The 67,292-nt window shown below is 48.8% G+C and overlaps 3 protein-coding genes and 1 long non-coding RNA gene across 9 annotated transcripts in view; 3 read left to right on the forward strand and 1 right to left on the reverse strand.

Annotated features, from left to right (window-relative positions):
- KCNIP3 (potassium voltage-gated channel interacting protein 3) overlaps nt 1–8,536 on the forward strand; it is an 81,525-nt gene extending 72,989 nt beyond the window's left edge. For 3 of the 4 annotated variants that reach the window (XM_029937855.1, XM_029937854.1, XM_029937856.1), the window contains 4 exons: nt 4,187–4,294; nt 4,933–5,037; nt 5,678–5,740; nt 6,389–6,436. In XM_029937855.1, the coding sequence (XP_029793715.1) occupies nt 4,187–4,294; nt 4,933–5,037; nt 5,678–5,740; nt 6,389–6,436 (324 nt within the window). Of the gene's footprint in view, nt 1–4,186; nt 4,295–4,932; nt 5,038–5,677; nt 5,741–6,388 lie in introns of all 4 variants that reach the window. The other variant, XM_029937853.1, reaches the window with a different exon arrangement.
- Nucleotides 8,537–15,886: 7,350 nt separating this feature from the next.
- On the forward strand, nt 15,887–29,622 carry LOC115290108. The gene is made up of 2 exons (XR_003907966.1): nt 15,887–16,010; nt 28,987–29,622. It is a non-coding gene; the product is annotated as an uncharacterized LOC115290108 (long non-coding RNA).
- A 398-nt stretch (nt 29,623–30,020) lies between these two features.
- On the forward strand, nt 30,021–39,120 carry FAHD2A (fumarylacetoacetate hydrolase domain containing 2A). Of its 3 annotated transcripts, none has more exons than XM_029937857.1 (8): nt 30,022–30,217; nt 32,473–32,720; nt 34,675–34,891; nt 37,086–37,145; nt 37,335–37,497; nt 38,488–38,596; nt 38,707–38,794; nt 38,904–39,120. In XM_029937857.1, the coding sequence occupies exons 2-8, from the start codon at nt 32,479–32,481 to the stop codon at nt 38,964–38,966; spliced, it is 942 nt and encodes a 313-aa protein (XP_029793717.1). In that variant the 5' UTR covers nt 30,022–30,217; nt 32,473–32,478; the 3' UTR covers nt 38,967–39,120. The 3 variants fall into 3 exon arrangements, with proteins under 3 accessions (XP_029793718.1, XP_029793717.1, XP_029793719.1); XM_029937859.1 differs by having other exon boundaries at nt 30,023–30,217; nt 32,496–32,720; XM_029937858.1 differs by lacking the exon at nt 37,086–37,145 and having other exon boundaries at nt 30,021–30,217.
- A 103-nt stretch (nt 39,121–39,223) lies between these two features.
- On the reverse strand, nt 39,224–49,452 carry GPAT2 (glycerol-3-phosphate acyltransferase 2, mitochondrial). The gene is made up of 21 exons (XM_029938541.1): nt 49,399–49,452; nt 49,150–49,263; nt 48,407–48,480; nt 47,889–47,993; nt 47,518–47,646; nt 45,129–45,228; nt 44,608–44,741; nt 44,230–44,329; nt 43,921–44,133; nt 43,243–43,362; nt 43,001–43,083; nt 42,531–42,649; nt 41,792–41,862; nt 41,459–41,717; nt 41,222–41,370; nt 40,969–41,046; nt 40,404–40,535; nt 40,202–40,322; nt 40,050–40,115; nt 39,760–39,815; nt 39,224–39,462 (listed from the first exon to the last, which is right to left on the reverse strand). Exons 1-21 carry the CDS (start codon nt 49,450–49,452, stop codon nt 39,346–39,348), a joined length of 2,394 nt encoding a protein of 797 aa, XP_029794401.1. The 3' UTR covers nt 39,224–39,345.
- Between the last annotated feature and the right edge of the window lie 17,840 nt (nt 49,453–67,292).

Genomic DNA, 67,292 nt, shown 5'->3' on the forward strand with positions numbered 1-67,292 from the left:
TCTCACGGTTTTGTGAGTTCAAGTCCCACACTGGGTTCCGGGCTGATAGTGCAGAGTCTGCTTGGGATTCATTTTCTCTCTCTCTCTCTCTCTCTCTCTCTCTCTCTCTCTCTCTGAGCTTTGGCTCAGGTCATGATCTCACATTCGTGGGTTGAGCCCCACGTCGGGCTCTGTGCTGACAGCTCTGAGCCTGGAGCCTGCTTCTGATTCTGTGTCTTCTTTTCTTTCTGCCCTTCCCCTGCTCATGCTGACTCTCTCTCAAAAATAAAACATTTAAAAAAAATTTTTAAAGAAAAAAATGAGAAAACAGAAAGTCAGGTCAGCTTATTGATATTTATAATGATCCCAATCCTTTTTTAAAAAATACTTTTGAGAGACAAGACACATATTAATTAAAAAGTATCGATGTGATACAATACTGTAACTTCCTTAGCCTCCCCAGAAAGAGTACCAGAAAACAAAACCCGCAAGCAAACCTCCTCTTCACCAAGCAGAGCAGTGGTCCTGCGTCGCACCTCAGGCTCTGCCTGCTGCTCAGCTCCTCTCGGATCCTCTGGGATTTGCCCACAGGAGGGCGCCTGGCGTTAGCCTCCACGGCCCAGGCAGAGGCCACGTGTGCACAGCGTGAGGTGCCACGAGCCTCTGTGCCACCAAGAGGCTTTTCCATTCAACCTGCTCGTTGTACCCGCACGTGCTGTTCCTTTGGACAGTTAGGCCCGTTGTGTGTCTGGAGGAAGGTGCGGCTGCCTCTCCCTTACCTCCCCTGCAGTAACCCACTCCCTGTGCCATTCATTGGCCAAGCCACACTCGACCACAGTAACTAGAGTTATAGTTACTAGCTCATGCCTGCAACCTTGTAATCGTACCTTCTGGCTGAGTCCCTGCCATGTGCTCTACTGGATACCCCTCATGTGCACCCAGGGGTGTCTTAGCCTGGAAACCGAGGCCTCTCCGTGTCACTGTGCCACTGCGGAGACCATCAGCCTCCCCTCCGCTCTGCCTCAGGGACAGCCACAGAGAGGGGCCGTGGATGTGATGGACATCATATGCCTCGGAGTTAAGATCAAGGAGTTAGAACTGGTGACGGTTCTGCATGAGATTGTGCTGTGTGGGGCTGGAAATTAACAAATGTTTATTTACTTATGGTGTGTGTGGGAGAGAGCGCATAAGCAGGAGAGGAGCAGAGAGAGGGAGAGAGAGAATTCCAAGCAGGCTCCACACTGTCAGCACAGAGCCCAGTGCAGCTCTCCATCCCATGAATCGTGAGATCATGATCTGAGCCAAGGTCAAGAGTCAGATGCTTAAACCACTGAGCTTCCCCGGGCTCCCCAGGGCTGGAAATTTAGAACTGTCACGAACCCCAGCGTGTGCTGGCAGGACATGAGGTCATCTTTGTGTTGTGGAGGATGGTCTCCTGTAGGACATTCCCACTCATTGCCCTGCAAGTGCCATCACCACTGTTCTACCCACACGCTCAGGGGCCCGGAACAGAGACATTCCTTGGTTGTGGCTGAGGAGGGCTTTTACACCGCAGCCTGGGTGTGTGCAGACAACGCGGGAGGGTGGTGTGGCCAGGTCCGTCCTGTGGCCCGCACTAGAATGGGGGCCCTGTGGGATGCACGCCATTCCCTGCTGCCTCCCCTTGGACTCCATGCCCTTGCCTCCCGCTGGGAACACCTGTCAGACCCCAGTGACGGGATCTCAGGGACGCTCCTCACTAAGTCATGCACGAGCTTCAGTGATTATTCCCCAAAGTCGGGCATGTAAGAACTATCACCTTTCTTCTTTAACATTTCCAATTTCTTCACTTAAACACACCAGGCTTTGAGAGTCCAGTAGATTTACGGGGTGTGGTCTGGAGCAGCACCTGTTAACCACTCTGCCACACACCTGCGGAGGCCACCACGTTCGGCTGCTTTAGGGGATTGACACTATTTCTTTCCATGTCTCCTCGTAGTACGCTTGTTGCTGTTTCCCAGCTGCCCAGACAATCTGAAGCAGTCTCCAGGCTCTGCGCTGTCAGCACAGAGCTCTATGTGGGGCTCGAACCCACGAACCATGAGATCATAACCTGAGCCAGGAGTCGGATGCTTACCCAGGCGCCCCACTGTCTGCCCAGCTTTACACCACTCACTCTCTGCTGTGGGGATGAGGAGCTGCGTCTCCTGTGTGCATACACCTTTCCCTTCCCCTGGCTTTCCAGGATGTTAGGATTCAGGTGGCACAAGGACTGTGGTTTATTCTGATGCGTGAATCTGATGCCTGGCTCAGCCTTCCAGTGAACGGATTATGTTTGTCTTTTCCACACATTCTTGTTTTGCCTCCAGTTAACAGTGGTCCTGGTTTTTCAGTTGCCTGGGGTCTTGGGTCTGTGACCTCATCATTAATTCAACTCCAGGCCTTCCTCCAGTCTCCAGATGGGCATCTCGCTGACGACATCCCCCAGGCTTCTCAGGGGCACAGCTTCTAGCAGCTTCCTATGAAAGTGTATGTAGGAGGTAACTTTTGAGCCTGTGGATGTCTGGAAGCATCTTCATTCTCTTCTCCCTCTTGCCGGATACATTGTATGGGAGCAAAGTTACATGGGAAGCTGCCTTCCTTCCCAGCGGTGGTGGTCTCACTTCTTGCCTCCAGTGTTGCTGCCAAAGGCAAAACCCGCTCCATCCTGACCATGTGTACAGGACCTGCTTTTGTCTTGTCCATTTGGTTCTGGTTTTCTCTCTGGAAGCTCGTAGGATCCTCTTTTTGCACCTGGTTTACTGAAATGCCATCAAGACCTGTGCCCACAGGCAATACTGTGGGCTGTTTCCATAGACACATGTGTCCAGGTGCTTGGCCTCAGCAGGACTTGGACACTCCCTGGTCTTCAGTTCTGGGGAGTCCTTTGTCTTCTTTAACCTGCTTTCTTTCTGCCATTTCCTCAGTTCTGGGAACTCCTGGTGAGCGGGCCTTGGCTCCTCTATAGTGGACCACTCGTCTTCTTTTCTATCTTCTAGCTCTTTTGCCTTTTCACATGACTTTATGGAAGATTCCATTTGCTCTTTCAAACCTTCTGAGTCTGTCATTTTGCTTTCATATTTTTAATTCCCAAGAACTCTTTCTTGTTGTCAATGATTCTTTTTTTTTTAGCCTCCTATTCTCATTTTAGGGGTGTCAGATTTCCAACCTTCACTTCTAGTAATTTCTGTTATATATTTTCCTCTTGGAATAATTTTTTTTCTTCCAAATTGCTCTCCTCTGTTCCTCTTAGTTTCTCTTTCTCATGATGCAGGCCTCTTTAGATCCAGAAGATCTAATGTTTGAGTGGTAACCAAAGCCCTTGGTACATGGCCTTGCCCCTCTACCCTCAATCTGCCATCCTCCACTTCCTGCTCCGAGACAGCCCTTCTCTGCTCCCTTCTTTCAGAATAACCTGGGAGGACCCTGTGGGGCAGAGAAGGCTCTACCCGCAAGCCTTCTGGGAAATGGAAGTAAGGGTTTGCTTACTGTTAAGAGCAGTTGGAGTTTTCACATGGAAGCCACTGGAACATTCATGTCTTATAACATCATAATAAATTATCTGTCACACCTCAGAGGTGATTGCAGCACACAGGTATGTCATGGCCCCAAAGCTGGGCACTGTTAGTTTAGCTTTTAAGCCATAAGTATTCTTTTTTTTTTCATTAACTTATTTTTGAGAGAGAGAGTGTGTGAGCAGGGGAGGGGTAGGTAGGGAGGGAGACAGAATCCAAACCAGGCTCCAGGCTCTGAGCTGTCAGCACAGAGCCCAATGCTGGGCCCATGAGCTGTGAGATCATGACCTGAGCCACCCAGGTGCCCCTAAGCCATGAGTCTTCAGCATCTTGTTATGCAGATACTTGGTAAACTAAAAGTAGAACATTTGCCTTTATGAAAAGAGCGCTCCCAGATCTTCTCTTTCAGTAGCCATGCATTAAATGGGTCTAAGACACCATGTATTTGAATATCTTTGAGAAGTTAAGCACCAGCCACCATGCCATCCCCACAACACACACACGCACATGCGCACACACACACACGCACACAGACACTCACACTGTATTGACCTAATGGACATCATCTGCCTGCTCTGTTATGAAGGCTCGTCACCTATAGAGGTGTGAAGGCACACAGCAAATTGGAAATAAAATCTGAGCATTGGACTCTTCATGTTCCCCTCCCTCCACAGGACTTTGTGGTCGGCCTCTCCATCCTCCTGCGAGGAACAGTTCACGAGAAGCTCAAGTGGGCCTTTAACCTCTACGACATTAATAAGGATGGCTACATCACCAAAGAGGTACAGGCCAGTCAAGGGTGGTGGCCGTCTGCCCCTCTTCGTCTCCACTGCCCCACACTCCCAGCCTCTCTCCTCCACTCCCCTGCCACCCTGACTGTCCTGTCTCCCTTTCCTGTTCAGAGACATTGCTCTCAGCTCAGCCCTGGAGGGGACAGGTCCTGGACATTTGGGTGCAGGGGGGGTGTGCAGGGAGCTGGTGTGCCCCTCACCAGTTCAAGTGTTCTCAGATCCATCTTTCTCACAGGGAGATCCTGAGGGAGACACAAGTGGAAAAGCTAGGGACCGGGGCGGGGTAGGGGAGGTAGGAGGAGCGGGCCTCGGCTTCCCCCAGTTAGGGGGGCAGTGTGGACCCTTATGGCCAGTGTGCACCCTTACCACCCAGGTCTACACTGAGGTTTTGTTTTGCCCAAACAATTTTTGTACATGAAACAGTCGCTCCAATTTCGAACTTTGGAGACAGCACATCAAAATCTGTCTCCAGCTTCTGGAGAATCAGAGGCTTGCATTGAGTAGATGAGATGGGGGTGAGCTCATCTCTCTCCAGCTGGAATATCCTGACTGCTTATTGCTGCCCAGGCAGTGCCCCCCCCCCCATCCTTGCAGCGAGTCTCATGTCTGCGCCTCTGGCCCCACTCCAGGAGATGCTGGCCATCATGAAGTCCATCTATGACATGATGGGCCGCCACACCTACCCGATCCTGCGGGATGACGCACCTCTGGAGCATGTGGAGAGGTTCTTCCAGGTGAGTGCTCCAGCCCTGGGCCCGGAGGGGCAGGACAGCCAGAGGAGGGAGGGGCTCCTTCTCTTAGGATACCCCTGAGCAAGCCACTCCCCTCTCTGAGCCCCACTCCCTCCACAAGGAGGGTAAACTGGCATCCTCCACATGGCCGGTTGTCAGGATCCCCACCCCCGATCCACTGAACCTCATCTCAGGGCAAGCCAGGCAGCTTGTAGAGTCCAGGGCAGCTGACATACTGGGCAGTGTTCCAGTGCCTTCCAAAAGCTCTCCCAACTCCTCCAGAAAACCTCTGTAGGAGTGGGGTTGTGCATTTTGTTCTGTGTCCGTGGGGAATAAAGGGGCAGAAGCTTCCACTTCCCACTGGCCGGCGGCCTATCCTGTGCCTCAGTTGCTCCATCTGCCCTGGTTGTCTGTCAGGGAGATGAGGGGTCAGATGAGCTTGGGGAGGTGTTCTGGGAAGTGTAAGCCCAAGAAAGCTGCTAGGAAATGGCTGGGTGTGGGGAGATGCCAGAGAGGGCAGCTGTGCCACGGAAGTAGCTAGAGAGGGCACTTGACATGGCCTAGATCCAGGGCAGGAGACCGATGGGACAGGTTGGGATGGAGGCGACCCACAGACTCACTGAGGGCATGACTTGGGTTCCAGAAAATGGACCGGAATAAGGACGGTGTGGTGACCATTGATGAGTTCCTGGAGACCTGTCAGAAGGTAGGTGGCACCAGGAGCTGAGGACACCCAGGGTCCCTGCCCCTGCCACTCCCCGAGCTCCTCCTGACCTCCACACCCCATGTTCACACTTTTGTCTGGGCCCATCTCTTTGTCACCTGCTCCGTGCTGGCCCACAGCCCACGGGCTCAGCCTCCCTGAGATGGCCTTATAAGTGCCTCACATCAGAGGGGACAGTCGTGGGCCGACAGGATGATTGGGCCCTTGGCCCTCAGGAGAGGGTCACACTGTGAGAAAGGCGCCTGGAACCTCTCCCAGCATTGCTGGTGATCTTCCTCTGCACCCTTGTGCATGTGTGGAAGCAGGACATGCGTCTCCACCAGCCTCGGCCATCTGCATCACTCCCAGAGTGGCCTCTCAGGTGCCCCCGGCCTCCATCTGCGTAGAGCCAGGGAACTTTGCCTGTCAGTGAGACACCAGCCCCCCAGACGGGCTTGCAGTCAGGCCATGGGGCTGAAGACAAGCTGTGCCTGACCAGCTGCCCCTTTACCCAGTGGGACAGACAGAGTGGTCACCGCAGGGTTCCCAGTCCCTGGCAAGAATCTGCTCAAGGCAGGACCAATGTGGGCACTGCCCCACCCTGCCCACCCAGGGTCTGACCAGGTTTCTCATCCTTCTCTCTCCACACAGGATGAGAACATCATGAGCTCCATGCAGCTATTTGAGAACGTCATCTAGGACATGTCGGTGGGGAGGGGTCCTTGAGTGGCCACTGCCACCTCTGCCCCCAAAGAAACCTCAATCCTGCCAGGAGCAGCCTCCATGAGAAACTTTTTTCTAATATATTTGAAAAAGTGAACAGTTTGCTCTGGACACGCACACACACACAGCCCATTCCTCTGGGCTGGTGGGGGTGGGCAGAGGTCAGGGAGGGGCTGGATCTGGCTGGGAGCTGGATCCAAGTGATGAGAGACACACAGCCCGGCCAGCCCCTGCCCCAAGCCAGCAGGGTGGGGCCGCCTCTGGGCTGGGCACTGGAAGGGCAGTGTCGGCAGGCTGCTGGCCGCGGGTGCTGCCAGGAAAGTGCTCAAGATCCCCTGCCAAGGAGGCTCCAGTCTCCAGAGGCCCCTCTGGTGTGAGCACCTTCTCCCCTCCCTCCTACCACCCTTCTTTCCCACCATACATGGGCCAGGTTCGGGGACTACTCTGGCCCTCCTGTCCCCCAGCCACTTCCTGCCCCCTGACTACACTCCCGGGATGCTCGTCACGACAGGACGCTTGGAAGAGGCAGCAGGGTCAAGGGAGCTGGGGTTCGGAAAGAGGTGGTGACAGAGACAGAATGTGCTGTTTCCTGGAAACACTTCCCTGGGGTCCCAGGACGCCCGCCACTCCACCAAGCTGGGCACGTTCCACGGATAAGGGGCCACTGGACTCTCTTCTGTCTGCCCTGGGAAGGGGGCTTTTCCAGCTTGGGGGTTGGGTTTCTAGGTGGAAAATCTCAGGGGGACTGTCTGCCAAGTCCACTGAAATGGAAGAAGTTTACTATTGCGTCAGTCCTAGCTCAGTAGGAATCACGTGGGTGGGACTCCCCACACCCCTCAAGCACTAGGTCAAAATAGGTCAACTCCAAGGTCATAATAGGTCCTGAGAAGAGGTCACAAGGATCAGGGACTGGGAGCCAGGGAGCCCAGGTGGCAGCAGAGGTCTGAGAAGGGGCTTCCCCCTCCTTTTCTGTCTGCCTGTCTCCCTCGACCCCCAGCTTGGATGAGCCCCCCACTACCACTTCTTTGTTAGGGACCCGGAGCAGTGTGGCCACGCCTCCACAAACAGGCTCATCCAGCCCCGTACAAAAAGCACAAGCACCAAGAGCTGCTCTGGTTGCAGCGCACAAGGGGGGCCAGGGACACTCTGCTTTTCTAAGATCATGCCCCTGTAGTGGGCTGAGGCCTGGGTTGCAGCAACCCCAATACAGGCAGCCCTGAGGAAGAAGCATGGGGGTCAGTTTTGTGCCTCAGAGCAGTTGGGGGCTCAAAGCCCATCCCTGGCCCAGCCCACCAACATTCAAAAGCACAAACCCTAGGGACTCTCCTTGACAGGGTCCCGTTCTGGGGACAGAGGCTGATGTCAGCCTGAAGACAGAGCCAAGAGTGAGGGCTGAGGGGCTTGAGGCTGAGTGGTAGAACAGAAGCCTCCAGGAGAGAGAGATTGGCTGCTCCCACCCACCCAGGCCTCCCAAAGAAGGCACCCAGTCCCAGGTAGCATGGGCCTTTCTGAGGAACATTCTCACACAATACATTCCACTGGCTGCCATCCCATCTCTGCTCAGGCCCGGCCTTAGGGTGAGCAGGGCCCTCAAAGGAAAAGTGGGATGGCGGAGGCTGTGGAGATTGGACTGGTTTGGCCGCAGGCACCCCTTAGCACACACACACAGGTGGTCCCCTCCCTCGGAGTTGCACTGACACCCCATCTCCGGTTTGACTGGGGGGGTCTTTCTTCCCTCCTCCGGGAGGGCATCAGCTTTCCCTGGCTCAGGGATCTTCTCTCTCTCACCGTCCACCCCAGCCCAGCCCTCCCAGCCAGTGTCGCTGTGCTTTTGAGGGGCCAAGGCCATAGGAAAGGGTCACCACCATGCCCCTGCCCCCTCTTGGCCTTGGGCCAGACTGGCTGCACGTCCACCCAGGAGGGGTCTGTCTCCCACGCTGGGGTGCGGACTGGCCGCATGTCTGCATGGCGGAAGTGTCTCCCTGGGGCGCAGCCTGGGAGCATGGTTCCTGTTCTCAGTGCCCACCGATATTCCGTCCTGTATATTTTAATAAAATAAACTTGACAAAGAAGAGGGACTCTCGTTGGCTTTATCCCAACTCTGCATTTCAGTACAGCCCCTTCCTTCCCTGCTGCTATGAGCCATGGCTCCTGCCCAGTGCTATGCTGGTAAATGTTTAACATTCCCTGAATTGTAGCCCTTGCCGATTTCCACACTCACTGGATTTCAGGCTCTCACTGTGGTGTCCCTGAAGGCGGAGTCGGAAGAGAGGCCCACAGTTGGGAAGCCTTTATGAGAAGCTCCAGTCCTACAGCTTATCTGCAGCCAGTGGGGCAGGGTGACTTCTTGAAGTGCCTTTCGTTTTTCATTCCCAGGCCATTTTTCTTTTCCAGTTCCAGGAAGTCATTACTGCTGGGTCCGCTTGGCTGAGGGCACAGGTCATAGGGCAGAAAAAGAATCCACCTGAAAGCATCTTCCTTTCCTGGTTTTATTTTCGAAAATGTAAACTCAGTGAGAATTATGCCAGGGGAGGGGCAAGTAATGAGAACCTGGGAGGGAGGAGATGAAGGGGTTTCCCCAACTCTAGGATGGGGAAGAGGGAGGTTCTGGGGTTCTCTGCAGTGCTTCGAGGACCAGACCCCAGGCCACACGACCTCACCTCCACAAGACCCAAGCCTCCATGAATTACCAGGTTTGCCTGGTGGGCATCTCAGCAGTAGCTGGGAGAAAAGACGACAGGAGCCCACTTTCCACACCACACACACCAAAGGCTCCACTCCACCTGAGCACCAGGGCCTTGTCACAATCCAGGTAAGGAAGCCTGACCTTGCCGTCTGGGGTGGGATGTCCTGCATTTGCCGTGGGCTGACCTCCATGCTGAGCACGTGCACTCAAGTCCCAGCCTAAAGGGCACAGATGGGGAAGCTGGGCTAGAAGATGTGAGGTCCTCCCAGCCATTAAAGAACGGAGCTGAGAAGTGGCTCTAAGCTGGGCGTCAGCCCTGAATCACCTTCTTCATGATGAGCTACAGAGTTCAGGGTGGGGAAAGCCCATCACCCATCCAAGTGTCCATCTTTTCGTCCATCCATCCATCTATTTGTGCATCTGTTTTCCACTCATTAACTCAGTACCTTCTTCCCTGGACACTCAGTGCAGAGATGGTGACCAGGCTATGCCCTCGGAATGGCTGGGTGGCAGTGAGGGGTCCAGAAAGAGCCCTGAGTTGAGGGACAGGATACCTTAGTCCTGACCTGGGCCTGAACTTGGACAAGTCCCCTCGCGCGCTCCCTCTCTCTCTCTCTCTCTCTCTCTCTGGGTCTTGATGTAGAAGGGAAGGAAGGAATACTTTCCAAATCATTTTAAAGACTGATATTACCGAGATTTAAAAAAAATCAACCATAGGATAAGAAAGAAAAATTACAGGACATTCTCAACTATAAAACAAAGATATAAGAATATCAGTAAACTCCTTTCAACAATGTTGTGTTATATGTACATGATCTATGCAATATATCATGACAGATAGTCATGTCAAAGATTTAACATTTAAAAATATGGGCTCTTTGGTTTCCAATAACATGGGTTATATAGGTATCTGGAGTATTCCTACCACCTAAAACAACTAAAAATCTAGAATAAAATAATTTGTTAGAAGCATCATTGAACTGGCCAAATGGTAAAGCATTCTTGGACCAGGAACTGAGTGGATGTGGAAATTCAGAGATGTAAGCAGAGCCCTAAAAGGAGTTTTGGAAATAGGTGAGACAGGCTGTGCTTTGGTTTCACATCCTGCCAGAGCTCAGGGTATAAGAGATAAAGCCCCGGATCCACCTGGGAGAGGAGTCTATCAAGAAATCCTTCCTCTAGAAAACTGGGACACCCATTACACCCTTGGAGATAATGAAGGTGAAACAGAAGAAAACCCAGCCATTCCCACGTTCTCCTCTCCCAGGAGACTGCAAGAAAAGTTGACTACCTCAAGCCCTCAATAAAACTAGGAAAATTCACCCCTAAAATTAGGAATCATGAGTAAACCTTACATGAGTTTGAAGCCCAAATTCATATAAAAAATATGATTGAGAATTTAATTTGTAGTGATCCTTATAAAGTTCAGGAAAATGAAGATTTCAGTCAACAAGGACCGAGTATTCAAAGAAACAAGCACCATAATTGATATTTAGCAGAAACAACAGGCTGCATCAACAGACCTAGAGGGCTTCAGATAATGGGATTAGCAGACACAATTATAAAATGACTATATTTAACATGTTTATAGAAATAAAAGGCAAACTTGAAAAGGTGTGTAGAAAACACACTTTACTGAATGCCTAAGCATATCTAAAAAAAGAAGTAAAACTTCTGGAAAAAATATATATAATGACTACATTTAAAACTCAAGGAACAGGTTTAACAGTAAATCAGACCCAGCCGACAAAAGAATCATTGGCTTGGGAAATCTAAATCTAAAGAAATTATTCAAATTGTAACTCAGAGAAACTAAAAATGGAAACTTATGATACAAGTAAATAAATAGAGAATAGAGTGAGAAAGTAAACCTTAATTCTCAATGGAGTAATGGAGTCCCTAAAGGAAAAAATGGAAATGGCCGAGAAGTTCCAGACTGGACCAACACCATTTTAGTCATGGTTCTGGTGGAAGAGGCTTGGCTCACACGACCCTGGGGACTGTCAAGGCTGAAATGCACAGGGCAGGGTGGTAGGCTGGAGACTCAGGCAAGAGTTGAAGTCCAAACTTTGCGATCTTGAGTCCAAAATTCATAGGGCAGGCCAGCAGGGTAGAACCTGGGGCAGGATTTCTGTGGGAGTCTTGAAGTATATTCCTTCTTCCAGGAAACCTAGGTTTTGTCTCCTAATGCCTTCAACTGATTGAATAGGCCCACGCACATTCTGGTGGGTAACCTGCTTTACTTAAAGTCTACTGATAGTAAATAGTAAGCACATCACAAGAGATCTTCACAGAGACAGATTAGTGTTAGGCACCGTAGCTTAGCCAGGTTGACCAGATGAACTATTACAGAAACCAATACACTGATTTAAGAAATTCAAACAAGTCCCAAGCAGCCTAAATAAAGGAAACTGTCACCTAAGACATATAATAGTGAAACGGCACAACACCAAAGACAAAGATCACCAAGCCAGCCAGAGAGGAAAGACTGACATATTGACAAATGACAACTCACCAGCAACGATGATGCTAAAAGACAGTGGAATATCTTTAGTCTGTTCAAAATAACTGCCAACCTGGAATTTTAGACTGGGCAACAGAAGAACATTTTCAGGCCAAAACAACTTCGCCATCAACAGACACTAAAGAAGTGCTCGCTTCGGCAGCACATATACTAAAACAGACACTAAAGAAAATTCTGAAAGGTTTACATCACCTCCCCCAGCTACAAAGCTCAAGGTGCAAAAGCATGAAGAGCACAGAGACTTAATATTTAAGTTCATGTCCCTGCTCCGGGCACTGCCTCTGTGAAATCTGGCTGCTCATTGCCTCTACTTCCCTGGTGTTTGTAGTGTTTTCCTGCTACCAAGCCTCTTTCCCTCTGGAGGGCAGCACACTTGTGGGCCCCAGAGGAACCAGTCAGTCCACAAACCACCCTTCTTGCAGGATATGGCTTTTCACCTGCTAAGCCATCAGGAGCTTACGGATCAGCTGCTCTGGGACAGGTGTCAAGGCTGGTCCAGTGAGCTGCGTGGGCCAGGATGAAGTGACTCACCACCCAGTAATCAACAGAAGTCCAGACTAGAAGCACTGCCCAAGGTGGCGGGGATGGTGAGGATTGAAGGAGGCTTCTTTTTTTTTTTTAATTTTGTTTTAATGTTCTTTATTCATTTTTGATACAGAGAGAGACAGAGCATGAGAGGGGGAGGGGCAGAGAGAGAAGGAGACACAGAACCAGAAGCAGGCTCCAGGCTCTGAGCTAGCTGTCAGCACAGAGCCTGACGCAGGGCTCGAACCCACGAACGTGAGATCTGACCTGAGCCGAAGTCGGAGGCTTAACCGACTGAGCCACCCAGGTGCTCCTGAAGGCTTCTTATCAAAATTTCCTCCTCCCCTCCACCCTGTCCCAAGCAAGATAGAGAAGAACTGTGTCCTTACACATCCCCATAACCTTTAGACATGCTATGCCTCTAAGGCCCTGTGACATTTAGGGACAGGGCCCATGCTTCTGTTCTGGAGCTTTCTGTTTCATCCTAAGCACAGCAGTTTACCTTGCCGATCCTCCGTTTCCACGCTGTAAAATGAAAAGAAAAATAACCCTCTGATAGAATTGTTACAATGATTAAAGATGAATATTTACTAGCCTCTTGATAAATATGAACATCTTTCTTTCTTACCCCACAGAAGTTTTCATATATTTCCTCCCCCCTTTCTATGTAAGGGTGCATACCGTTATATAAGCCACCAGAGAAAGGATAGATGTTTCAAAAGGAGTTTCCAGGTATTGGAAAGAAATCTGTCATGGTTCCCAGTTTCCCTGGCAACCCCAAAGCCTATCTGGGGACCAGCTGGCTAAGGAGGAAGGAGCAAGCTATGCCAGTCAGGCCACATCAGGTAACCCACGGTCCACATGCCCCACCCTCCCGCCACCACTCATTTCGTGGCCAGGCTGACCTGCCCCAGACCGGAGACATGTCCCAGAGCAAGTGCAGAGGTTCCTGTGGCCTGGCTTGTCTCATTCACTGACACAGCCTATACAAGAGGCCTCTTCCTTGTGATCTTTACTGCAAGGAATGGGGAAAGTGAGGCCCAGAGACACTGGGTAAGGCACCCATACCCTTCCCTATCATGTTCTGCTCCACACTTTCCAGAGCAATGGTCAGTCTACGATTTAGAAGATGAATGGCTTCTCTTTTCCTCCCCACGAGGAAGTTTTATTGGGAGACACCCTTTTCTTGTGGTTACAAGTACAGTTCTCCCCATTGACCACCAGGGGGCGACTGCACTACAAACGGGCCTCCTCACAGATTTCCTGCCCTCCACAAGCTCCGGAGGAAACTGCTCAGGAAAGAAGCTACTTGTCATTTCTCTCATAGCCCAAAGGCATTTTCATATTTCTGCCTCCTTCTCCACATGGTTTTTCCCCAGAAAACTGAACTGATCAGGTAACAATTCCACAAGAGTCTACCTAGCTGGGTCCTGGGAGAGAGAACACACTCAGTCCCTATTTTTATTTTATGAACACACGTAAGCACTCATCAGACCATGATTGTTACCACCGAGCAGATTCAATTCCAGCCCACGGCAAGAAAGTTAACATTTGGGTTTACCAGTTAGCCTCACCCATTAGGCTTCTGAAAGTCCTGAAGTAAGTTTGAATAACTCAATGATACCCTCTAGGGTCTAGAAAGCCAGACAGGAGACAGTTTGTCGCAGAAACATCTGGGCTGTCAGAGACCCTATGGGAAAGAAATGTGTGTAGCGCACGCTTCAAACAGCTGAGGGTATGATCCTGACAGAACCAAACAACCACACCTTCCCGTAAAACACTTGTGGGGACAGAGGTCTTTTTGCAATCTCTCCGCACTCTCCTGTCTCTAACCTTTGCTCAGCACCCTGGAGCCTCAGTAACAGCAATGCTACCCTTCAAGTTTGCTGCTGTCTCAGAGGCTCCCAAGATCACAGAGCTGTCTGTCCTCCATGAGCTTCTAATCATTATGTGGCTACTTTGGGTGGTTTTCTGCCTCCTCCTCCACACCAGGCAATGACACTCCACTAATCCTCTTCCCTGCCCCTGCCAGGTTCCAAATTCCTTGGTCTACACTAAGGGAAGCATCATTTACATTTACTGGATACCTTCTTATACACTATGTGTGGGCTGCGATGTGAGGAGACCATGGTGGATAAGCCACTGTCTCTGCCTTTGGCAAATTCAAGTCCTATAGGGACCCAGAAGGCAAAGCATCCAAGGCAAGGATTGGGACCATGACAGAAGTAACCACAAGACACATGCCAGGGTGGGGGACAAAGCTCACTGGGAAAGATTGCTGGAGGACCTGGACGTCCCACAGAGCTGTGAGTGAAACAAGAGGAAACAGGCTCAAAGTGAGGAACTGAGGGGCCTGCCTCAGTTTAAGTATTTGTGATGTCCAGTTAGAGTGGCTGGGAACCTTTTTTCTCTTGTCTGCCCTGCTTTCCTGGACACATTTCGAGGTGGGTGCTGCGCTGTGATCAGTAAAGCTTTGAGAGCAAGTTGTGAGGCTCTCCTCAAGCTAGATTCTGTCATCCTAGACATGGCTCCTTGTTCGTTTCATTGGTCCACTAACCTTCTCCATCCCAGATAAGTTTCCAAGGCCATGGACATTGCTGCCAGCCTAATGCTGGTACTAGGCACCCCTCCCTGCCCCCTCACCCACTCACGGGAGTCCTAATCCTTCAGGTGAGGGGAATACCAGAGGTAAGCTATCTGTGGTTTCACATGGGCCAGCTCTAATCACATGGACTTTTCTGACCTGGCTTGTTGTAAAGAGAATGTGCAGAATCTGGCTCCCTGCAAAGTGAGGTCTGCAGGGTTCAGAGATTAGAGAAGAGAGTGGGGTATAGGTAGGGTCAATGTGCACAGGGCATGGTGCTTATAGGCCAGAACCAGAGACCATGCATGTGGTCCCAGAGTTAAACCTTTCCTTAAGCAGGGCCAAGATGAGGGATCTGTAAGAAACTCTCTATCCATTATACCCACAACCCTGCCCATTCACATAAGAAATTGCACATATCTTGAAGGGGAAGATACAGGTTTAATTAGATCTTGGCCAGAGCTGAGAGGTCCCAGAGAAGGGACAATGCAACAGAGTGGTACCAGTCAGGGGACCGTCCAACCCACAAACTTCCCTGACACCTGTCCTGACTGCCGAGGGCCATCAATCTTAGAACAGGGCTCCCTAACAACTGCGGTGTCCTTTGTTTTGCTTGTTCCTCTGCTAGGTAACCCTGGCTTTCCTCTAACTCACATATCTGCTTTCGCACCTCGATCTGCATGCAGGGCTCCCTCTATACAGGTCTCTTAGCTGGCTTTGAGCATTACCGAACCTTTCTGTGAAACAGCACCTAAGTCTACCCCCATCCGTTGCCTGCGATAGCCCCTCCATTAGCTTGGCAACAAAAGGCTTTTGGGAATCTTCGTTCTCACTGATGTCTCTAGACACCATGAGAAGGAAGAAGGACACCAGTCTTTCCCCCTTCCCCATATCCTCCCTCTGCTCCTGGCAGTAGCCTCCGAATCTCGCCTGGGGAGCCCTCCTCCACTCCCCATTGGCTAAGCCCTGGCGGCCACACTAAGCTAATTAAGGCAACGACTTTTCCCATCAGTGATTGGTTGAGGGGTGGGCATTTGACTCTATTACAGCCAATGAGGTCCAGGGATACATGTGCTGGGCATTCTGGGAAAAGGCGCTGCTGCCTTACTCTCGGACGCTGGGCTGTGTGAGTCGTGGAGTTGTTGCTGCAGCTTTGTGCCTACCGGAAGCCACGGGAATGAAGCCCGTGCAGAAGTTGGCCTTACTGAGGGATGGAGAAAGAGAAAGCAAGGTCCGAGGAAGGCAAGTGGGGGAGGTGAAGCGCTTGAGCTCAAAATCAAACTGTACCTTAAGCAAGCCCCCTCCCACTCTGTAGACTCTTATGAGCCACTTATTATTAGCATTCCCCTCCCCACCCCCACCCCATAAGAAAGTTAGAACTGGGCTGACTGGCACTTTTCCTGAAAAATTCTCAACTGCTGTGGCCCCTACTGTCAGGCTCAGCTGTGGGGTAGTGAGTGGAGTCCGCGTTTCAGATTCCAGTGGGCCCTGAAGGAAGCCTGGTGGGGGTTCAGGGGCCAGAGTGCCCAGTGCAGTCTCTTCTGCCAGATTGTGGGCATCTTGCAAGTGGGAGCCATGGGGTTCCCTCCTGGGGCCCAGGAGTGGCACTGTGTCTGGCACATTGGGGGAGTGGTCAGCAATGCTGCTGAACTGAAGGTCATAGGGAAGGAGGCAGACAGCCCAGGGTGGGGCCAGGTGCCAGGGTCCTGAGCCTAATGGGTCATGGGACCCGCTTTTCCGCCGCACCAGGGTCAAAGTCTTTTTGAAACACCTCCTCTGGCCTGCACTGTAGAGCAGTGTGAACACTCACCCCCAGCCCAGCCCTTCTTTTTTCCACTTTCCTGAGCAATTCTGGTTGTGTCCTGACCCAGGAGCACAGCAAATGAAGCCAGGCAGTGGTTTTTCCCAGTTTTGAAAAATTACCAAATACAGTAAAACATCCAGAAACTAAAAATAAAGCCCCATAGAGCAGGCCATCAGTCAGTCCCCCACAGCCAACTGCCAGCCCAGCCAGTATTGTGAAATCCTCAAGTTTCCTGCTTTGTTGACAAACTTCCCCAGCCCTGAGTGGAACTTTGTCCTGGGTGGAGCAAAGGGAGGTGGCCCTGGTCTCTGATTTGTGTCCCCCCAGCCCCAGGCTGTGTCCTATGTGTGTGGGACAGGCATCAGGACACTCCAGGTCCCATCCACCCCAGCCTGTTAACTTTATGCATTCATTGGGGAAAAAAAGAAAAAAAAAAAAAAAACCTGTGTACACCCAGCACTCTGTGGGGGTCTGAGAATAAAATCACAGAATATTTGCAGATCCCTCCCTGGTGGAGCCTATAATTTCTTGGCGACAAGACATTGATAAAGTCTTCACTGAAAAGATAAAGTAGATCACTCAGAAGAGTGTAAATTTACAACCAGTGCCACAGCCACAAAGCCAACCTTTGGACAAGCCACATGACCTCAGGGGGCTTCCCAAGGGAAGTGGCATTTGAGCTAAACCTCAAGGATAAGTAGAGGTGAGCCAGGTAAGGGGCTGTGGCACAGGAGGGAAACAGCGCTGCCCAGAACTGGGCTAGGTTGATGGGGCTTGGAACCCAGAATCCTGAGTGCAGGTGGAGGTGAAATGGAGAGGTCCTCTGAGGACTTGGGCCTCAGCCTGAGGGCAGCAGGAAGCCACTGATGAGTGTATTATTGTCAAATCATTGTTTTGAAAATGCCCCTCTGAGATGCCTGGGTGGCTCAGTCATTTAAGCGTCAGACTTCGGTTCAGGTCATGATCTCATGGTTTGTGAGTTTGAGCCCCACATCTGGCTCTGTGCTGACAGCTCAGAGCCCAGAGCCTGCTTGGGATTCTGTGTCTCATTCTCTCTCTGCCCCTCCCCTACTTGTGCTCAGTCTCTCAAAAATAAATTAATTTAAACAAAAAATTTGAAAATGCCCCTCTGGCTGAAACATGGATGCCAAATTGGAGGGGCCAGAGAAGATGCAGGGAAACCAAAGAGGAGGCGATTGGGGTCAGCTGTGACAGTATAGCAGTCACTGATTATTATTACATCTCATGTGATGCTTGTTCAAGGTCTCTTATGCACTTGGAATTAGACAGTGGCTGGGGTAGGAATCTGATAATTGAAATTTAGAGCAGATAGGGATGCCATATGGAGCTTCTGGAAAGCACTGATAAGAGAATCATCACAGTTCAGGTTCAAGGACTGTAGAGCATGCCTATACCCTCTTCTGAAATAGCTACTCTGACTTTGAAAAACAGCTCTGGCTTGCTGTTGGGTTTTATTACAGACTCAGCACCTAACTATGGGATATTAGGTGGCCATGCAGTCTGAGCTTCCCAAATAATCTTGGTGGTGTTGGATCTCTCAGTTATAAGGTTGAGCTTGTGCAGTATCAATTGTCATTAGATGGAAATGGTAGCTGAGTCCGAGCTCAGGCAGGTGTGGACAATACAGCTAAGTTGCATGCGCAGGTGACTCAGATTATTTTCACACCAACTCTAGTCGCATTGCCTCTTCTCTGTCAACCCACAGGCAAGGCTTTCTGGGATGACCTTTAGGATCAGTTTACAGAAAATGAAAAAATTCTGGGGCACCTAGGTGGCTTAGTTGGTTGAATGTCCAACTTCGGCTCAAGTCAGGATCTCAGAGTCTATGGGTTTGAGTCCCACATTAGGCTCTGTGCTTACAGCTCAGAGCCTGGAGCTGCTTTGGATTCTGTGTCTCCCTCTCTCTGCCCCTCCCCTGCTCTCACTCGCGCTCACTCTCTCTCTCTCTCAAAAAGAAACATTAAAAAATTTAAAAAGAAAATGAAAAAACTCAAATATGGTCTACAGTTGGGTTTGCATGATATGACGCTGATGTTTCCCAAAAGTTACAAGGTGACATGGCTGTCTCATTCAAGGATGACCTTGAACGTCACTGGTAAAGAAAAATTTTCCCTGTGGCTAGAACTTTGGGCAATATGTTTGGTTTTCTGGAGTGAGAGGGCCAGAAGTAGGAATCTACTGGTTATTGATTCATGATCAGTTGTTAATAGTTTGGCTTTATGATCAAGCACTTGGAACATGAGTGAAAGATTGGTATAATAGGGTTCTCCAAAGTCCAGAATGTAGGTAGGTAGGTAGGTATATAATTTTAAGGAATTGGCTTATGTGATTGTGGAGGTTTTGCATGTCCAAAATCTAATGGAATAGGTCAGCAGGCTGGAGACTCTGGGAAGAGCTGCAGTTTGAATTGAAAGGCCATCTGCTGGAAAAATTCCTTCTTGCTTGGTGTAGGGTGGTTGGGTGTCAATGTTTGTTCCAGTAAGGCCTTCAGTGGATTGGAAGTGGCACATGAACATTATGAAAGCAATCTGCTTTACTCAAACTCCACTATTTAAATGTTAATTTCATGAAACCAATATTGCTCTGTAAACTAACTAAAATTTAAGTTAAAAAGAAAAAATATCTTGCTGAAAAAAAAGATAAATGTTAATTTTGGGGTGCCTGGGTGGCTCGGTTGGTAAAGCATCCAACTCTTGATTTTAGCTCAGGTCATCATTTCATGGCTCGTCAGATCAAGCCCCGTGTAGGGCTCCAAGCACAAAGCCTGCTTGGGATTCTCTCTTGTCTCTCTGTCTCTGTCTGTCTGTCTGTCTGTCTGTCTCGCTCGCTGTGTCTTCCCCCAGCTCTCACTCAAACAAACTCTCAAAATAAACAAACAGTTTTTAAAATGTTAATTTCATCAAAAGAACACCCTCACAGAAACATACAGAATAATGTTTGACCACGGGGCACCTGGGTGGCTCAGTTGGTTGAGCATTCAGCTTTGGCTCAGGTCATGATCTCGTGGTTTGAGCCCCGCGTCAGTCTCTGTGCTGACAGCTAGCTCAGAGCCTGAAGCCTGTCTTCGGATTCTGTTTCTCTCTCCCTCTCTGACGCTCCCCAGCTCATGCTGTCTGTCTGTCTGTCTGTCTGTCTCTCTCTCTCTCTCAATAAATAAAAAACACTAAAAAAAAAATGTTTGACCAAATTTCTGCACACACATAAAATTACCATCACAATTGATGACAGGTAAGTCTGGAGAAGAGGTATGGTAATGAAAAGTATGTCTCTGAAAAGACACAGACTATGAAGATATTAGTGTACATGTGAATGCCCACCAAAAGGCATCCATTGCAAAGGAGCACAACAGTAGGTGGACAAAATGGATACTTACTAACATACTCTGTGGGTTAGTTAGCCTCCCTCTCCCCAGCCACCCTAGTGCTTGCTCAATGGGCCTATGAAAAGGATGGCAGGAATAGGGTCCCCGCAGGTCTCAGCAATGTGTACTTCCCCTTACCAAGACTGACCCAACACTATTGCTAAGTGTCCAGTCTACCAACAGCAGACATATGGCACCATTCCTTGTGGGCACCAGCTCGCCGTCTAGTGGCAGGTAGATGACATTGCACCTCCTCCATCACAGAAGGCACAGAGATTTGCCCTTGCAGGACACATCTTAGTAGTAAAGTTTAATGAAATATACAGCAATAGTAAAGGTTAATGAAAAACTACAGAAAACAAAAAGGGCAGGACAGTTGAGGGCTCAAACACTTTGGGAACGAGACTATAAGTCACTCCTCTAGATAAAGAACTCTGACCAATTGAGGTTCTTATTGAGGGCAGAGGTAATACAGTGTGTGCAGTGAAAGAAGAAAGCTGACAGTATTGATTACAGCCTTGTGACAAATTACAGAAAGGAGAACTGTAGTAGTTTGGCTTCGTTTTGTTTTCATTGATCTTTTAAAATCATTTTTTCATCATAAGCGAACTCTTTAATCCTCATCCTTTATTCCTCCCATCCACCCCCCTTTTGGTAACCATCAGTTTGTTCTCTATAATTAAGAGTGTATTTCTTGGTTTCTCTCTCTCTTTTATTTTTCCTTTGTTCATTTGTTTTATTTCTTAAATTCCACATACGAGTGAGATCATTTCTAACTTTCTCTTACTGATTTCTGACTGACTTATTTATGACTGACTCTGTAGCTCTGTCCATACTGTTGCAAATAGCAAGATTTCAGTTTTTCTTGTGGCTGAATAAGAAATATTTCATCATATATATGCCATATGTTCTTTATCTTTTCTTTTTTAATTTTTTAAATGTTTTTTAAATTTATTTTTTGAGAGACAGAGCAAGGAAAGGTCAGAGAGAGAGGGAGATACAGAATCTGAAGCAGGCTCCAGGCTCTGAGCTACTGTCAGCACAGAGCCTGATGTGGGGCTTGAACCCACGAACTGTGAGATCATGACCTGAGCCTAAGCCATAGGCTTAACCAACTGAGCCACCCAGGTGCCCCTTCTTTATCTTTTCATCTGTTGATGGGACACTTGGGCTGTTTGCATAGTTTGGGTATTGTAAATAATGTTGTAGTAGAAATAGGGATGCCTATAGCCCTTTGAGTTAGTGTTTCTGTATTTTTTGGGATAAATATTCAGTAGTGTGATTACTGGATCATAGGGTAGTTCTATTTTTAATTTTTGGGAGGAACCTCCATACTGTTTTTCATAATGGCTGCACCAGTTTGCATTCCCACCAACAATGCATGTATGGTTACCAACACTTGTTGTTTCTTGTGTTTTTTATTTTAACCATTCTAACAGGTGTGAGGTGATATAGCTCATTGTGGTTTTGGCTTGCGTTTCCCTCATGATGAGTGATGTTGAGCATCTTTTGATGGTCATCTGTATGTCTTCTTTGGAGAAATGTCTGTTCATGTCTTCTGCCCATTTTGGAATTGGATTGTGTGTTTTGAGGGTATTGAGTTGTATCAGTTCTTTGTATATTTTGGATACTAACTCTTTATCGAATATGTCATTTGTAAATGTCTTCTCTCATTCAGTATGTTGCCTTTTAGTTTTGTTGATTGCTTCCTTTGTAGTGCAGAAATTTTTTATTTTGATGTAGTCCCAGTGGTTTATATTTGCCGGTTTCCTTTGCCTCAGAAGACCTATATTAAAAAAAAATGTTGCTGTGGCTGATGTCAAGAGACATTACTGCCTATCCTCTCTTCTAGGATTTTTATGGTTTCAGGTCTCACATTTATGTCTTTAATCCATTTTTAGTTTATTTTTGTGTATGGTAAAAGAAAGTGGTCCTGTTTCATTCTTTTGCACGTGGCTGACCAGTTTTTTCAACACCAGTTATTGAAGAGACTGTTTTTCCCCCATTGTGTATTCATTCCTTCTTTGTCAAAGATTAATTGACCACAAAATTGTGGGTTTATTTCTGGATTTTCTGTTCTATTCCATTGATCCATGTGTCTGTTTTTGTGCCCGTACCATACTGTTTTGATTACTGGAACTTTGTAATATAACTTGAAATCTGGAATTGTGATACCTCTAGTTTTTCTTTTTCAAAATTGCCTTGGCTATTCAAGATATTTTGTGGTTCCATACAAATTTTAGAATTGTTTGTTATAGTTCTGCGAAAAGTTTTGCTTATTTTCTATTTGATTTTATGTTTGAATATGCTAACCATTTGTTTCAGTCTCCTTCCCAATTTTCCTTTATACACAAGTTGTCAGGACATAATTTTACATTTTAGACAACAGAAGATTCAAACAAGGGACTTTTACTAAATTTGAACAATGATTAATATATTGAGTGATGGGTACCATGACTCCTGGGGAAAGGGTGAGAACTTCTTCACTCCTAAGAAGGATAACCTCATATTAGATAGAAATTGAGAGGGGTTTTTTTTTGATGTACAGAATTCAATTATGTGTCAGGGCTGCATATGGAAGCAGAGTAGTCAAAAGGCTGGACTGCACTGTTACCTACTTATTGCTTGTCAGCTCTAGGTTCACCTTTTTTTTTTTTTTTTTTTTTTTGCCTACTCTATAAAAATGGACCCAGACCCTTTAAATATTTTCTCCTTGCTAAGAGGCACTGGAGAGGATTTTGCTTCTTGTTTTCAGCGTTCTCACTAGACAGGCTCCTGCAGCATGGACAACTGCAGCACCCGGGTCCTGCGGTAGTCCCCATTTCCTGAGCCCCCAGCTCCTGCAGTCCCGGTGGCCAGCAGCCTCCCTTGGCACTCCCTTCTTCAGGTGGCTTTGTAACAGAGAGCTTCCAGTAAAATATTGCCAGTACTCTAGAGTTTGGATTTCAAGTGAGCTCCAGATTTCTAGTAGGTTTCACCAGCCCAGCACTAAACACCTCTGCCATCTCCAACAAGGCGGGGTGGGGATATCAGCCTTGGAAGGTTTCTTCCTAGGGTGCTTCCTCAAGTCTTAAGGGCTTGACTTTTTTTTCTTTAATAGTTTGTTGTCAAAGTGGTTTCCATATAACACCCAGTGCACTTCCACACAAGTGTCCTCCTCCATGACCACCAACCCCCATCCTCCCTCCCCCTCCCCCTTCAGCCCTCTGTTTGTTTTCAGTATTCAATAGTCTCTCCTCATTTTCAACTCTCTCTCTCCCCCACTCTCTTTCCCCCTTCCCCTCCCAATGGTCCTCTGTTAGGTTTCTGCTGTTAGACCTATGAGTGAAAACATATGGTATCTGTCCTTCTCTGCCTGACTTATTTCGCTTAGCGTGACCCCCTCGAGGTCCATCCACTTTGCTATAAATGGCCATATCTCATTCTTTCTTATTGCCATGTAGTAGTCCATTGTATATATAAACCACATCTTCTTGATCTACTCATCAGGTGTTGGACATTTAGACACTTTCCATGATTTGGCTATTGTTGACAGCACTGCTATGAACATTGGGGGTACATGTGCTCCTATGCATCAGCACTTCTGTATCCCTTGGGTAAATCCCTAGCAGTGCTATTGCTGGGTCATAAGAGAGTTCTACTGATAGTTTTTTGAGGAACCTCCACCCTGTTTTCCAGAGCGGCTGCACCAGTTTACATTCCCACCAACAGTGTAGGAGGGTGAAGGGCTTGACTTTATACCTGTTACTTTTATATTCTTTAGAGTCTTACTGGGAAATCCCTCATGACTCCAGTCCCCTGTTCTAGTTAATACTTCTTTATGCTAAACTTGATTTTATTCAGAATACTGTGTGATATCTTTCCTGATTGGACCTAGACTGTCAAGAGAGAGCCAAAAAGAAGCTGTACCGCCTTTTATTGCCTAGCTGTTGTAGGCGGAGTTGTGTCCCCCAAAATTCATATGTTCAAGTCCCAACCCCCTAGTACTTCAGAATGTGACTGTATTTGGAGGTAGGTCTTTTAAAAAGGTGATTAAGTTAAAATGAGCCTGTTAGGGTGGGCCCTCATCCAGTGTGACTAGTGTCCTCATAAAAAGAGGAAATTTATTTTAAAAAATTCTTATGTCTTTTATTTATTTTTGAGAGAGAGAGTGTGAGCAGGGGAGGGTCAGAGAGAGAGGGAGACACAGAATCCGAAGCAGGCTCCAGGCTCTGAGCTAGCTGTCAGCACAGAGCCTGACATAGGACTCAAACCCACGAACCGTGAGATCATGACCTGAGCCCAAGCAGGCCGCTTAACCGACTGAGCCACCCAGGTGCCCCAAAAGAGGACATTTAGACACACAGACACGGGTGCATGCACACAGGGATGACCGTGTGAAGAGCCAGCAAGAAGGCGGTTGTCTGCAGGCCAAGGAGAGAGGCCTCAGAAGAATCCAACCTGCCAACACCTTAATCTCAGATTTCTAGCCTCCAAAACTGAGAGAACAAAACTGCTCTTATAGCGGCCCAAGCAGATTAATACCCTAGCCTTGGCAGTCAAGCCGAGTCCTCCACTACACTGTATTTAGAAGTGAGTCACTAAGTTCAGCTTACAGAAAATTAGGTAGATGAAAATTAGATACCACTTAGTGTTGGGAAGAGTATTAAAGAATTTGTGAACATGTTTTAAAATCCATCAGAGAGGCATAGTAGGAACACAGCCAGGTAGGATATAATTGTGGCTTGACCTGGGGTGATAAGAAGTCGAACAACTCTGATTTGGGAAGGTAATGTTGCTAGGACATGAAGATGGGTTGGAAATGAATGTGCAAGTGAGAAAAGGGCAAAGACTGAATTCTGGTTTGGGAGCCGCTCTGCTGGACAGATGGTCATGACATTACCCTGAAACAGAGAAGAAGAGCATGTTTGATGTGGAAAAGTCATTAGTTCAATGTTGGACATGTTGTTTACGGTGCTTTTGAGACAGCAAACTGGTCATGTCCGATAGACAGTTGGATTTGTGTGAGACTTCTTTCTGTGATGGTAATCAAACCATCAAGCATGAAAAAGATTGCTTAGGGATCCTACTGAGTGAGAAGAGCAGTAAGGAGCATGCCTTGAGAGATGCCAACACCTGTAGTTTGGGTGGAGGAGGGTGAGTTTGAAAGAGACAGAGATGGAGGAGGAAATTCAAGAAAATGTGGCGTGACAGGAGGCTTATCAGTTCAGACTGTGTGTGACTGCAAGTAACGGGCATCCAAAATAACAGTGGCTTAAAAAAAGATGTTTTTCCCCTCTCCTTTGCATGAAATACCAAAACCTCTGTCAGTAACCGCTAGCAACCATTAATCTGTTTTCCATCTCTGTAATTTTGAGATGTTCTATAATTGGTATCATACAGAATGTGACCTTTTGAGATTGGCCTTTTTCGCGCAGCATAATTCCCTTGAGATCCATCCAAGTTATTGTGGATATCCAAAGTTGTTTCCTTTTTATTGACAAGTAGTATTTCATAGGATGGATGTACCACATTTTAACTATTCACCTATTGTAAAACGTTTTGGTTGTTTCCATGGTTTTAGTTATTACAAATAAAACTGCTATGAACAATCATGTGTAGGTTTTGATTTCTCTGGGATAATGCCCAAGATTACAGTTTCTGGGCCATATGGTAAGTGCATGTTTAGTTTTAAAGAAACAGCCAAACTATCTTCTAGAGTGGCTGTAGCGTTTGACATTCCCATCAGCAAAGTACAAGAGATCCAGTTATCTGCATCTTCTCCAGCATTTGGTATTGTCACTTTTTTTTAACTGTTTAATAATTGTGCAGTGATATCTCATCATGGTCTTAATTTACATCCCCCTAATTTTTATAGAGCTATTGAACATCTCTTCATGTGATCATATGCCATTTGTATAGCTTCTTCAGTGAAACATCTCTTCATGTCATTAATTCATTGATTGGTTTTTCTCTGTTGATTTTTGAGGATTTTTCTTTTTTTTTTAACTGAAGTATAGTTGACACTATTTTATATTAGTTTCAGGTAGGTGTACAACATAGTGATTCGATAAGTCTATATGCTGTGAGTTTTTTATATGTCCTAGGTGTGAACTCTTTGTCAGATATGTAGTTTGCAAATATTTTCTCCCTGTTTGTAGCTTGTTCTTTCATCTACTTAATATGTTTTGGCAGAGTAAAAGGTTTTAATTGTGATAAAGTCCACTACTTTTTTTTTTTCCTGTATTATGCTTTTGGGATAATGTCTGAGAACCTTTCACCAAGCCATATGTCTCAAAGGTTTTCTCCTATATTTTCTTCTAAAAGCTTGATAATTTTAGGGACACCCGAGTGGCTCAGTCAGTTGAGAGTCTGACTCTTGATCTCGGCTCAGGTCATGATCTCACAGTTCATGGGATTGAGCCCCGTGTCAGCATCTATGCTGACAGCACGGAGCCTGTTCAGGATTCTCTCTCCCTCTCTCTCTGCCCCTCCACCACACATTCTCTCTTCCCCTCTCTCTCTCAAAATAAAAAATAAACTTAAAAAAATAAAATAATAAAAACTTGATAACATTACATTTTAAATTTAAATCTGTGATCCATTTTGAGTTAAATTTTATATAAGACATGAAGTTTAGGTCAAGATTCATTTTTATTTTATTTTATTTTTTTAAGTTTATTCATTTTTGAGAGAAAGAGAGAGACAGAGCACGAGTGGGGGAGAGGCAGGAAGAGAGAAGGAGACACAGAATCTGAAGCAGGGTCAGCACAGAGCCTGACGCGGGGCTCACAGTCACCAACTGTCGGATCACGATCTGAGCCAAAGTCAGTCGCCTAAATGACTGAGCCACCCAGGCACCCCAAGATTCATTTTTAAAGAGATGGATATCCAGTTGCTCCAGCACCATTTGTTGGAAGGACTATCCTTCCTTCATTGAATTGCTTTTGTATCTTTCTCAAAACCAGTGGGTATATTTCTGTGGGTCCATTTCTGGGTTCTTTTCTGTTCCATTGATCTGTCTATTCCTCTGCCAAAACCATACAATCTGGATTACAATAACTACATAATAAGTCTTGAAATCAGGTTGATTGATTATTCTCACTTTATTCTACTTTTGAAAAGTTAGCTATTTGTTTTAGCTAGTTCCTTTGCCTTTCAATGTAAATTTTAGAATAGTCTTTATGTAGAAAAAATCATGATGGGATTTTGGTAGGAATTGTGTTAAACCTGTATATCAATTTATGGAGAATTAACACATTTACTATGTTGAATCTTCCAATCTGTGAACAGGGTCTATGTGTTTACTTATGTTGATATCTGATTTCATTTGTCAGTGTTTTATAGTTTTCAGCATACAAGTCCTGTACGTGTTTAGTTAGATTTGTGCCTAAGTATTTTTATTTGCGCAAACAGTATTAATTTTTAATTTCGGGATGCACATTTGCATTGCTAGTATATAGAAATACAGTTTATTTTTGTATGTTGATCTGGTAGTCTGTAACCTTACTGAATTCACCTTGCTGAACCAGGAGGTCCCCCCCCCCCCCGCTCCACGGATTTTCTATGAAGACAACGATGTCATCTGCAAATAGGGCTAGTTTTATTTCTTTTTTTCCAATACATACATTTATTTCCTTTCATTGCTTTATTGTACTATTGTGCTAGAATTTGCAGCACTATGGTGAAGAAGAGTGGTAACAACAGGTGTTCTTTCCTTGTTCCTAGTTTTGAGGGGAAAGCATTCAATTTTTACCATTAATTATATTAACTGTAGGCTTTTTGGTAGATGTTCTTTATCAAGTTGAAGTTTGCTTCTCAGTTTTCTGAAAGTATGTGTCATGAATGGGTGTTGGATTTTGTTATACTTTTCTACATTGATAGGACTTTGTGATTTTTTTTCTTTAGCTTATTAATATGGTGAATTATATTGAGTAGATTTTGAATATCGGATGTGTCTTGTATTCCAAATACTGTTTGGTCATGGTAGAATATTATCTTTATATATTGCTGACTTATGTTTGCTAATATTCTGTTAAAGACTTTTGCATCTGTATTCATGAGAGGTATTGCTTTGTAATGTCCCTTTTTGCACTGTCTTTGTTTTCTGGCATCAGGGTAATACTAGCTTCATAAAATGAATTGAGACATGTTCCTTCCTATTCAATTTTCTGAAATAGATTATGTTGAATTGGTGTTCGTTCTTTAAACATTTGGTAGAATTCTCCACTGAAACCATCTGGGACTAGATACTTCTTTTTCAGGAGATCTTTTAAATAATGTTTATTTATTTTGAGAGAGAGTGAGCGTGCACAGAGAGAGGAAGGGAGAGAGAGAATCTGAAGCAGGCTCTGTGCTCCCAGGTTCCCAGCACAGAGCCCAACTTGGGGCTTGAATCAGGAACAGTGAGATCATGACCTGAGCCAAAATCAAGAGTCAGCCACTTAACCAGTTGAGCTACCCAGGTGCCCCTCAGGACTTTTTAAGTTACAAATTCAATTCCCTTAGTAAATACAGTGCTATCCAAATTATCTATTTTGTTTTGGGTGAATTGTGACAGGCTGTATTTTAAGGAGTTGCTCCATTTCATCAAGGTTGTCAAATTTATGTGTGTAGCTTTGTTCATACTATCCTCTTACTATCTTTTTGATCATGGTCTTCAATAACATCACCTATTTCATCTTGTCCAGAAGGCGAAGTTCTCTCCTTGGCATTTGGAAGTGCAGTCCCCAAATTTTGCCTAAGTTATGTGTTCCCCTGTCTCCCTATTTCCCTTTAGTCTTTCTGGCTGATCCTTACCTGATGGGTTTCCTGGCTGGGGTTTATATCAGACTCTCTTTACCACATTCCTCCTGATCACACGCACCCTCACAAGTCCTGTTCTATCTGTTGGCTGACTTCTAGCTAGACCTTCAAGCTAGACTAGAACCCTAAGTTCTAAGACCTGTGTCTCCTTGTCCACCCTGCAGTACTTCCTTGAATGCGTCGCAAGCACATTAAGTACAACCCATCCAAAAACTGAGCTCACCATCCTCTCCCCAGATGTGCCGCCCTTCCAGAACCCGTGTCTCCATGAATGGCATGGGCATTTACCAGCCAGAGACCTAGGAGTTGGCCTTAGACCTCCTTCCGCCTTCACTGCTGCCGCCTCCTGTCATCATCGAGGGCCGTCAGTTCTACCTTCTAAACATCTCTGGATTCTCACCATCGCTGCCACACACCATGCCACCTGCCCTCATTTGCCTCGGAGGAGTGACCAGAGCAAAAGTTCTCAAATGCAAGTCTAACCATGGTACCCCTGTGACGTGTCCTGTGTGCTCACACTGCTTCTGGGACAAGTAAAACCCTTGATGTTCTGGTCCTTGATTAAGTCTTGGGCATCTTGCCTAGACCCCTTTATGTGTCTTCATATGCCAGAGGACTACAGAGCTGGATTGTAACTGCTTGTGTAATGAAAGCACCTGTACACGAGAATGCCTGTTCTCTGATGTTGGGGTTTATGCCTCCGGCTATCCCGCCCTAGCCCAGCAGAGTGCCCTGTGAAGACAGGGCTGCTGAGAATGGGAGTAAAGGATTGCAGTTGGGGTCAAAAATGAGGGTTCCACTACTCACACTCCTGTGTCACCTTGAGAAAACACTTCCCCCTCGGGTTTCCCATATGTAAAATGGATGCAATCATCCCTCCTCTTCTCTGTTATATGTCAGACTCAGAAGACAAAAATATTTGTTGTTGTGAACCAGCACGCCATAATGTGGTCTCTTCCACCACACTTTACCCAACAACCAGAACGGTGCCTGACGCAACGCAGGTGAGGCTAGTGAGGCGCCCAGGGCACAAAATTTTAGGAAGTGCTCCCTGTCATTGTCGTGCAGTTGCAGGGCGCCCGGACAAGGAGAGTCTTCCGGAATTTTGCCCGGGGATGGAAGGAGAAAAACAGGGAGGCGGCGGACTTCGCCGGCTCAGAAGCCTGAAGCCACCCTTGAAAGACAACCTGCCCTCCAGCGCTAGGCCCGCCCCCTCCATGGCTTGGCTTCCGGAACAGAATGAGGCGCCCTTCTATTGGCTCTTGTTTTCTGGCGTCACCAGGGAGCGCCCGGTCTCCCGAAAGTCTTCTTTAGCTTAGCCACCTGGCGCACTCCCCCTGCAGTTCCCTGGGGGTCGTGGTTCCGAATACCCTGCGGGTGTCTAGGCGCCCCCTGGCCTCAGTCCCCAGCCTGGTTAGTCCCAGCCCGACAGCTCAGGGAGCCCGGCAAGAGCCGCCTCTGCAGTCAGGTAGGTTGGGGTGGGGGGCCGGGCCTGTCTCAGCCTCCCTCCGCGTCTCCCACTGGTGTCAGGACTGAACTGGGGTCTCCTGCCCCTCCGTCCACACGGACAGGGTGGGGTGGGCCCTCGTGAGTGCCTGAGTGCTAGGGACACAGCTGGGGGACCGGTTCAGGGTGCCAAGCGAGTGGGTGGCGGGACGTGGTCCCACGACTCTCAGGCTGCAATGCTTGTGCTGTTTCTGCCTCGAATCTCTGCCACTCTGTTTAAGGACACTTTTCCAGAGTTGAACTGAGCTCGTGCCCTCTTGCATGGTGATTACCGCAGAAGCACTGGGGCCACTTTCTAACTGGTCCTTGGGCAGATGATTTATTTAAGCCTCAGTGCTGCCCTCTTTTGTAAAATGGGACCTTGTACCTGAGGCAATTGCTGTAGGGTGGAAGGAGAGCCTGAATGTGCTTGTCCCGTGTGAAGGGCTTAGTGGGGCCTGGGTTCTCTTGGAGAGCAGATGACCAGCCTTATCCCTGAAGCCACAGCCAGCATGTGACCAAGCTTTCCCTGACTGACAGCTGATAGGGTGTCCATGGGGCTCTAGGGGATCTCCTGTTGGAGATCTAACCCCCCACCACCTGTAGGACACTTTAGCCCAAGCCAAGAGTTTCAGTGTCTATGGACTTGGATTCAAGTCCCAGCTCTTTTCTCTCCTTGGGAACTTGGGAAAATCTCTTCATCTTACTGAGCATTAGTTTTTTTCATTTGTAAAGTGGGACTAACAGTACCTTACCTTCCATAACTGTCAAGAGAATTAAATCAGACATTATAGGTAAAGCTCTTAAAATAACACCTGGCAGTCAGCAGGAGCAGTTACTATTTTTTCAGTGTACGGAAGTCTGAGTGCATGCATTCTGGCTTAAACACATTTTTGACAGCATGGTTGTATAAGACAGGAGGGCAGAAGTTTCAAAGCTCCTGGTTTTCTGGCCAAACGACAGTGGTCAGATCAGTGACCTGGGTTTAATGAGTCTTTTGCGGAACGTGGCACATTGAATCATCAGGGTGAGGACCAGGAGTCTGGGTCTACCTCCACATGCCTGAACATAAAGGGCTACTTTTTAAAGCAAGGACCCATGCAGGTCAGAGACTATTTGGAATGAAAGCCAGACTTAGATTAAAAACAAAACAGGAGAATGGCATTTGCCTCTGAGTAAAACCTGGAATGCAAAATCAGACCTGAGCCTTGCTGATACCTTCTAAGCGATTTGAGAAAGGAAGACGCAGCCATATTAACAATCGCCAAGCTTTCCCAAGTAGTGAAAAGTCAAGCCCCTGCTTCTGGTATTTGTTCGTTCAACAGAGAGTAGTATAGAGCCTTCTGTGTGCCAGGCACAGTGCTGTGGAAAAGCAGTGAAAAAGGCAGATGTAGTCTTAGAACCCCCAGAGCAGACAGCTGAGTGACGCCTGTCACACTTAGGCCCTGCCCGTTGTCTGCGTCTCTTCGCTCGGGTAGCCTGTACTTCAGCAGGAGAACCTAAATAATGGCTGTCTGGAGAGGCTCATGGGAGTCGCTTCTAGAAGGCTGGAATAGCCTGGTAGGGGTTTTAGCCTGGTAATGTGAGCAGCAGAAAGCATTTTCAGTGGGAGGGTAAAAGGATCAAACTGGCATTTAAAAATTTGCCTGTGACAGCTGTGAAGCGTGTTTTACCAGTGGTCACTTGCTCATGCTGGGCCCCACTCTTAACTAATTTCTAGTCCTGCTTATTTTAAGCCCAGCCCAGCTCGGCTCAGTATCACTTCTTCAAGAAACTGGACTAAGGCGGGACTCTTGGTCTTCACAGCAGTGGTTCCAACTGCTGGATCTTACAACAGTTCATATCAGTCACCCCTGAGAGGAGGCAGGCAGGGCTGAATGTGTCTGATCTGTACTCTTGGCCCAGTGCCTCAGGATGCCAGCTACAGTGTAAACCTCTAGAAAGCACTGGTTGAGGGAACACCGGAATCCCTGCTATCTATATTAGTGCCTGGCATGAAGTAGTCACTCCTCTAGGAATGTTTCATTACATGCATTGAATTGAGGAGGTGGGGGGGAAGGTCACCTTATAAAGTGTAACAGAGTGAAATAACTAATAAATGTGGACTCCTTCCAGGAACATGGTGTTCCGGGAATGGCTGATGGACAAAGGGCTTGGGCTGCAGCTCAGGGAACTTTGTGGATCTTGACGGTGGTTTCAGCTCCCTCTGTCCCCTAGGACCTAATTTTTTCTTCACAGGTTCTGATGCTGGTCTCTTGTAGAAGGTTGCTCACAGCTTTGCTGCAGGCTCAGAAGTGGCCCTTTCAGCCCTCCAGAAATATGAGGCTGGTGCAGTTCCAGGCACCCCACCTGATGGGACCTCACCTGGGCCTGGAATCAGAGAATGGCGGGGGGGTCATCAACCTCAACGCCTTTGACCCCACACTGCCCAAGACAATGATGGAGTTCCTGGAGCAGGGAGAGGCCACCCTCTCGGTGGCAAGAAGGTAAATCAGCAGGCCGCATAACCCTTCAATGGCTGTCCTGCTCCCCTCTCCTTCCTCCCACCTCATCCTGGCCCCGGGAAACAGAACCAGCTGGTAACTCTTCTGCAAGTGAGCAGGGTAACTCTACCTTTCCTTTCTCACCTGTTCTCTTAGAAATCTTGTATGACCAATTCCTCAGGCCCAGGGATGGTGATTTACTCTCCCAAGGCCACACATTTGGTGGTGGAGCCAGAACTGCTTCATCACACCTGCCTTCCCCAAGGTATTAAGTTCCTGTCCACTGGAGGAGTCTGGGACCTGGGGTCCTAGGAGGCATCTTGGGAAGCTGGGGGAATGTTTGGACTCTTGGCTCCTTGAAGGAGAGAGGACTGCCAAGAGGTATTCTTAAAGATAGTTCTTGGGTTTGGGCTAGGTCAGGTAGGGACTTCCCCAAAGTCAGGGTCCATATGGGATCTGATGAAATTAAGTAAATTAAGTACCACTTTGAGTTACTATTTTTATGTATTAGACTGGCAAAACTACAAATGTTTGACAGCACACAATGTTGGTAACCATACGTTTCCTATGCTGTCGTAGGCTTGCAAGATTAGAAACTACTGAGCCTTGGTGGCTCAGTCGTTAAGCATCTGACTTCAGCTCAAGTCATCTCTCACAGTTCATGAGTTCGAGCCCCACGTTGGGTTCTGCTGACAGCTCAGAGCCTGGAGTTTGCTTTGGATTCTGTCTCCCTCTCCCCTGCCCCTCCCCTGCTCATTCTCTGGTTCTGTCTCTCTCAAAAAATAAATAAAACGTTTCTTTTCACATTTATTTAGAGAGACAGCACGATTGGGGGAAGGGCAGAGAGAGAAGGAGACACAGAATCTGAAGCAGGCTCCAGGTTCCAAGCTGTCAGCACAGAGCCTGATGTGGGGCTTGAACTCATAAACCATGAGATCATGACCTGAGCTGAAGTCGGACACCCAACCGACTGAGCCACCCAGGCACCCGAACATTTTTAAAAATAAAAAAAAAAAAACTACCGTATTCCTCATCAGGTAGTTGGGTGTATCCATATTGTGCATGTATACACAGCCATATGAAAAAAGGGGGGAAGATAATATACTGTTATGGAGAGATTTCAAAAAAATACATATTACTTTTTTTGTTTATTTGAGAGAGAGTGCACATGCATGCGAGCAAGAGAGGGGTGCAGAGAGAGAGCGAATCCCAAGCAGGCTCTGCACTGTCAGCGCAGAGCCCAACGCGGGCTCAAACTCATTAACTGTAAGATCATGACCTGAGCGGAAATCAAGAGTTGGACACTTAACTGAGCCATCCAGGTGGCTAAAAAAAATATGTATTTTTTAAAGGTTTATTTGGTGGCATTTGCATAAAAAAGGACAAAAGGACGGGAGGAGCAGAGTATGCATAGAGCAGCCATGAAGAGCTACACGGGACACAGTAGCTGTGTCCAAGGATGGAGCAGGGTGACTAGGAGAAGGGGCAGGAGAGGCCTTTCCATTCTTTCCATTTGCACTTTCTGAAGTCCTTACATGACATGTATTGCCTAATGAGGGGAAGGAAATCAACATTAGATAAGAATAAACAGTGCTCTGATACCAAGAGACAATAGCTGGGTGTGATTTGCACATTGTGATGATTGGTAGACCTAGAAATATATATTTTTAAGTTTATTTTGAGAGAGATTGTGCATAAGAGCAGGGGAGGAGCGGAGAGAGTCTCAAGCAGGCTCCAGTTGTGAGCAGGGAGCCCATTACAGGGCTCGAATCCAAGAACCATGAGGTCATGACCTGAGTGGAAAAAGAGCCGGACACATAACCAACTGAGTCACCTAGACACCCCTAGAAAATATACTTTAAAAAGTAAAACTTGTAGCTGCTGCAGTACCTGCCCAGCATGCCCAAAGGTTGCCGGCCTGCTCCCAACCAGCTCTCTCCTGCTCTTGTCTCTGCAGAGCTCTGGCAGCCCAGTTGCCCGTTCTGCCACGGTCAGAAGTGACCTTCCTGGCCCCTGTCACACGGCCAGACAAGGTGGTATGTGTGGGAATGAATTATGTGGACCACTGCAAAGAGCAGAACATTCCTGTGCCCAAGGAGCCCATCATCTTCAGCAAGTTTCCCAGTTCCATCGTGGGGCCCTATGACGAGATCGTCCTCCCCCCGGAGAGCCAGGTCAGTGCGTCCTTCCTCACTGCCCTCCCGAGTCACTGGGGCCCAGTGCATGGGTGCTCAGCACCCTGCATCCAGCCTGAAGGAGCCACCTGTTGCTTAGTGGTGATTTAAGCAGACACTACTGGGGATTATATAATGTGAGGCTGCTCTCAGGAGAAAAACTCATAGATCTTTTACTGATTACAAAAATAGTGCTCCTTAATTGTAGAAAAATAATAAAATTTAGCATGCATCTTCTAAGAGTAAGCACAGTGTCCTACATGACCATAATAACCACTATTACCACTAAAAAAATTAACAATGCCCATTATATAGTCCAATTAGGAATCTTCCCAATTGCCTCCAAAGATGATTTCTAATTTCAGTATGGTTTCATTTTTTGTTGAACCAGGATTAGTCAAGGCCAAACATTGTTAGGTCTCTTTAGTGTCTTTAAACAGAGATCCACAGACTTCCTCAACGGGTCAGTTAGTAAATCATAGACTCTGAATGCTATAGAGTGTTTGTTGCAATGACTCCACTTTGCCACGGTCATGGGATAGCAGCCATGGCTGATACATAAATGAGTGAATATGGCTGTGTTCCAGGAAAACTTTATAAAATCCAGCAGTGCGCTGGATCCAGCCTGTGGGCCATAGTTTGTGGACTTCTGCTATCAGTTCCCCCTGCCCTTTTCTAGCTTTCATGACACTGACACTTTGAAGGGTCCTGGCAAGTTCTTAGCATGTCCCGCACTCTGGAGTTGTTGGTTTCCTAATTTCCTTGATTATATTTGAGTTCAACATTTTTGTCAAGTATTCTACATAGTTCATTTGGACTGCTATACCAGAGTATCACAGACTGGGCGGCTTATAAACAACAAATTTATTTCTCGCAGTTCTGGAGGCTGGGAAGTCCAGGATCAAGGTGCTGATACATTTGGTACTTGGGTCATAGACTGCTGTCTTGTTGCTGTTTCCTCACATGGTAGAAGGGGCAAGGGTCTCTCTTATAAGGGCACCGAACCTATTCGTGCGGGCTTTGTCTTCATGACCTAGTCCGAATACTATCACATTGGGGGTTAGGTTTCAACGTATGAATGCACATTCAGTGTGTAGCAATAGATGTGCATTGCACCCCATTGGGGGGCCAACATTTGATCACTTGGCTTACTTGGTGTTCATTAGATCTTTTCATGGGAAAGGTGCATTTCACAGTGGTAATGAATCAACAGTCTATAGGGTAGTGATTTGAGACCCTGTGATGATCTTATTGCCCCATAACTTTTCATCCAGGGATCCTCACCTAAATCCATTATTATATTGGGTTAGAAAAAGGTGATTTTTCTGTCATGCCTTCTATTATTAGCTGGCATTCTGTGAAGAAAAGCTGCCTACCCCCCCCTTTTTTTTATTCCTGCCCCTTTAGTAGCACTGTGTATTTTTGATTTTTATTTTTACCCCGTATGTTGTAATCTATCACTTACGTTCTTTTTGATACTTAAATGGTCTCAATTTGGTCAGTTGGGGGGCTTCAAATCGGCCCCCTCCCTGTCACTTTTTGAGAATTTCCTCGCTTTCTGGCCAAGATATTCCAGGCTCCTCTTCTGTATTATTTCGGACCTGGAATTCACCATTTCCCCTAAGGAACCCAGTTCTGTCTGGTGGGAAGCAATACTAGAGACCAAGGTCAGGTGTCAGGGGTGCTCAGAGCAACTCTGGTTGTTAATGTTAGAAAGAGCAGCCAGTTTGAAAGGCTAAGTTGTATCTATTTTATGTTTGCACTTTGCAGATTGGGGGAAAGGCTGACCATATTTTCCTTTTTCTGTGGCCATACCCATCTCTTTTCATTTAAATACTTGAAAACATGTAGTCTATTGGTGCACAGTAGGGTTAACTGTTATTACTTGGTATTCATCCTTTTTTGAAAGTATCAAGTAACTTGTAAATTCATTGCCCAGACTCCTTGCCTTCTACAGTCTCAGTGGAGAGCCATGCCTGCATGGAGTGAGATTACCTGCCATTGCCCAAAGATTATGGGTCTACAAGCCCCCTCTCCCCACCCCCCCCACTACCTCTGCTTCATGGTGGCTACAAATGTGGGCCCGCAGCCAATCCCCACCGTTAGAGACCCAGGCCTTGAGGCACGTGGTGTGTACCCCTCAGCATGGGAATAGGCCCCGGAGCCAGGCAGCCCAGTACTTCTTTCTCTACAGGAAGTGGATTGGGAGGTAGAGCTGGCTGTGATCATTGGAAAGAAAGGCAAGCACATCAAGGTAAGGTGGAAGAGGAGGTGCCAGCGGTCTCTGGCATTGGGAAAGGGTTGACTACCCACTCCCTGCCTTATTCCTTGCCCATCTTTGACTAGTTCTGGCTACTAACATGGGATAAAGGCTTTTTTATGGGGATTGGTGTCACCATGATGATCTAATTTCCAATCTGGCCAAATCTCCTGTCCCCTAAAGGCCACAGATGCCATGGCTCACGTGGCTGGCTTCACTGTGGCTCATGATGTAAGTGCTCGTGACTGGCAAACAAGACGCAATGGAAAGCAGTGGCTGCTGGGAAAAACCTTTGACACCTTTTGCCCCCTGGGCCCTGCCTTGGTGACCAAGGACAGTATAGCAGGTAGGTCTTGGATAGCCCATGTGGTGACTCTTCCTGCTCTTACATGGATACAGCAGAGTAAATGAAAAGCAGCACTCAGGAAGTTGGAGTGTGGAGTTGCCTTTTGCTGACTCCTTAGAGAGCAAGTCAACCTAGGCCATGAGTCCCACAGGCCTCCTTTCATGTCCCTCACTGCAGAGGTAGAACTTCCTCTAGCTGCCACCATCCAGGAGCATCTTTAAGTTGGAAAGAAGCAACAGTTAGCTGTTGAGCATCAGAAAATGGCTGTCAAAAGCCTGTGGCTTTTCCACAGTAAGGAAGAGGTGAGAGCACCACCAGGACCTTCAGAGCCAGTGTTACCAGAGTGGCACATGTTCTAAGCAGCAGGGGCATCCTGTGATTAAGAGGGCAGAACACAGCCATCTGGGTTGGGGGGGGGGGTGTCCATGCAGTCCAGCTTTATACCACCTGATGCAGCCAGTCATCAGTGAAGTGAAACTGTGTTCTAGCTGCTCTGAGGAGTATGTGTGTATAGGCAAAAAAAATAGAAGTGCTCATTAGGGCACTAGTTCAGGTAAGCTGTCCCCTGCCGCCAGATACAGAGAGGGAGCCTTCTGTGCCCCTGCCTGTGTTGTTAACCTGTTGCATTACAGATACCAAGTCATTTCTGTGTCTGCAGCTATCAGCCTCTGCTGTGGACAGATGTCCATTTAAGGCAGGAAGAGCCATTTTTCTCTCCCACTTGGAGGTGGGGGACATCACCTCCTAAACTCAGCCAGGCAGACACTCTGCTAGGTGGTAGATACATGGAAACCTGATGTGGCCAATGTCCATAAAGTTCTAGGATAAGGAGTGCTGAGTCCAGGTGGGCATAAAATGCCAGAACATGTGCAAGGAGACCAACAGACCTTTCATCTGGCAAGTCACAAAGCCTCCCTTCTGCATTTGCTTTGAGTAAAGGGAGGGGTTTGAGGGAAAACAACTCCAAGGTGGTGCTTTTGCATTTTTCAGATCCACACAACTTAAAGATCTGCTGCCGAGTGAATGGGGAAGTGGTCCAGAGCAGCAACACCAACCAGATGGTGTTTAAGACAGAAGATCTGATAGCCTGGGTCTCCCAGTAAGTGGGAGGGGGCCCTACCCCACACACCCACCTAAGGTTGAGCTGAGCCTTCCAGTCCTGGCTGTGGCCACCTCAGTCCCTGGTCTCATCTGTCTCATTTGCCCCAGGTTCGTGACTCTTTACCCAGGGGATGTCATGCTGACTGGAACGCCCCCAGGTGTTGGTTTATTTAGGAAACCTCCAGTATTTCTCAAGGTAGGTTGACTAAAAGGAGGAAAGGGAACAAACACCCAGAATTCCTAGGCCTTGAAAACTCCAGGCCTCAGAGACCAGAGGACTGACGTCCTCATGCCTGCTGTTGCAGAAGGGCGATGAAGTTCAGTGTGAAATCGAAGAACTAGGCGTCATGATCAACAAGGTGGTGTGATGGATCTTACCCAAGCCCTGGACTTGAGGGGGGAGCGTCCATTCCCACCCCTCAAAGGGAACAGCCAGTACCAGCTGCTTCAAGCTGCCTCTTCCGGGTGGAGGGAGAGGGATGGAGCTCTTCTCTTCAATAAAATCCTCAGCCCAAAACAGCAGCTGGCTTCTGCTACAGTTTATTGTCTTTTAGGGCTTCAGGGAACAAGATAGAGCAAAAAGACACTTCAAAGGATGGAGAACACAAGAGTCGGCAAGGGACAATGAAACAGAAAAGATTTTATATATAGTTCAGGTAAGGGTGTGAAGCCTTCCAGTCTTCTGGCTCCAGCACATGGCTATGATCTGGGGCTGAGAAATCTCAGTATGGGCTCTATCCCACAGTCCTAGCTACAAATGAACTGCCGGATGAACTGTTCCAGCTTCTCCTGATTTTCCCAGCTGGTGAATGCAGGGGACAGGTAGAGCATGGGGCCTGCAGGGCTGGGCATCTGCTGCAGCACCTGAACCAGAGAGAAGGCTGTGAGCGCCCACCATGGAGGCTGTGCTCGTCCTTTGGCAAACTGCAGTGAGACCTGGGGACCACTGGGCCTTAGTGTTTGGGTGCACGTGCTGCCTCTTAACCCTTCCGGGAGGAGAGTGGTTTAGGAGACCAGGAGGGCCAGAAAAACCGTCTCCAACTACTGTCACTACACCTGTTCTTAGGAGACACCAGATTCATCCCAGCTGGGTGGCCCTGAGCAGCTCTCTCAGGGTATAGGGGTGGGAGGCAGGAGGATGGTGAAACTGGTCCTTCTTACCCCCAGGTCTCTGAAGGTCCAGATAGCACTGATGGCAAGATTTGGATCTGCACATTCTGGGAGGAAAAGTGAAGGCTATAAGTAGGGGCAGGGAACCACTGGGCATAGGCTTCTCTTGTGTCCAGAAGGAACTAACCAACTACAGGGCTCAGACTAAATGCAAAGACCCTCTGTATTCTGCAGCCCTCTTTCCTTCCTGGAGTTGGGGGTTGTCATGGCCCAGCAGGGGGCAGCAGCCACCAGCAAACACTCCCCCTTCAGGGAGTCTGGGCTAGCTGCTTAGGACTCACCAAAGAACCCATCCTCCTGGGCAGAGGCCTGCAAGAACTGGTATAGCTGCTCAGTGTAGCCTGACTCTGTGGGAGAGAGAAGACCTGGGCCTGGGGCCCCTGCGCAGGCCCAGCCTCCCTCTATTAGAGGGCCTGGGAAGTGTGGGCCTCACCTGTATCAGGCAGCTGTCCCTGGTGGAGGAAGGTGGCAGCCTGTGCGAAGGCCTTGAGCAGCGGGCTAAGCAGGCGGCAGAGGAAGAGGAAGAAGTCAGGGCAGCGTGACTGCTGACTGAGCTGGAGGGAGACAGATGAGAATGAGGGTAGCTCCTGTTGCCTCCCTCCCCACTCCCCCCACTGTGGCCTCTCCCAACTTACCCTGAAGAACCGGCCCTCAGCCTCCTCAAAGTCGTCACTGTCACTATCTGTAAAGTCTCCACTTGGTTTCCACAGCAGCTTTGCACTTAAACGCTTTCGCCCTGTGTCACAGGCTGGCCTAGAGCCTGGGGTCTGGGGACCATGGGAATCATTGGTCCCTAACAGGTTCAGCTCTGAGCCCTGTACTTCCCTAGACCAACTACACAGGGGTAAAACCAGAAAAGGAGACCTAGGGAGCTCAAGAAAACCCCAGGGCCACACCAGACTGTGACACCTGCTGAGCCAACTTGCAGGGTGAGAGGAAGTAACTGACTCTCCAGGACCACAGTTCTGTGGACAAGAAATAGGGTAGGGAACAGGAGGTATGCAGAGAATCTCAGAGGTAGAGCTGTCCAGCCTGTCATGATAGGGAAGATGTGGCAAATCCAAGGCAAAGAACAGAGGCAGGACCCAGGCCTCCCTGTCTGCCATGCCCGCCCCCACAGCACACTGGGGCAGCTGTCACTCTGAGTGGGAAGAGGCAGCCAGGCCCTAGTGAGGCTTTGTCTGTACATGCTCTGCCTACCTCTTCAGCAACCAGGAGCCCACACTGGATGAGACGGTCCAGCACCTCCTGACAGTAGCAGTAGGAAGACTGACAGGGCTGAGGAAAAAAGCATTCATATGGTCTCAAGAGAACCAGGCAATGGGTAGGATCCTGGCCAGAAGCAGGACAGAGACCTCCTGACATAGGCGAATTTAGGGGGATGGACTGGGCAGGCGTAGGCCCTGGACCGCTTCCTACAACCAAGGAGGGGAGGCTGACGGAGAGGACTGACCTGCAGCAGCAGCAGATCCTGTGGTAGCAAGTGCAGCAGCAGCAGGATCTGGTGGTACAGCTCGTTCTGGCTCAGCAGCTCAATGCCCTGTAGCTCCCAGGGTCCCTCAGGCGGCACTCTGCCTGCCAACAGCCCCCGAACGGCACAGGCTTGGAGAGGAGAGGGCCATGAGTGAGGAAGGAAGCCATTCCCTTCCCCCTACACACGTCCCACCCAGCCCGAGCCCTGGGGACTCACCACCCACAGCCTCACTCAGGAAGGCAGGCAGCAGCTCAGCACTCAGGTGTGCCAGGTGCGTGAGGCCAGGGCCTGGGCGAGGAACTACCAGCAAGTCCCCCTGGTGGACATGTAGGAGGGTCACATGCGCCTGTAGAAGGCTCAGCGTGTGCTGCACAAGGCACCGCAACTGCCCTGAGAAGCCCACGTCAAAGCCACGCAGTAGTGTCTCCTCCGTCAGCCAGGAGAACTCCCCCAGGAGCTGTGACAGGAACACACCCTGGAGGGGGAAATACAGGGGCTGAGCAGGAGGGCCACACACACCCCTCCAGCCCCAACTACTCTGTCCCCTACCTTCTGGTGCTTGAAGAGCAGCAGTGTCGCCATGATGGTCGTGCTCATCACTGCAGAGCTCATCACACTGGCTGGGGCCGGGGTGGAAGGGGGTGTGTGTGAATGCTGGTCATGGCTCGAACCCAGCAGCCTAGTCCCTCCATCACCCCAGCAAGTCTTCCTAGTCAAGAACATTCTTCCCTCACCCCCGAGCAGCAGCCACAACCCCACAAACAACTCTACACCAGCCAAGGGGAGAGAAGGCCTGGTTCTTGAGTGCTACCCTTCCCTGTGGAGAAATATATGCTGAGAGCTCAGGGACCTTCCCCACCTCTCACAAGCCCACTCATCAATCTACAGTCTTTGCCGCAGATAGGGTGCTCGAAAAAAGTAATCAGGAGAATTCAGTTAACCTAGTGTCTGGTTTAGAGGTTCTCCTAAGTTAAGTCCCTTACATACATAATTCTGTACAGTTGACATCACCCTCATTTACAGCTAAGGTAAAGTGCCAGGTATGGCCTTGGGTAGGTGGCTCATCTAGCCATCTGCCCCCTGCACCCTCCATGGATTAGCCCGTCTGCACCCAGTGGCTCCTTCCTGTTCTCCCTGGCTGCCCTGGTTCCCAGGGCCAGGGATGGTTCCATTCACCTTCACATGTCCCGAGTGGGCATCAGATGCAGAAACCCATTTGGAACAAAGGGTCCCAATGACTGGCTGACCCAGTAGAGGAGCCTCCCCTAAAAGGCTCAGATCCCCTTACCATTCAGGACATGATGGCTCAGCCTCCTGACCAGGAGCTGGTCCTCCTCCTTGAGCGCCAGAAGGGGGCCAGTTGCTGGAGTCCACTCCTGCTCCTTCTCCATGTCTGGGACAACAGTGCTGGGACAGAAAGACCACAGGATAAAGAGACCAAACCTAAAAACAGTTGTGGGGAAGCCAAGCTTTCTCAAAGGTGAGGGTGTTTCCCCATCCCCACCCCCAAGGCAAGAGGTAGCTCATGTAACTCTAGCCCCTTCCAGGCCTGTGTGCCATGTCCCCTAGTCAGATTACAGGCAAGGAGGGAGGCCTGGCACTGTTCTAGATGTCCCACGGATGGTAACTGGAGAAGGAAAGCCGGAGGAGCTGGTGATGTGTTTGTGGGTATGGGGAAAAGGGGTGCCAGCTTACAAGCTGGGTCAGTAAAGGGCTACTTGCCTTGCCCCTGAGATCCACACATGCCCATGCCCCTACCATTGGCCCAGCACGATGGGCTGCAGCAGCTGCTCCAGGGTCTGCCTGCTGCCCCAGCAGCTTCTGGCATTGATGGTGTATTCCTGCCCAGGACAAGGCTCTTAGGTGGCCTACCCTGGCCCACCAGGAAACCTGTAAACAGCCTACCTGAGGTAGGCAAGGCTATTCCTGCAGAGGGCTGAGGGCCAGAAGCCAGGGGACAGACTCCTGGTACTCCCAGCCTTACCCAACAGGCTGCATACCTGTAGGGAGAAGGGCTGGGCCAGGTGCACACGGACACATGCCCGGTGGCTGCTGCCCGAGCCTCGCAGGATCCGCAGGACAGCCAGAGCTCCCGTCCACAACCCCAGTGGGGCTGAGGCCTGCAGGGAGGGGGAGCTGAGTGAATACATTTCCTGGGGGCAATTTTCTGCTCTGCTTTATCTTGGGCCCAAACTGGTACATGACTGATCTCTTCAAGCTTATTTTCTCAACCATGAAATAGGAGAAATCCCTAAGACCCAACTGAGTCTTGTGAAGACAAAATGACTGGATAAGAGCCTTGGTAAGTGCCACGGGACGATGATTGGAGAAGTCCTTTGAACTCCCCTTAACTCTTCTTCTAAAAGGGAACTGGCCAGAGGACACAATGTGTATCTTCTCATGGGGCATCTGAGTGGCTCAGTTGGTTAAGCGTCTGACTTTGGCTCAGGTCATGATTTCACAGCTCATGGGCTCGAGCCCTGCATCAGGCTCTGTGCTGACAGCTTAGAGCCTGGAGCCTTTTTTGGATTCCATGTCTCCCTCTCTTTCTGACCCTCCCCTGCTCACACTCCATCTCTCTCAAAAATAAAAACGTTAAAAATTAAAATATATATAATGTGTTATCTTCTCTAGAGATGGTATCCGTTTGGGGTCCCCAGGGGCAGGGAGGGTCTCACGTGGTATGCATCACAGCGTGCATCTGGAACCAGATCATAGGTGATGGCCACTGGCACCAGCATAGCATCTGGGACAACGCCCACCTGGACAGCTTCCACCACCAGTCCCAGCCAGGTTTGGCCCAGGGCTGACAGCCGAGGCCCCTGGACCCCAGGAGGCTCCTCCAGGAATATAAGCAGGGGCTGCCTGCTGACCAACAGCTGCTCCATAGCCTGGAAGAGAGTCAGGGGAGGCAGACATGAAGGCCGGGGCAACAACAAACCCCTATGCTCTGGGCCGGCCCCACTGGAACCACCGGGGGCACTTACAGCTCGGACCACAGCCCTTGCAAGGACCCCCTCAGAGTTGTCCAGGGTGAGGTTGGCCTCTGGGGGCAGGAAAAGCCCCCCAAGCTTCTTTAGCAGAGCTCTGTGGGGCACAAGGCAAAGCTTGATGAGAGAAGGGGCTCAGGAGATGGGACCATGCAGGAGCCTAGTGAGAGCTTTGGCCCCCCAGGGCCAGCCTGGATCCTGCCTGACCATCCTGAAGCCAGGCATGCCCTAGGGCCCATAGCTAACCCTCCATCTGAGCCTCACAGGCTGAGATGGTGGAGTTAGGAGCAGCAACACCCCCATATACATCCCTACACACCCCTGCCCTGGCCTAGGGACTTCTCCCCTGTATGTGTAGGGGCACAAAGCTTTTACCTGAGGGTGGAAGAGCAGGTGCGGGGCTCCCAAGCCACACGGAGCACGCCCAGGCCTTGGGAGAGCAGCACAAAGGGCAGCAGGATCCCATCCAGGAGGGACTTGTGGGTAGAGAGGAGGACAAGCGGCAAGCCCTGCTTGGGACAGCCAGAGGGAAGTGCCAATCTGCCCCCACCCTGAAGATCCAGGAAGCTGAAACCCAGCACCTTCAGACCCAGGGCAGCCCCAGAGGGAGGGAGGGTTCAGCTGAGTAGTTCTTCCTCTGAGCACATTTCCCAAAAGTAGAGGAGCTCTGTCAACAACTTTTAAGGTAATGTGCTGATGTAATGGTTGTTAGGACCATGATGAAAAACCGTTAGAGGAAGCCCCATGGGAGCAAGACCGTGAGACACGAAGAGAAGGTCGTCAAAGAGCAGTGGATTTTTCCCACCAGCTGATGGGGCTGGTCCCAACTTGGGGGTTGGCCTAGCCTCTGCTCCTCTGTTCCCGCCATCCCCATCCCGATGGAGGGCGGGCCTTACCGCCTGGGCAGCCTTGTGGACCATCTTCATCTGGCCCTTATGGAGCTGCACACTCAGGAAGACACGGTTCAGGAACCGCAGCAGTGCCCAGCTGAACAGCCTGGAGTGGGACAGGCAGTCTGTGGTGTGTCATGGCCCCACAGCACCTCAGGAGGTTGCCCAGCACTCCTCTAAGGCAAGTACCATTACTGTCCCCACTTTATGGAAAAAGGAAGTGGGTCTTAGAAGGTTACAGAAGCTGAACAGTAGAGAAAGCTAAGAAGCGGTGGTGCAGAGACTAGAAGGCAGGCCTGACACCAAACCCCACGCCTGTGAGATGCTGTTACTTTCCCAAGACTTCATGATGCAACTGCCTCAAATCAACTTCAGACCATCTCTCTGCCTCCATTTATCCATTTATCCCAAAGGAAATTAGAGTATCAAGACCCTCTCGAGGCATAACCCAGCCTGGTCTTTGAAAGCTGCTGGGAAAGGTGAAATATGAACGAAGGAGTTAGTGATACAAACAGAGGACAACTGAAAAGGACGAGTCCCTGAGCATTCCCCAGAGGCCCAGTGGGGGGACTGGTGTGGAATGAGGACAGAAGCTCAGATGCAAGCACTACAGAGATGTGGTGGACAGGCAGCATGTCCTCATCCAGTGGCTTCTATTTCTCCATGAAGCACAAGATGGGGGCATCAGTTGACAGTGGGTAAACCTGAGGAGCAGTCTGGATCAGTCTGAGTGAATGCTATGTGCCTCTTTGACAATCTCATAAAGGAAACATCTGGCTGCTTAGGTACAGAGAAGGCAGTGGCATAGTTCAAACAGGACCAAGTGACTCTTTCACAAGGGCATTATCATCATGTGATTATCATCACGAATTCCAATGCTCTGGAATTGAAGCAAGTCCAGGAGGGAAGAAAAGACGGGAGAGGGACTGATGCCTGGTGTAAAGGTGATCAGGTCAAGAAACTAGAAGTCTCAGCAAAGTCAAAGAATTGTCACATGGAAGGCTGGTCAAAGTTACTGACAACCTCTACTTCCTATCCTAACCAAGCAATTGACCATGCAGCGCTTTTAAGACAGCTACGCACACCATGCACAGCCCTGAGCCTTCTTTCCCTCAATGACTGATTCATCTCAGCTTGAAACATCATCTGTATGCTAAAGCTTTGCAAATCTATGCTCCTGGCCCCAATCTCTTCTGAGCTCCAGACTAAGCAACTTCTTCCTCAACATCTCCACCAACATTTCAGGTATCTGAAACTCTATGTCCAAAACATCCTTTGTGGGCCAAACTCACTCCTCCCCAAGCCTGCCGCCTCCATCCACACCACCAGGTGCTCTGCCAAAAACCCAGCTCTCCTGTGATTTCTTTTTTCCTCATTGCCCCCACTCTCAATCCATCAGTGAGTCCTGTTACTTTCACACCAGTCTCTCAATCCATTTTTCCCATCCCCTACTGTCACCACCCCATGCCCCATGGATGGCATCTCATCGGGACTAACAAAGCCAGACAGCCTGTTCTCTACTCTTGATTCCAATTAATCTCATCATTTCCTGCTGAAAACCCTTCCACTGGTTTTCACTGCACTTAAAAATCAAAACCAAACTTCTTGAATGGCCCTACATATCTTGTCCCTTCTACCTCTCAATTTCATCTTCACCAGCTCTCTCCCTCACTCACCAGCTTCCAACCCTATCAACTTCTTGAGCAAACCTGGCCCCTTCCTATGGCCATACCTCATGCTACCCGCTCCAGTAGGACTGTTCCCTCCATCATTGCTTCCTCAAAGTTGGTTCCTTTCCCATTTTTGTCCCTGGCTTACAAGTCCCCTCATCCCCTGCAGGATTCTCAATCCCAGCCCTGTTCTGTCCTTGCAGCTATGTGTTCGCTCTGTCCTGAGCATCCCTCCCTTCTCCAGGAACAGGGCCCTGCATCTCAGAGGAGCTCAGACCTGAGTCACAGGAGGGTGGGAGAGTTGGAGCCTGTGAGATGAGGGGAAACCAGCCACCTCACCTCCTTCCACAGGAACCTGACCTGGGGAGATGAAGACGGACAGAGAGGGTGCTGAAGTCTGGACAACCAAGGCTTCCTGGGGTGACCCCCAAGTCCCTATCCCCAGGACAGACATACAACGCCAGGCCAGCAATGGTGAGAATGTGGGCTGGAAGCTGGCCCAGATCAAAGCCTCACCCCATACCTGACTGGCCCCACCCAGGAGCCAGTTGTCCTCCAAAGTTCTCACAGCATGCAGATCGGGCGTCCCCTCAGGCTCTCTGGTAAACACACCATCCAGCTTCCCAAGAGGGGAGTCTAGTCTTTCCCCAAACCTAGCCAACACCCACTTTCCAAAAGGACAGAGGCCCCTGCCCAGAAAAGAATGCCCGTCAACACAGAGTTACCTGAGCAGGAAGGGGCGGGGTGGAGCCTGCATGTGGCCCAGAATGCGCTGTACCTCTTTCTTCACAAGTTCTGGCACTTGGCCTTCCCCGGCCCCTCCTGGGTCTCTCCCTGCGATGACATTCTGCACCCTGTGGTACGAGGGGGAGTGGTGTTAGGCTGAGGCAGGACTAAGATCTCTCAGGTAACTTCCCTCAGCACCACAGCATCCCCAAGAGCAGATTCCAGTATTTATCCTCCATCTTTAAGGAAGGGCCCCAGGCAAAGCTAATGCTCTAGAAGTCAGCCCTCTCAACCACCCCTGCCTAGAGCATGTGTCATCCCTTCAAGGGTCTCAGAAGTGCCAGCCAGACCCTAGTCTATGCCTCCTCACCCAGTGCTTTCCATGATCTTCTGTGGGGCATCCGGACACGATGGTATGTGCTGTTCCAGTGACCAAAGGAAATAGCAGAGCCTCCGAACCAGCCAGCCCCGAAACCTGAGCACAGCCCCCAGGGTAGGGGGAGGATGTTTCAGAGGGCCCACACTCCGCTAGGGTCTACGGAGCATGCTCCATCCGGAAGGGCTCACACCTGAGTCCCATGGCCTGAAAACACCTGAGCTCGCATGGAGCAGGAAGCAGCAGCACCTGCCCCTCTGTGCCCCTTTCCCTCCCCTCTCCCTGCTGAGTGGAGTGTATAGGTTTGGGGCCTGACACACTATGGGCAATCCATAAATGCTTACAGAAGAAACCGCAGGAGAGCTCCAAGCCCGCCTCTCCTCACCTGTGAGTACGCAGCAGAGAACAGGGGCCCTTCTTTTTCCACCAAAGGGAAAAATAATGACACCACAAAGCATGCCCCCAGAAGCCCTGCCCACTTCCCTCCACCCCAACCCCCCATCTCTGACTACCTGGTGTTCTCCTCCTTCACCAGGATCGCATTGTGGAAGCCTAAATCCATTATGCCTCTGTGGAAGAGGGACTCCTGCATGAGAGGGGCCAGAGACAGCACGTCCTTGGGGGCCTTCGCAAACCAACGAAGGAAAGCTCCCGCTCTATCTTCTGTAGTCTTTGCCTGATGGACTATTGAGGATATCAGGTGACAATTACACCACGGCATTTCATTTCTCAATTGGAGACTTAGTCAGGAAGAAGTGTTCCATAGTCAAAACAGAAGTGCTGCATTCTCTACAGAATTGTCCTCTTGGAGAGTAGCATATAAAGTCTTTGAGAAGTTCTCTTATCAGTATCAGAGAACATGTAGCCTGGATCTCTGCCAGGACCCTGGGGCTCACTGGCACATGGCATGGACAAGAGGTCTTCAAGCACATGTTGCGTGCTGTGTGACTTTTAAATGGGCAGTGTCCCCAGAACGGAACATTAAGACTCATGCAGGCATGCAGACCCCAGCCCTCTGGCCACATCCTAGCTCCTCTCTCTGCACTTCTCCACCCAACTCTCCCAGGCCTGGAAGCCCAGGCCAAACCACAACCAACCCCGGTGCGTCCACTCCCCTGAAAGACCAGAGCAGAGGCATGGGCAAGAGAAGGCTGAACTCGGAAAGACATAAAGGAAGCTGCTTCCCAGAGCCCTGGCTCTCAGAGTCAAGTTTTCCCAAGCTTCCCGAGTGGGGCTCAGCCCCACAATCACTCACCCAGCTCTTAGGAGTGCAAGTCTGACAGCAGCGACCCACAAAGGGGCGGTATTTCCCCAGGAATGGGGTCACAGCCTCCAGTTTCATCCCAAAGCCTGAGGACCACAAGCTGGTCTGGAAAAGGGCCAGAGGAAGAAATCAGGGGTCTCAAAGTCCTGAGCAGGGGGAAGGGAGCTCCAGAAGTGAGGAGACACAGCAGGAGAGGTGAGAGGACAGAGGGTATTTTGGGAATGGGAAGGGCCACATTACCTCTCGGCTGTTCTGGGTGTTCCTGTTCGTGGTTTGGAGTCTGGCTTCCAACATGGTATCCGTGGGGGCCTATAAAATCTGGGAATTAGACACGTCTGCCTCTTTCTCTCCCCACAGAAACCTTATCTGGGGAGAGGAAGAAGGATGGAGGGGGAACTGGAGTTTGGGCCACAACCAGAAGTTTCTGGAGTGACTCTTCCTCAGTCCTCACCCCCAGAACAGACGGACGACATCCGGACCAGGAGTGGTGAGAAGCTGGGCTGCAAGATGGAGGGAGGCTGGCTCGGATCAAAGCCCCACTCTGTACCTGACAAGGCCTACAAAGGAGCCAGCTGTCCTCAAAAGGTCCCTCAGTGTCCAGTCCAGGGGCTCCCTCAGGCTCACATGAAAGGGACTGGCTGTCTCACCATCAGCAGCCACCCCGCCATCTCACAGCACAGTTGGGGGCTATAATGGAGACTGAGACCCCTTCTGAGCACAGGGAAGGAAGACTGGATTGGCAGGAAAGAGGCATCAGACTGCTAAAGAGGAACAGGACCATCACCTGCTCAGCTGCTCTTCCCCTTGCGCCAGAAGAAAGACAGCAATTTCTCCGTCCAATCATCACGGGAAGGTGAGCCTAAGGCACTAGGTGAGGGACAGCTGGGGGGTTGGAACATAGACCTGTTCCCAAGGAATGCTCATCTGAGTGGGAACAAGACAGACTTTTCCACAGTGGGTCCCGTTTTTAATAGTATTCTGCAAAAAAGCTCCCACCTAGTACCTCCTCAACACCCTCTTTCCCACCATAACATTCCCCTGAACTAACAAACCTCTTCCTTCCACAAAACGACTCTGAACCCCCTCTGGCCTAGAAACTGGATGCTAAAACCCCCCCCTAACCTGTCGATGAGGGGTAGGCTGATCCAATTATTTATGTTACCCCACCACACAATGCACAACATATCCATGTGCAAGTGCCCTCTCCCTTCCCCGTCATCCCACCAAATTCTGTCCACGGCTCTAAATCCTTGATTCCTCTGGACCACTAATTGTTGCCTCTCTTCCTTGGTTCCCCCAGCCCAAGCTTGCTGGGCAAGAAGTCTCCTGAAGGGCCAAGGTTTCATTTCCCCACATCATCTGAAAGTCTCCTGGGGACAAGAGCTGCACAGAGGAGGGAGCCAGGAAGTGCTGGATGACTGACTGGAACTTCCTCTCCCAGAATTCCTCTGGGTCTCTCCTCCTCTATTCCAGTCAGCACAGTTTAGAACCATGAGGCCAAGAGGTAGGAGGATGGAAATTCCTTCAGTGCACAAGCTCTGGTAGACTCATTCCAAATGCACTTCCTACTTTGAAAAATGTTCTCACAGCCCCATTCACCGACACTTGGCACAGGGAGCTCCCACGCCGAGGCTGCAATGGGAGGAGTTCCGCCTACTTTGTGAGGAGGATGTCTGCTCCCCAGTCTCAGACCACCCCCACTCTTAAAATTTAGCCCCATTCTAACTGTGCCAACCCTAAACGGGCAGCGTAAAACACAAGGCAAGGGGTAATTCCCATTCACCCCAACTCGACAATTCGGGTCATAGGATCCAGAGGTCAGTTCTGGGATAGATCTTTCTAGTGCTCAAGTCCCCAGAATGGGGACTTCTGTCAGCCTGTACCACCTGCCTGGACATCTACAGCAGAGGTGGCAAACTGGCATCGCAAGGGCCAAATGCAGTTCATAAACGTATTTTATTTGGCCATGTAATACTCTAAAGCTTGATAAATTAACCTCAACATTGAAAACTGGTGAGCTTACTCTATTAGAAAAACAGGTTTCAAATGCTGTTGTTATATTAAAAAAAAAAAAAAACCACCCACACACCCAACCTAAGAGCTAGCATCTCTGGCTTGTACCCCACAGGACCTGGGGCCATTTGCCACCTCGGCCACACCCGATGCCCTGCCCGTGTGCACCGCTGAGTTTGCAACCCCTGGTCAAGTGATAATACCCACACCCGTTCCCCTGTGTGGAACGTCCGTGCCCTACAAGGAACCGCAGCAAGAACATGGCGTGCCCGGGGAGCGGAGGGGAGGGGCGGGCTCAGAACTCGGGCCTTTCACCGGACCCCTGACAAAGCCTACCCAGAGCTGCCTTAAGATAGAATAAAAGGAGACTGCGTCAGTGGCAAGGTCGAACGTCCGACCTGGACGCGTCCTCTGGGTCTAGGCTGACGGGAGGCCACAGAGGGACTCATTTGCGCGGCAGGCCCTGCAAAGTCCGCACTCCGTCCAGCCCTCGCCAATCCCTGAAAAGTCGTCCGAGCTGCGCTGGTTCCCAAGGCGGAAAGGCCCCGGAACCGTCCTCGGCCTGAGCAGCCCCATGACTCTCACCTCACACCCGTCGCCAACTCCCGCCAAAGCAGCAGCTCCAAGAGGCCGGAAGGCACAGGGTAGCGGGCTCTGCGTCGCGTCCACGGCTAAAAGAGAGCGGTATTAACCAATTGGAACGCGCGCCGGGCTGGAAGCCCCGCCCTTGTGGCGCCCCACCTCACGCCACGCGTGCGCTGCATGGCCACGTGACCCTTCTGTGGGCGGGGCCAACTTGACTCCAGGCTGGGCATCTGCCTTTTAATGGTGTGGAAGCCACGTGCAGGGCACAGGCGTGTAGGTGCACACCTGTCTGTGTGCTGAGTCCTGTTCGCCCTCCCAGGCATGTCCTGCGGGTACGTGGAGACCCCTGGAGACGTCCTTGAGACTCAGGGATACCCGAAGTTTGAACAAGGACTCCTGGACAGCCAGTTTCTAATAAATGAGTTTCCTTACCTGGGTACACATACCTCCCAACCTGGAGTTCAGAGTCTAGCAAAATTCCTAGTTGGGCACGTTTAGAAAAGAATCCCCAGAAGCCAGTAATGGATTATGGAAAAACAGGTTAGGCCTCCCCAGTGTCATTTCCCTCCCTGGTTAGAACTTTAGACCATAGTCAGGCACGTGCTGCAGACGCCAGTCACAGGTAGTCCTGTGATCCGTGTATTTATTCGTGTGGTTATTTGATTGATAACCTGATTCACGTCCGGATGAAAACTCCATTAATTCATTTATCTTTTGACTGTTCACAACACACATCACAGGACCAGCAAGTAGAAGGTAAACCATATAGAATAAACGAGGGAAGGAATGACGGCTGTGTTCTCGCGCCGCTCCATGTAATGAACGCACTTGATGCACAAGAGAATCCCAGTTTCAGAACACTATTGACACAGTATGAGCAAAACCACATGGAAGCCTGGCTGCGAGGGAGAAAAGGTTGTTCACATCCCTCCCCACTCCTTGACTGCCCTTGATGTGACTGCCCCCAACCTACCCCTCCTGGGTGGAGCCATCTCTCTGGCTCCTTTGTGCCACTTTGTGTGTATCTACCCAAGCCGTGTGTTTGTGTCCGTTGACTTTAATCCAAGTTTGTGGTGCTCTTTCAGCACTTGCAAAATCCATATTTTCCATCCTACCTTTCTTTTCTGGGTGCACTGGCCACAACTAGATCCCGAGATTCTGAAGCTGAAACAAGACAAAAACAAAACCACCTTTATTTAGAAGTTGTGAGTTGCCTCCTTAGAGAATAGATTTGAGTTTACCTGACACCCCGTTTGTTCTGGGAACACTATCTATATAGGCAGTTGAGTTTCACAGTTGTCTGAGGTAGGTTCCCACCTCTCCTTCTGAGGGAGATTGAATGTTGAGATGTAGCCCCAAGCATTCCCAAGATGCCTCAGACTGCAAAGTTGCATAGGTTGTGACAGCAGAAACCAAGTCTATCAGTAAGCAGAGCATGTTCTCAGTCGTGTTGCTTCTTTGGAAAAAAATGTGTTTTGTTTTTGTTGTTTGTTGTAATTTGGACATTTAAAAAGAAGCATCACCTCTCAGATTTGGATCTGAGTTGGGGGATTGAGGATTTAAGAAGGTGCAGAAAATATGGAGCTGTGGTGCAGCCAGACCTGCAGGCCAGCTGCTTTGGAGAATGACTGTGGCTGACATGACCTTGGGAGAAACAGAGAAGCTCATCTGGGCTTGGACCCACCCAATCAGGACTGGAACTCAGGAGCCCCACCCTGGGTACATCACCCAGCATGTCCTGATACTTGTAGCCAACTCCCTGGGCCCAGAGAAACAAAGGCCCTTCCTGTGGCTGGCAGCCCACTAGTGTTCCCTGAATTAAATGGGAATCTGAAAAAGAGGAGTTAGGCTGGCATTCATCTGGGCAAAGGGGCACTGGTCTCTCTCTTTGGGCCTCACCAGGGGGTATCAGAGAAAGAGTCCCTTTCTCAGATTACTATCTCCCTTTCCAGGTCTAGGAGCTCAGCACAGTTTCCTTCAGAGGTTGTGCCCTGTGTTGTACTTCCCTTCCACTATTCCAGAACCTTCCATAAAGTCTTGTTAAATATTGCAATAAGCCGCACAGTTGAGAATGGAGGAGTGGAATCTAGGTGCTGGTGGCTGAAAGGTGCGAAATGGAAGCTGCAAAGAGATGCTCACCACACAGGCCACTTGCTCCCTGGCCAAGGTTGGCAGCTCTGCCGAGGAACACGGAACCAAGAAACTAGGGTGGGGGGTGGGGAATGAGGAGTGGGAATACGAAGTCCTTGTATAATAATTGGAATCTGGGATTCTATGAAGACCAGAAACAGTGTGAAAAATTAAAGAGTCGATGGCCTGAGGAAAGAGGGTGTTTTGTGTTACAGGGCTCTGTCCTTCACCCCAACATCTTTATCAGCAACTTGAATTTTGACCCAGGAGGTGGGTTTAGCATTCTAGAAGATGCCACAAAACAATAAGGAATAAAGGGTATTTGCTGGCAGAATTAGGATTCAAAGAGATTCTGAGAGATGGGAAATTAGAACTGAAATCAGCCTCAACCTAAAAGAGTCTGGTGATCCTGAGGAATGACAGTCGAGTGGGCATAAAGCTGGTCTTGTTGCTGTGGTCTCTGTCCAAGGGGACTATTTTCCTTTCCACGGATTGTAACTCAAATAAACCCAAGCTAAAGATAATGGGTTTGGCTCACATAACTAGAAAGTGAAGGTGTGCTAACCTCAGGCATAGTTGGATCCAGTGATCAAACTACGTTCTCAGTCTTTGATTCTCTCGTGTGTCTGTACTACTTGTCTCGGACTGGTTTTATTCTTCTTGACACCTCTCTCTTATACCAACATGATTGCCAGCAACCTAAGAACCATCTGCTTTATCAACCTTAGAAAGAATGGTCTGTTCCCCAACATCCATATGAAAACCCCAGGGAAGACTCTGATTGGTCCTGCTAGGATCATCTGCCCACCGTCTAGACCAATCACTGTGTCTTGAGGGTATGGTGCCATATTGGCTCCATCCAGACCACTGCCCTCCTCCCTAACTATGCAAAATGAGGGGGAACACCTTGATTGACCACCACAGCTGGAATGAGATGTGGAGAGGTTGAGTCCCTGAAGGAAGGAGTGCTGGCTGACAAAAGCAAAATGCCCATCATGGTTTCTGCTGCTAACTTATTACCAACACTAGGCTTGGATCATTTGTTTGGTCTCTGATAGGTCCCAGGGCCAACACTGTGGACTCTTGATAAATGTTTGTTGAGTGATGAATGAACTTCCTTCTCTGTGGACCTTAGTTCTCTTCTTCTATTGAATAAGGATGATCATCTGTCTACTTACCTCACATGGTTAGAATGTGCCTCAGGAAGACTGGAGTGGATGGGTTTGGAAAAGCATGATCAATCCTGGAAATAGCATTGATGGTGGTGAACCAGCCAGTCCACCATGTGATGCTAGCCAGGAGGGTTGGACAACCCTGGGGGAAGCCAGGAATCATTCGTTGTTCTTTGGACCCCATCCCCCTTGCCCTCACTTCAGGGAAACCCAACCCTTCTGGGTGGGAAGCTCAACTTCCCACTATATGCTTTTTCTCCATCATACTTGTATTTTGTCTATGCAGAAAACACAGGGTCTGCAACACAGGGTCTGCATCCTATTGCCCAACTTGCCTGGGAATGAAGGAAATGGTGCTGAGGAACATTCTAGAGCCACTCTTTCTTCCTTTTTGGAGATTAACTCCTAGCACTGATTTAGCAAATTCCCTCCATTGCCTGCTAATTGTCAGGTGGGAGCAAAGTGCAGGTGTAGACACTCCCCAAGTAGAATCTTCTCATGCTCTTGGGAGGGGTGGTCTAATATATGATGATGTTGCCTCTCCCTAAATTAATCTATAACATCACTGCAATCCCAATAAAAATTCCAGCTATGAAAACTTACTCTGAAATGTGTGAAGAGGAATAAAATTCTACAGATGCCTAAGTAAAAGGGGGATGGGCAGGAATCTCTCTCTGTCCCAAATATTTAGGCATACTACAATGATGTTTAAAAACAAACAAAAGAACAGTATGATGCTAGTGAAAGAAGAGACAATCCATTGGGACATTGTGGAGAGTTTGGAAAGGATCCCTTGTTCTAGGGAAGCTTAATATGCAATAAAATACGTGTCTAAGTCTGCTGTTCTTACTGGGAAAATTCTGACTCACTTTATAGAGAAAAACAATGTGATCCCATACAAGGGGAGCGTTCAGATGGTTAAAGAGTCCATGTAAATGTCCGAGTTATAACACTGATAGGAAAAAACACATGGAGGGGAATATCTATGAAACCCAGAGGAAAAGATTTATCAGACAAACTTTCAAAGCACAATCCATAAAGCAAAAAAAAAAAAAAAAAAAAAGAGGGGAGAGGGGTACTTAACTATATCATATCTGTTCCAAATAACACATGACAAAATAAGAGAAGATATGTGCAAAGTCTAAAATTTACAAGATTAGTACAGCCTTAGTATAAAATTAGCAATTATATATAATTAGCAAGAAAAATAAATGAACAAAGGATATGAGCAGGCACGTTTTGGAAGATGAAACTCCCTTCCAAAATGTGCCTGGTAGAGAGTTGGTAGGAGTGTAAAATGGAAACATAGGAAAACAATGTAAAGTAGGAAAACAATATGGTAGTTTCTCAAGAAATTAAGACTAGAATTTCCATATTATCCAAGAATTCTTCTTTTTAATGTTTACTTATTTTGAGAGAGAGAGAGCAGAGGAGGGGCAGAGAAAGAGAGGGAGAGAGAATCCCAACCAGGCACAAGGCTATCAATGCAGAGCCTGACACGGGGCTCAATCCCACAAACTGGGAGATCATGACCTCAGCCGAAATCAAGAGTCAGAAGCCAACTGAGCCACCCAGGAGCTCTCCAAGATCCAGCAATTCTAATTCTGGGTACATACTCCAAAGAATTGAAAGCAGAATCTTGGGGCACCTGGGTGGCTCGGTTGAGCAGCTGACTTTGGCTCAGGTCATGATCTCGCGGTTCCTGAGTTCAAGCCCCACATCCAGCTCTGTGCTGACAGCTCAGAGCCTGAAGCCTGTTTCAGATTCTGTGTCTCTTTCTCTCTCTGCCCTTCCCCTGGTCATGCTCTCTCTGTCTCTCAAAAATAAATACACAAAAAAAAATTTAAAAAAAAAGAAATCAGTATCTCAAAGAGATATTTGTGCACACATGTTCATAGCAGCATTATTCACAGTAGCCAAAAAGAAAAAAACAAAAAACGGAAGCAACCCAAGTGTCCATTCACAGATGAATGGATAAACAAGCTATGGAACATACATACAATGGAATATTATTCAGCCTTAAAAAGGAAGGAAATTCAGACACATGCTACAACATGAATGAAACTTGAGGCTGACTGAAATAAGCCAGGCAGAAAGAGACTGGTGTAAGTTTATGATCCCATTTATATGAGGTACCTAGAGCATTTAAATTCATAGAGATGGAAAGCAGAATGGTGACTGCCAGGGACAGAGGCAAGAAGGAAATGAGAAGTCAGTGTTTAATGGGTACAGAGTTTCTGTTTTACAAGATGAAAATAATTCTTGTAATAGATGGTGATGGCTACATTGCAATGTGAATGGACTTAACAATGCTGAACTGTGCACTTAAAATGGTTAAGGTGGAAATATTTATGATATGGATTTTCTACCATAATTTAAAAAACAAGAAAAATAAAATATCATGCTATACCTATGTGGTAGGCAGAATTCTAATATGAGCCCCAATGCCCACGCCCGGTATAGTTCTCTGCCACTGAATATGGGCAGGACTTATAAGCTTGCCTCTAACCAATGAAATATAACAAAGGTGGCAGGATGTCAATGCCTGATTGGGTTATGCACTCTGAAAAAAGGTGAAGAGAATTAGCTGATGTAATGAAAGCCCCCAGTCAGTTGACTTTAATTTACTCAAAAGGGAGATTATCCTAGGTGAGTCAACTCTAATCAGGTGAGTTATTTTTATAAAAGGATGTAGAGGGGCACCTGGGTGGCTCAGTTGGTTAAGCATCTGACTCTTGAGATCAGCTCAGGTTGTGATCTCAAGGTCATAGAATTGAGTCCCCAGTTGGGCTCTGGTGTTGTGGAGTCTGCTGGGGATTCTCTCTCTCCCTTTCACTCTCTGTCCCTCCCCCTTTCTCTTTCTCTAAATAAATAAATAAATAAATAAATAAATAAATAAATAAATAAGCATTTGTTAAAAAAAAGGATATAGAGATCAGAGACTCTCCTGCTGACCCTGAAAGAAGCAAGTCACCCTGAGTTCTACAACCACAAGGAGGTGAATTCTGCCAACAGCCTGGGGCAGCTTGGAGGCAGTTCTTTTGTCGATTTGAGCCATTGATGAGAAGGCAGCCTGCCCAATACCTTGACTGCAGGCCTAGCAGGACACCCAGCTAAGCCAGACTCAGACTCCCCATCCACAGAAAATGGGAGGTAAAAAATGCATGTTATTCCAAGCCACGACGTTTGTGGTAACTTGTTACACAGCAGTAGAGAACTAAGGTAATCTATGAGACAGCCAGACTTCGCTGGATAAAGCCCAGTGTTAGTGTCGGGTGGAGATGTCAGTGAGGGTGCCGCCATGGAGGACAGACCAGAGCAGCCACGGTGGAGGTATTGCTGTAGTAGCGCCCAGCCCTACAACCCTGTGACTCCATTCCCAGGTAGAGATGCAAAAGAGGTGGACACAGGTCCATAGAATGTGTATATGTTCTGGGGACTAGGGTTGTCAGAGGGAACCTAGGTGTCCATCCCAGGGAGAGTGGGAAGAAACATGGGAATGGCTCACACTGTGAATTATGCAGCAGCTAGGAGAGGTTAGATGCACACATAGCAACGTGGATGGGCCTCAATGCTGAGTTTAAAATGTAAGAAATGACACTAGAACCAAAACACTACCATTTGCAGAAAAAAAAAAAACCCATAAAGACAATATCCATTTTGCAAAAGCACCTAGAAGGGGGTGGAGGAATGAGTCCTATTAGCATGTTACCTCTGCGGAGGAAGGCAATGGAAGTGGGGTAGAGATAAAAGAGAATAAGGAAAATAAGAGAGGCGTTTTATGTTGACCAAAGATGATAATGCACTAAGGAATTTAACTCCACTTGAGAGTATAATGAACTATACCTGAGGTCCAGCAGCTGCTGAGGCGACAGCAAAGTCCACTCCTGCAGAAGGGGACAGCTGGGCAGGGAGAGAAAGGAGCAGGGGATGTGGTGATGTGGAGAACAAGAAAGAAGACATTAATTCTGCCCAGGAGGGAGTCCTGCCTTTATATTAGTAATGACTTTTAATGGGAATGACAGAAAGCCCAGCTAAAATTGTTCATTTTTTTTTAAATAAAGGGAATTTATCAACTCAAATGACTTGAAGAGTCTAGAAGTAGGTTTCAGGTATTGATGAATTCAGGTACTCAGATAATGTTACCAGGATGTCCCTGGGTGCTCTTCCAATCTGCTTTCCTTTGGGTTGTTGATGACAAAGATCGTCCCCAGCAATGCCAGCTATATACTCTCCAGCCAACGAACCCAGAGGCGTGGGTGGCCCCTGTCCAGAGGTCCCCACAAAAGTCCCAGTACTAACCCTCTTCTTTAGCCCAGAGTCACATGCCCACACCTGAACCAACCCCTAGGGTTCTGATGGCCACGCCGGGGTGGCATAGCCACCTGGGACAATTTGGGAATCCTAATACAGAGAACGGCCCAAGCAAGAGCTCAGCAGCATGAAGACAGAACAGCAGAACATTGGGTTCCTTGCTGCCTGGCTCGGGCATGGCCGTCCCAGGGCGGCAGCCACCAATGGAGTCTCTGAGCAGAAGGATCAGATCCACAATCTGCAGACCACTTGGCAGCTGGGGGGAGGGGTGGGGGAGCAGCGTGACATTCAGGCCCTCTAGCATTTCCTCTGAGAAAGAAAATGCCTCAAGAATTGCCTCCCTCTAAGCCATTCTCACTGCCAGAGTCTCTTTCCCAGAAAGCAAAGAGTCTAGCAGGCTCAGAGTGTTTTCAACACAAATGGTTGCGGGAGGGCCCTCTTGGGGTCCTGGGTCATTGCAAGAGAGCTCATGTAGAAGCAAAATTATATAATCAGTTGCCAGAAAAGTACTTAACTGGCCTGTATTCATCCTGCACCAGGAGAGCTGCAGAGACAGAATGGTCCCAATCCCTCAACAAAAACCCATTCTGGGCTAGCCCCAGGGTCTGGGGATTCTCCAGCACTTAACCACCAGCCTTTCTGCTCCACCAGGCCCACGAGCACCTGGTGGGTGGCTGCTGGCATTGTCTCTTGGGGGCACCGGGGGCAATGCTGGGCTGGGCAGAGCTATGGTGGGGTCTGAAGACCTTTCATATTTATGCGGCCCCCACAACACCTCCCCTCAAACCACACCTCTCGCTGCCTGGGGTTTTGAACACAGTTCTCAGCCTTTTTCATGGCTGTAGTGGGCAGCATGGTTGCATAACGAGCAGCTAGCTACAAGAGGCTGAGCTCCAACTGTGTGGGCAAAGACAGGTAGCCCCAGAACGGGGCTGCTTGGTGGGGGTCTGCACCTGCCTCTGGAGCAGGAAATGAAGCAGAGGGAGATATATGGATTAGTTAGAGTGCTTTCAGCTGAAAGAAATAGAAGGCCCAACTCGAAGGGGCTTGCACAATAAAAGGGAGGTGTCTCCTGCACCAAGAAGCCCCGAGGGAGGACAGCTCAGGCCTGGTGAGTTCAGTGCTACAGTGACATCAGTAGAGACCCAGGTTCCTTCTACGCTCCCATGCTGTCCCCAGTGGGCCAGCTCTGTGCTCGGGGCAGTGTCTCTCATGATCACAACATGGCTGCTGCAGTTCCAGCATCACATCCAGACATGACTGCACATGGCAGAGACCACCTCTTTCTAGTTAACATCTTTTCAAGAGTAAGTGAACTTTTCCCAGAATCCCCCTACCAGGTTTTCTGTCTTATCTCACTGGACAGAATTTTATCACACACTCATTCTTGGCCAGTCTCCAGCAGAGAGCACTGGCTTACAGGATGTGGACAACCCTCAATACTATAGGATAGATTCTGATACTCCAGCGGCATCTGCAACATCAGGATGCAGAAGTTCTTCCCTTCAGAAATCAGTGGAGAGGGTTTTGGGGATCTAGCCCTCTTTTCCTCACCAGGTAATGTCTGATCCTGAGCAAATCCGATCCCTTTGTCAGTCATGCACTTGGCAGGCATTCTCCCTTCACAACTTGCAAACACACCACTGCTTTGGCTCGGTGGCAATGTGCCCAGCCAGAGGAGGGATCACGATTGTACAAACAGTTGTGATGGTCTCTCTAACCTTTAAGTACATGCCTGGGCAGTCTCCACTGCAACCAGGGGTAACCATGTGGCCCATTCCTGGGTGATGAAAAAGAAGGGGGGTCGTGCTGGGTTATTTCTGGCAAAGATGGGGAAAGCCCCCTCCTCTTTTCTTTCCCCTGTCTTTCTCCCTTCTTTCCAGTTTTGTTCACCAGTAAGTGAAGATGTGATTTTTGGAGCTATGGCAGCCATTTTGCAATGAGGGAAATACCAAGAAAATCTCAGACTTGCTAACTTCACACTTTCACTTTATTGGGCTGCGAGACAATCCTAAAACCACTTGGATTTGTTATGTGAATAAAATAAACTCCTATTCAATTGAGCCTCCACTGGTTGAGTTCTCTTTACTTGTAGCCAAAATACCTTACCTGACATGGAGCTCAGTTTATCAATAAACTGAAAAAACATGACTCTGCTGGTGGCCATGTTCCTTTGGGTTCTCCTCTGATGAAGGACTCCTCCTAGAATTTATCCTTTAGAGCACTGAGGGAGACCAAGTCCCTGCTGACCTTCCATCTGTCCTTGCAAACCTGAGAACACAAAATGATGACCATAGAGAGTCACTGAAGCCCTTTCCTTTCCTACCAGAAAATTCCATCCATGACCAGGAGGACATGGGGGAGGATCATTATAATCTCATATAACAAAACCACAGAAATCTGACAATAGTGTCTTAAGCAAATAAGGCTTTGGGTTTTTTTACCTCAAGTAATAAAAAGTCAGAGGGGTGCCTGGGTGACTCAGTCAGTTAAGCATCTGATGTCGGCTCAGGTCATGATCTCGCGGTTCATGGGTTCAAGCCCTGCATCTGGCTCGGTGCTGTCAGCTCAGAGCGTGGAGCCTGCTTTGGATTCTGTCTCTTTCTCTCTCTGCCCCTCCCCTACTCATGCTGTGTTTCTGTCTCATTAATAAATAAGCATTAAAAAAAATTTTTTAAGTCAGAGGCTGGGAGATCACTGGGGTTTGGGTGAGATTATTAGGGACCAGGGTTCTTTCAGCTTCCTACTTTGCCATCGTTGGCAAGTGCCTTTGTCTTCATGGTCACAAGACAGCTGATGCCCTTTCAGGCAGAGCTTCATGCTTCTGGGAGGAATAAGGGGAAAGGGAAAGGCCAAAGTCAAGAGTCACTGAGTCTCACAAGAAAGCCTACTCAGAGGCCACCTGTCATTGGTCATACCCAGTTGTGTAATTGTCTGTGCTTTGAGGGGGAAGACAGGGAGAATGGCATTGGGTAGACAACTAGCCACATGGGCCACCAGCTTTGGGGGCAGAAGACCTGGGACGCAGTCCCGCTACTTGCTGCTGCGTCTGTGATCCTGGCAACTCAGTGAAAGCCTTGAGCCTCAGCAGCCTCATTTGCCTGGCCTCTGCATGAGGGTCTCCAAAAGGCTAGGGGGCTAGTTTGGGGACCCAGGGCTGGTGTGGGGATAGGAAGGCTGGCTTACTCAAGGCTCTTTTGATTTTAAGTGATAGAAATTCATTCAACTTCTCTACAGAGAAAAAAGAGGCGGGTGGGGATTTATTGTGAGGATGCGTGGCACGTCTCAGACCCGCTGGGCAAGGGCAGCAGTCAGACCTCTGACTGGACCACAAGCTGGAGAGCCCTTGGAGACGGAAGCAACTGCCCCCTCTGGCTCTCCTGGCCTCAGGCTTGCCTGTCTTGGATTTTCCCCCCATGCTGTCTACAACTTCTATACCTCTGGATGAAGAGAGGCTTCGTCCCAAGTTCCCCTGGACAATGGACTGCTGGCATGTCTGCATTCTTATTGCTGATTTGTGGCAGAGAGCATCTGATGGTCCGGCTCATCCGTGTGTCCATCTCTTATCCCATCAATTCAGCTGTCGGATTAGAGCACCCTCAAGAGAAAGCACTGTCCACCAGGGCAGGGGTGACGCAGAAGCAGGAGAGTTCTCCTTGAGGTTACCAGTGGCAGGGTCCCGTGGGAAAGATGGCTAGTTGAAGGCAGTCTTTACTCATTCTTTTTCTGAGAGAGAGAGAGTGCAGGGGAGGAGCAAAAAAAGAGAGAGACACAGGATTCAAAGCAGGCTCTACACTGACAGCAGAGAGCCCAATGAGGGGCTCCATCTCAGGAACTGAGCTGTGAGATCATGACCTGAGCTGAGGTCAGACACTTAACTACTTGAGCCACCCAGGCACCCCCAAACTCTACATGTTCTTATGTGTCCAAAGCTTCATTCACTTCAGTCAGATCGGATGCTCCCTTCTCCCCCATCCCCTCCACAAGATGGAATCACTTTCCGTGGGAGCATATGATCCCAAAACAGCTCCCAGGAGACCGTAGGGAAGGAAACAGGGAAAATGAAATGTGTCCCCACATCAGTCACCTCCAAGATCTTGCCAGTTTGAACAGGACAAGAAAGCAGATGGGAGGCAGAAGAATGAACCTCAAAGATAAGCATGTCCTAATCCCTAGAAACTGTGAACACATTAGGCTATATGGCAAGGCGGAATTCTGGTTGCAGGTGGAATGACGGATACTTGGCAGCTGACCTTAAAATAAGGAGATTATCCTGGTTATCCAAGTGGGTCCAATGTCATCACGAGAGTCCTTTAAATGTGGAGAGGGAAGCAGAAGAGTCTGTGTCAGAGAGATGTGATCTGAGAGTCAAGCAGTGGTTGCTGGCTTTGGAGATGGAAAGGGGCCACAAGCCAAAGAGTGCAGGCAGCTCACAGAAGCTGGAAAAGGCAGAAAATAAATTGTCATCTAGAGCCTGCAGAAAGGAACAGAGCCCTGGTCCCATCCTGATTTTAACCCAGTGATGCCCGTGTCAGGCTTCTGACCTCCAGAACTATAAGATAGTAAGTTTGTTTGTGTTAAGCCACCAAGTTGGTAGTAAGTGCTTATCCACAGCAATAGGAAGTTAATACACTACATTTCAAGGGCCTTCCACATGGTAGGAGGGAGGGAGAGGTATCCGGGGCAGCACTGCACAACAGAAATAAAATTTTTTAAATGACTGCATTGCTACATTCCTAGTAGCCATATATAAAAAGTAAAGAACAGGGGCACCTGGCTGGCTCAGTCAGTTAAGCATCTGACTTCAGCTCAGGTCATGATCTCGTAGTTCACCAGTCTGAACCCTGCATTGGGCTCTGTGCTGACAGCTCAGAGCCTGGAGCCTGCTTCAGATTCTGTGTCTCCCTCTTTCTTTGTCCCTCTCCCACTCTCTCTCTCTCTCTCTCTCTCAAAAATAAATAAACATTAAAAAAATTTTAAAGAACAGGTAAAATCAGTTTTAATAATATGTTTTAAAGCAATAGAATCAGACTACTATCATTTCAACATATAATCAACACAAATAGATGATACATTTATGATATTAATTAGTGAGATAATCTATGGCGTTAGTATCAGTGAGATGTTCCACATTGTTTTCATCAGTCTGCAGAATCCAGTGTGTATTTTACACACACAGAACATCTCATTTTTCCCAACCACATTTCAAGTGCTCCTGAGCCACACATGGCCAGTGGCTACTGTGGCGGACAGCATAGTGGCCTTACCTCTGCTTGTTTGAGTGGCAGTAGCTGACAATAACCAGGACAGGATTTATCTGTGAGAGAAACCAGGAAACTACCAACCCCTGCTGGTCTGTGGCTACGTGTAAGACATCTGAGAGTCAAGTTCTTTCCTAACCAGGATCCTCAGTGGCCGTGGGGGCACCCTGATTGTGTATCCCAGGAACCAGAGGGGCCAGTAGGCTCAGTCATGGTGGGCAGGACGGCCCCAGAGAAGACAGGCATGGCCACTGGTTTGGGGGAAATGACAGCTCCTTGGTTTGATGGTGGAGGGTCCCATGGGAACATCCACAGGCTAAGAAGGAAATTTTAAAAGCTTGTGTCTGGAACATTCTGCCTCTAAAGAATCAGGTGAGCTCAGAGCAGGGAGCCAACTACAGAGAGAGTGTGAGACGGCTTCATATTTGGAAAGTAGACAGAAACCGTAGCTCAGGCTTTGGATGCAGAGCATCAGAAACTCCAGGAGGAATGAGATCAGCTGAAAAAAAAAATGGGTTTGATCTTATAGACCAAACAGGAACAGTGGGGAACAGGCCAAAACCAGAGTGGAGGAGAACAGACAGCTGCCTCCATGGCTGTGACTCTGCTCCCTTTCTATGGGGGAAGGTGGGACCAGCTGGAAACAGGCTGAAGGTGATGCCGATGGTAGCGGTGGTGGCAGGCTAAGGGGTGGCCGAGAGGGAGTGAGCTGAGCTGCTGCAGGAGAAGGGCAGAGGGAGGGCCTGGCATGGGGTGGGGGTGGGGGGCACGTACTGCCGACAGGTCACAGGAGTCACTTATGGCCTAAAAGAACCCAGGGAAGCCCGCTGGGGCCAGATGGTCTGGGAGAAGCACTTACCTACTGGCCCAGCCAGCCCTCCCCAGGCAAGGATGGTAGCAGCCCTCAGGCCTTCTCCCCACATTGCAGAGAAGAGAGCTGGAGAAGCCAGAAATGGAGGGAGCTGACCTGGCGTCCCCTCTCCCCAGGAGGGCACAGCCCAGGCCTCCAGCTTCCCATGGAGCTTGAAGGTTAAAATCTGCTCAGCACTTAAAAGTTCCAGGGCACTGGGTGGCTCAGGTCATGATCTCATAGTTTGTGAGTTAGAGCCTGACATCGGCCTCTGTGCTGACAGCTCAGAGCCTGCAGCCTGCTTTGGATTCTGTGTCTCCCCCCACCCCCCGCTCTTCCCCTGCTCATGTTCTGTCTCTCCTTCAAAAATAAATGAACATTAAAAAAAAAAAAGTCCAACCACTAGCTGTGATCAAAAATTGTCCCTGGTCTTTGACCTTGGCTTGTGGCAACATTGCCGTTTTTTTACAGGGGGTATGGGACCTAGGGGCTGAGGATACCCTTCAGCCAACTTATATATCATCTCACTCTCACTATAATCATTCAAGGTGGCTATGACTCTTATCCATTTCATGCATAAGAAAGCAGAGCCTCAGGGAGGTGAAGGTCACTCCGTGTAATAGTCAGGATTGGCTTGGTTTGCTGCTGTAACAAACATCTCTGAAGTCTCATAACAACACAATAGTTCATTCTAGCTCCCACTATATGTCTCTAGGGGGCTGGCAGGAGCATGGCTCCACACAGGTCACTCAGGATTCAGGCTGATGGAGGCTCTGCTCTCTGGAACCTTCTAAAACTCCCTGGCTGGGGGGTGGGGGGGGGAGACACAGTTGGAGGCTTGCACACTGGCTCTTCTATGCTTTGGGGTGGCCCTGCCTAACTAGAAAGGAGCAGGGGAGTCTGGGAGAGCAGTGGGGATATCCAACGAGGCACACCCAGTTCAGGAAATGAGAGCAAGTTTTTACCTCTGGAGTGTCTAATGTCACAGACCTTGCTCTCAAGTCCAGATTATACAGCTTTGCCCCCAATGACTTTGAAAGCTTGTGAGCTGCATGGTAATGTGCAAGTTCAAGAGATGTCAACACCATGACTTCAGATAGTCTCATAAATCTCCTTAGCCCCTCCCCAGGGAGAGAGGGCTCTGCAAACCAAGGGCTCTCTGAGGCCAAGAGACAATCTAAAGACACTACCCCTGCCCTCTGGGCCTCTCCCCTGCATTCCAGCCTGCACACTATGCCCCTGCTTAGTTCAGTGATCCTTAGCTGCCCTCAGGTTCCTGAGCTGGAAGACTCCTTTTCATCCCCCAGTTCTCCCCCATCTTCGGTGCCTGCCCCAATCCTTGCTGGCAGAAACCAGCCCCGCTAATCCGTTAATTATCCACTGCTCGCAGAGGAGCCTGTTAATTGAAAACTCAGCCCCCTCCTTTAATTGCCCGCCTGCCTTCTGGCTGTCTTAGTTTCCTCTCCATTCTCAGCAAGCCCTTGGGCCCTCGGTTCTCTGCCTTTGAGTTCTAGATTTCTTCCTGGCCATTTGTTACCGCCTTTTACAGAGCTGATCACTGGGGCTGCAGAGGCCCTGGTGCGAGAATCAGAGAGTCACACCCACTCCTGCCTGATCTACTGTGAGTGGCAGCAAGGCAACTAAAGCGGTTTGCCCCAGGAACTAATGGAGAGGTACTGCGCCAGTGGGACGACTCAAGGGGGAAGCAGATTTTAACTTAAACGAAATGCCAAATTCCCCATCAATGCAGAGCTGGCCAGAGGAGCCGGCTGCGGGGGGGGGGGGGGGGGGGGGGGGGGGGGGGGGGGG

This window comes from Suricata suricatta, chromosome 4 (assembly GCF_006229205.1).
Source record: "Suricata suricatta isolate VVHF042 chromosome 4, meerkat_22Aug2017_6uvM2_HiC, whole genome shotgun sequence".
Lineage (NCBI taxonomy): Eukaryota > Metazoa > Chordata > Mammalia > Carnivora > Herpestidae > Suricata > Suricata suricatta.

Excerpts from the sequence above, each read along its gene's own strand:
- GPAT2 (XM_029938541.1), bottom strand. The coding sequence starts at position 49,452 with ATGTTGGAAGCCAGACTCCAAACCACGAACAGGAACACCCAGAACAGC. Across the intron at positions 45,229-47,517 it reads CCCCGCCCCTTCCTGCTCAG|GCTGTTCAGCTGGGCACTGC; the intron begins GTAACTCTGTGT and ends GTCCCACTCCAG. Across the intron at positions 40,323-40,403 it reads CTGAGGGCCGGTTCTTCAGG|CTCAGTCAGCAGTCACGCTG; the intron begins GTAAGTTGGGAG and ends GTCTCCCTCCAG.
- FAHD2A (XM_029937857.1), top strand. The coding sequence starts at position 32,479 with ATGCTGGTCTCTTGTAGAAGGTTGCTCACAGCTTTGCTGCAGGCTCAG. Across the intron at positions 37,498-38,487 it reads GACCAAGGACAGTATAGCAG|ATCCACACAACTTAAAGATC; the intron begins GTAGGTCTTGGA and ends TGCATTTTTCAG. Across the intron at positions 38,795-38,903 it reads AACCTCCAGTATTTCTCAAG|AAGGGCGATGAAGTTCAGTG; the intron begins GTAGGTTGACTA and ends CTGCTGTTGCAG.